A 55,552-nucleotide genomic window follows, 5' to 3' on the forward strand; every position below is an offset into this window, starting at 1 on the left:
CACCTGCGAGCCCCTCTAGAGTCAAGTCTCTTGCCAACCCTAAGATGGCTCCATACTTCACTGTTCCCGTATCCACCCTTCCTATATCCCAACCATCTCTTTCCCCCAAGCTCCTCCCATCCTCCCCTTCTCACGTTTCTCACCCCATTTCCCCTTAGCCCGATGCCACCTCACTACTCACAAGTTCCCAGTTTTTGCCCGGCAATCTTGTCTACTTCCCCTATCCAGGCGGATGCCCATACGTTTTTCTTTGGGTTCATGTTCTTATTTAGCTTCTCTAGGATCACAAATTATATGCTCAATGTCCTTTATTTATCGCTAGAAACCAATTATGAGTGAGTACATCCCATGTTCCTCTTTTTGGGTCTGGGATACCATACTCAGAATAGTGTTTTCTATTTCCATCCATTTGCATGCAAAATTCGAGAAGTGATTGTTTTCTACCGCAGAGTAGTACTCTAATGTGTATATATTCCACACTTTCTTCATCCATTCCTCCATTGAAGGGCATCTAGGTTGTTTCGAGGTTCTGGCTATTACAAACAATGCTGCTATGAACATAGTTGAACAGATACTTTTGTCATATGATAGGGCATCTCTTGGGTATATTCCCAAGAGTGGTATTACTGGATCTTGGGGTAGGTTGATCCCAAATTTCCTGAGAAAGCATCACACTGATTTCCAAAGTGGTTGCACAAGTTTGCATTCCCACCAGCAATGGATGAGTGTGCCCCTTACTCCACAACCTCTCCAGCAAAGGCTATCATTGGTGTTTTTGATTTTAGCCATTCTGACATGTGTAAGATGGTATCTCAAAGTTGTTTTAATTTGCATTTCCCTTATCGCTAAGGAGGTTGAGCATGACCTGGAGTGTCTTTTGGCCATTTGAATTTCTTCTGTTGAGAATTCTCTGTTCAGTTCAGTGCCCCATTTTTTAATTGGGTTAATTATCATTTTAAAGTCTAGTTTCTTGAGTTCTTTATATATTTTGGATATCAGACCTTTGTCTGTTGCAGGGTTGGTGAAGATCTTCTCCCAGTCAGTGGGTTGCCTTTTTGTCTTAGTGACAGTGTCCTTTGCTTTACAGAAGCTTCACAGTTTCAGGAGGTCCCATTTATTCAATATTGTCCTTAATGTCTGTGCTGCTGGGGATATACGTAGGAAGTGATCTCCTGTACCCATATGTTGTAGAGTACTTCCCACTTTTTCTTCTATCAGGTTCAGTGTGTTCAGATTGATATTGAGGTCTTTAATCCATTTGGACTTGAGTTTTGTGCATGGTGATAGATATGGATCTATTTTCATTCTTCTACAGGTTGACAACCAATTCTGTCAGCACCATTTGTTGAAGATGCTCTCTTTTTTCCATTGAATACTTTTAGCTCCTTTATCAAAAAACAGGTGTTCATATGTTTGTGGGTTAAAATCAGGGTCTTCTACTCGGTTCCATTGATCGACTTCTCTGTTTTTATGCCAATACCAAGCTGTTTTCAATACTGAAGCTCTGTAATAGAGTTTGAAGTCAGGGATGGTAATGCCTCCAGATGATCCATTATTATATAAGATTGTTTTGCCTATCCTGGTTTTTTTGTTTTTCCATATAAAGTTGATTAATATCCCCTCAAGACCTGTGAAGAATTTTGATGGGATTTTAATGGGGATTGCATTGAATCTATAAATTGCCCTTGGTAGAATTGCCATTTTTACTATGTTGATCTTCCCAATCCAAGAGCAAGGGAGATCCTTCCATTTTCTGGTATCCTCCTCAATTTCTTTCTTCAAAGACTTAAAGTTCTTGTCAAATAGATCATTCACTTCCTTGGTTAGAGTTACCCCAAGATATTTTATGTTATTTGTGGCTATCGTGAAGGGTGATGCTTCTCTGATTTCCATCTCTGCTTCCTTATCCTCTGTGTATAGAAGGGCAACTGATTTTTTTGGAATTGATCTTGGTTTTTTTTTTTTTTTTTTTTTTTTAGAGTGGGTTTGCATTTCTTTTTTTTTAATTCTTTTTTAATTAAAATTTCCACCTGCTCCCCGTTTCCCATTTCCCTCCCCTCCTCCAAAATATTGCCCCCTCCCCCCAGTCCTCTCCCCCTATCCCCACTCTTCTTCTCCTCCCCACACACCATTCCCCCTCCCTCAGGATACTGAAGAGCAGTCCAAATTCTCTGCCCTGTGGGAAGACGAAGGTCTTCTATCTATGTCCAGGAAGGTGAGCGTCTAAACAGGCTAAGCTCCCACAAAGCCAGTTCATGTATTAGGCTCGAAACCTAGTGCCATTGTCCTTGGCTTCTCATCAGCCTTCATTGTCTGCCATGCTCAGAGAGTCCAGTTTCACCCCATGCTTATTCAGTCCCAGACCAGCTGGCCTTGATGGGCTCCCAATAGATCAGTTCCACTGTGACAGTGGGTGGATACATCCCTCGTGGTCCTGATTTCCTTGTTCATGTTCTCCCTCCTTCTGCTCCTCATTTGGGCCTTAAGAGCTCACTGTTGCTCCAAATTGAGTCTCTCTCTCGATCCATCGCCAGATGAAGGTTCTAAGGTGATATGTAAGATATTCATCAGTATAGGATAGGATCATTTCTGGTTCCCTCTCCTCAGTTGCCCAAGGTACCAGCTGGGGACATCTCCCTGGACACCTGCGATCCCCTCAAGAGTCAAGTCTCTTGCCAACCCTAAGACGGCTCCCTTAGTTAGGATATATACTTCGCTGCTCCCGTATCCACCCTTCCTATATCCCAACCACCCCAATACCCCGAGCTCCTCCCATCCTCCCCTTCTCATATTTCTCATCCCATTTCCCCTTTGCCCCATGCCACCTCACCCGCAAGTTCCCAGTTTTTGCCCTGCAATCTTGTCTACTTCCCCTCTCCAAGCAGATGACTGTACGATTTTCTTTGGGTTCACTTTCTTATTTAACTTCTCTAGGATCACAATTTATATACTCAATGTCCTTTATTTATGGCTAGAATTGATCTTGTATCCTGCCACACTACTAAAGGTGTTTATCAGCTGTAGGAGTTCTTTGCTGGAGTTTTTGGGTCGCTTATGTACACTATCATATCGTCTGCAAATAATGAAAGTTTAACTTCTTCCTTTCCAATTTGAATCCCTTTGATCCCCTTATGTTGTCTTATTGCTATCGCTAGAATTTCACGCACTATATTAAAGAGGTATGGAGAGAGTGGATAGCCTTGTTGTGTTCCTGATTTTAGTGGAATAGTTTTGAGTTTCTCTCCATTTAATTTGATGTTAGCTGACGGCTTGCTATAAATAGCTTTTATTATAGCTAGGTACGACCCTTTTATCCCTAATCTCTCTAAGACCTTTATCATAAAGGGATGTTGAATTTTGTCAAATGCTTTTTCAGCATCTAATCAAATGATCATATGGTTTTTTTCTTTCAGTTTATTTATATGATGGATTACATTGATAGATTTTCGTATGTTGAACCAGCCGTGCATCTCTGGGATGAAGCCTACTTGATCATAATGGATAATTTTTCTTTTTTTTTCTTTTATTATTTTTTATTGAAAAAAAAATTTTCCGCCTCCTCCCCACCTCCCATTTTCCTCCCCCTCCTCCCGCCCCCCCCACTTCACCTCCTTCTCCAGTCCCAAGAGCAGTCAGGGTTCCCTGCCCTGTGGAAAGTCCAAGGTCCATCCCCCTCCATCCAGGTCTAGGAAGGTGACCATCCAAACTGTCTAGGCTCCCACAAAGCCAGAACATGAAGTAGGATCAAAACCCTGTGCCAAAATCCTTGGCCTCTCGTCAGCTCTCATTGTCCGCCATGTTCAGAGAGTCCGGTTTTATCCCATGCTTTTTCAGTCGCAGTCCAGCTGGCCTTGGTGAGCTCCCAATGGATCGGCCCCACTGTCTCAGTGGATGGGTGCACCCCTCATGGTCCTGACTTCCTTGTTCATGTTCTCCCTCCTTCTGCTCCTCATTAGAACCTTGGGAGCTCAGTCCGGTGCTCCAGTGTGGGTCTCTGTATCTATCTCCATCCATCGCTAGATGAAGCTTCTATGGTGATATGCAAGATATTCATCAGTATGGTTATAGGATAGGTTCATTTCAGGTTCCCTATCCTCAGGTGCCCCAAGGAAATAACTGGGGACATTGCCCTGGGCACCTGGTAGCCATTCCAAGTTCATGTCTCTTGTCAACCCTTAGGTGGCTCCCTTAACTAAGATATGAGTTTCCCTGCTCCCCTATCTAACCTTCCTTTATCCCCAATCACCCCGATTTCCCCAGTTTTCCTCACCCTCTCATTCACACTTTTATCTCCCCATCTCCCCTTACCCCCATCCCACGCCACCCCCATGATTCCAATTTTTTGCCCGGCAATCTTGTCTATTTCCCATAGCCAGGAGAATAACTATATGTTTTTCCTTGGGTTTACCCTCTTGTTTAGCTTCTTTAGGATCATAAATTATAGACTCAGTGGCCCCTATCCATGGCTAGTGAGTACATCCCATGATCTTCTTTTTGGGTCTGGGTTACCTCACTCAGGATAGTATTTTCTGTTTCCATCCATTTGCATGCAAAATTCGAGAAGTCATTGTTTTTTACCGCAGAGTAGTACTCTAATGTGTATATATTCCACACTTTCTTCATCCATTCTTTCATTGAAGGACATCTAGGTTGCTTCCAGGTTCTGGCTATTACAAATAATGGTGCTATGAACATAGTTGAACACATGCTTTTGTCATATGATAGGGCATCTCTTGGGTATATTCCCAAGAGTGCTATTGCTGGGTCCAGGGGTAGGTTGATCCCAATTTTTCTGAGAAACCGCCACACTGATTTCCAAAGTGGTTGCACAAGTTTGCAGTCCCACCAGCAATGGATGAGGGTACCCCTTTCTCCACAACCTCTCCAGCAAAGGCTATCCTTGGTGTTTTTGATTTTAGCCATTCTGACAGGTGTAAGATGATATCTCAAAGTTGTTTTGATTTGCATTTCTCTGATTGCTAAGGAGATTGACCATGACCTTAAGTATCTTTTGGCCATTTGAACTTCTTCTGTTGAGAATTCTCTGTTCAGTTCAGTGCCCCATTTTTTAATGAGTTAATTATCATTTTAAAGTCTAGTTTCTTGAGTTCTTTATATATTTTGGAGATCAGACCTTTGTTTGTTGCGAGGTTGGTGTGTAGTAGGGGCTGCGGGCCTCTTCCCACAGCCCGGCTCATGGTTGCCTGGCTAGCTTATGCCCCAAAATAACGACACACAAACTCTATTCTTTTAAACACTGCTTGGCCCATTTCTGTTCATGTATGTAGCACCCCAAGGAGCGCTTACCGGGAAGATTCTAGCCTACGTCCATCCTGGGTCAGAGCTTCATCGCATCTGCCGGGGAGAGGGGAGCATGGCGCATGGCGTCTGCTCCAGAGAGCAGAGCTGTCGAGTCTGAGCTCACTTCCTCTTCCTCCCAGCATTCTATTCTGTTTACTCCACCCACCTATGGGATGGCCTATCAAATGGGTCAAGCAGTTTCTTTATTTTTAACCAATGACCTTCCTCCATCATTGGTGAAGATCTTCTCCCAGTCAGTAGGCTGCCTTTTTGTCTTAATGACAGTGTCCTTTGCTTTACACAAGCTTCTCAGTTTCAGGAGGTCCCATTTATTCAATGTTGCCCTTAGTGTCTGTGCTGCTGGGGATAAACGTAGGAAGTGATCTTCTGTGCCCATATGTTGTAGGGTACTTCCCATTTTCTCTTCTATCACGTTCAGTGTGTTCAGATTGATATTGAGGTCTTTGATCATCATTGAGGTCATTAGATGTCTGATTTATTTTGGTATTGTTGGACTCCTTGGGTTGTGATTTTCCTTCATTTACTTTCTGTAAGGCTGGATTTGTGGCTACGTATTGTTTAATTTGTTTTTATCCTGGAAAATTTTGTTTTCTCCATTTATAGTGAACGAAAGCTTGACTGGGTATAGTAGTCTGGGCTTGCATCCATGGTCTCTTAGTTTCTGCAGTACATCTATCCAGGACCTTCTGGCTTTCATGGTTTCCATAGAGAAGTCATGTGTAAGTCTGATAGGTTTACCTTTATAAGTAACTTGACCTTTTTCCTTTGCAGCTCTTAATATTCTTTCATTATTCTGCATGTTTTGTGTTTTGATTACTATATGACGAGGAAATTTTTTTTTGATCCAATCTATTTGGTGTTCTGTATGCTTCTTGGACCTTCAAAGGAATATCTTTCTTAAGGATGGGATAGTTTTCTTCTATAATTTTATTAAATATATTTTTCTGAACCATTGAGCTGTACTTCTTCTTCTTCTTCTTCTTCTTCTTCTTCTATCCCTATTATTCTTAAGTTTGGTCTTTTTATTGTGTCCCAGATTTCCTGAATGTTTTGTGATGAGAATTTGTTGGTTTTGCTGTTTTCTTTGATCAGTGTGTTTATTTTCTCTATGGTATTTTCAGTGTCTGAGATTCTTTCTTCTATCTCTTGTAATCTGTTGTTAGTACTTGTCTCTGTATTTCCTGTTCATTTATCCAAATTTTCCATCTCCATCCTTCCCTCGGTTTGTGTTTTCTTCATTACTTCCACTTCATTCTTCAAGACTTGAACCATTTCCCTTACCTGTTTGATTGCTTTTTCTTGTTTCTCTTGGTTTTCTTGGGTATCTTTGAGAGATTTATTCATTTCCTCTACCTTTTTGTTTGTAATCTCTAATTGATTATGGCAGTTTTCACCTCCTATTTAAGGTCCTCTATTATTTTCATATAATTCACTTTTGAGTCGAATTCTTCTAATTCTTCTGGAATAGGGTGTACAATTCTTATTTCGGGATTCCTGGATTCTGGTGATGTCACATTCCCTTTCAGGTTGTTGGAGGGATTCTTTTTTTTTTCCTTCTTCCATTGTCCTTTTTTTTTTTATCTTGCATTGGCGCCTTCCCATCTCTTCCTTCAAATGCAGCCAGGAGAGGCCTGGTTTCTTGGTCCAGTCTTTGCTGTGACTAACTCTCTGGGTGTATCTCCTCAGTGTAGGGGCAGGAACCGTTCCCTTCTAGATGGACTCCTCAACACCAAAACATGGACGCCTGGTAGTCCAATGACCCGCGGACAAAAGGTCGAATGTGGGGGGTAGGGCGGGGTCGAGTAGAACACAGGCGACCCTGCAGCACAAGCTGGAGGTGCCTGCGTTCCCTTTCAGGGGTTCTTGAGGCCTTCCCGGTAGGCAGGCACTCACCACTCTGAGTGGGTAGCCTTAGAGTAGGAGCAGGAAGCTGATCCTCAGCAAAGGACCTTGCAGACAAGGCAGGCTTGGGAGGGGGGAGGTGGCGTGTATAGGAAAGAAAGCCCTGCAGCAGGAGCTGGGGGAGGGGGTTTTGTGCTCTCTTCCCGGACAGTCTGTCCCTGGATAGCACACACTCACCCGTCCAGATGAAACTTCTCAGCAACTACACAGGGATGCCTGGTAACCCAATGAACCAGGGACCAAGGGAAGAAGGAGGCAGGCAGGGCAGATCCAGAAGAGCACAGCAGACCCTGCAGCCCCCCTATGTTCTATTTTAAATGATAGCTTTAAACATGAGGGGATGTGGACAGTGAGAAAGAAGCTGCAGATATAAAGGCTGTCATTATGTCTGGAACTACATCCTGATAACCTCAGCGCTGTCATCTGCATACACATTTATTGAATCATTTACCGCATGTCAACAGCTTTCTTTGAATACTTAGACTACACAGATGACACATGGGCAGACAGGGACAGAGGTGAGTTACAGCTGGTAGTTCTTCTGGTTTCAGTCTGGGATGAGGTGATGTTTACATCGTAAGTAAAATTAATCTTACAGGTGCTGAAACACAATGATTCATCATTCATTATCGATGTATTTACCTGTTTCTGTGTCCCAAGTTAGTCAAAGTTCAATTGTAGATAACAGTGATGAAAACATTAGACTTAGAAATAAATATAGTCTTGCTATTGATATGATACCAGTGTTAGTGCAAAAGTCTAGGCTCCGAGAATCCCAACAGCATAGGCTGAACCACCCGTCTGTATGTGCTAATTAAAGAGATGAATAGAGAGAGGCAAAGGACAAAGAGAGGAGATTTGATCAATGAAGTTGTGTTGAGAAGAACAGACAAGGGGGTTCATGGACAACAAGTCTGCTAACACTACCTTTGAGATTGTGTGAGTGTATTGTTTGCATGTTTGTGTGGATACGCATACCTTTCCTAATGCATATAGGTTACAGGTCAAAATGAAATGTCTTTGACTATTGCTCTCTACCTTAGTTTTTGAGGAAGTGTCTTTCACCAATTGGCTATATTGATGAAATAGCAAATCCAAGGATCTTCCTATCTTTTTTTACGTAGGTGCTGGGGAAAAGGTTCATGTCTTTATCCTTGTATAGCAGGCACTTACTCAGGGACTTATCTCCTCAACTTCTGGGGTTTGAGATTTTATAGAAAGAAAATCAAAGGATTGCTGTGGGAACTCTTTCAGCCAATAGCCTTTAAGACACTAGCCCACTTGTGTGTGATCTCTTATACTATAAATGCAGCCATAATGCTTGCAAGCACTCTCTCTCCTCTCTCGCCTGGCTGATGGATTTGATTCATGTCTTCTGCTCTTGCAGAGGACTGTGCTCTGTGAGTCTCCTCTAAATAATGAAGCTATATTATATCCAATTCTGAGCCAGTGTGCGACTATTTTATTTGTATTCTCTTACATCTGGTGCCACCAGGAGCCTAGTGGTAAAATATGATATAATGGAAATGGGTTAATTTAAGATGCATGAGCTAGCTAGAAATATGCTTAAGCTGTTGACCAAATGGTATTGCAATTAATATGGTTTCTGTATGTTTATTTCTAGTCTTGGCAGTCAAGAAACAAACAAGCAACTTCTGTCTACAAAGGATGATGGATTTAGGGTGTTATGCTGGCTAGTTTTCTATGTCAACTTGACATAAACTAGGGTCATCTGGGAAGAAAGAATCTTAATGGAGAAAACTGCTGTGAAGGATTGGCCTAAAGGCAAGTCTGTAGTGCATTTTCTTAATGAGCAATGTGGGAGGGCCCAGCCCACTGTGAGTTTCACTACCTCTGGGAAGATGGTCCTGCATTGTTTTAGAAAGCAGGCTGAGCAAGCAATGAAGAACAAGAAAGTAAACAGTGTTCTTCCATGGCCTCTTCTTCATTTCCTGCCTCCAGATTCCTGCCTTGTATTCCTGTTCTGACTTCTCTGAATGGTAGATAGAAAGCTGTGAGATAAATAAATCACTTCCTACCCCAAGTTGCAGTTTGGTCATGGTGCTTTGTCACAGCAATTGAAACCTTAAGTAAGACAGATAAACATGGCAGGCAGAAGGGTAATCTTGGCAAAACTACTGATGTAGATAATTCTATTTCAGTTCCACTTTTGCAGGGGGCTCTAGAAATACTGTTGCTGATGTTATTGCTTGCATATTAGGGGCTTTGTTCACACAGCCATGTCCTCACTCCATATATCTCGACTGCAAAAATATCAAAATAAATCAGCATTGGTATCTAATGAATAGAACTGTCCATCGTTCTGTGAGGTGACAGTTTAGCTGGGTATGGTAGTTTAGGATGATAACTCAGTACTTGGGAGGTGATATCAGGGATTCTCAGATATCCATTGCTATATAGTGATTTTGCGCCCAGCCTGGGATACATATGACACTGTTTTTTTTTTATATGACATTGTTTTAAAGACAACCAACTAGCCAATGCAATCCAAAAATGAAACAAACAAAAAATAACCACACTCTCACACACATACAAATGTTCTTGATTTTCTCTATTTTGGGAAGCGAGTGATTTTTGAACTTTCGTGGCTAGAGGAGATGGGCAATTTGATGAATGCCCATACATGAAGACAACTAATGTCATCTTGATTTCTGCATTTTTCTCACAGAATCAGCTGGCATCTGGAGTTATGGGATGCAGTCTCATAATGGACTTTATGTCAAGCTCCACTTAGGGTTCCATCTCTTGATACAGCCCTTAGAATGATGGGTTTTTCTGTTTGAAAAAATCCTCCTTTTCTTAGTTTTAGAGGGATCTGCAAGAGTTAAACAAACACAGTAAGAGCCAAGCAATGAAGGGTCACCAAGCACAGAAGCAAGGAAGAGATTCATCAAGGATAAATACTCTTTACATGCATATGAAAGCTATTTTTCCTTTCTTTAGTTGTCATTTCTTAGAAGGCAAAATTTTTAAATATTTGGGGTTTGCAGATAAATATCAGGCCTTCATGCTTATAATTCAGGCATTCTCCTGAATGAACCACTCCTCAGCCTCTGCATAAGATACAGTCCCCCACCCCTGAATCCAGAAGCCCCAAACCTCAACAGACATCACAAAAGAAGTTACTTGGCTCATAGAGTAGATTAAAAAATGAGCCAGCATATTCTTCTCTGCATATAGATGGTCCAAATTAAGAAAACCAAACTGTATGTGACTTATTGGGAAAGCACGCTGACCTGAGTTTCCTCACAAGGCTGGAAGGAGAAGTTCTGTAGGACTCTGACAAGAGCGATTTTTATGCTCATGAGAGCAAACCTCATGCCAAGGCAGTTCCTGGGTCCACTCCCAAAGGGCTGGTATGTGTAAGGATCGATGCTGTCCTGGTTTTTCTTGCTGAACCTGGTCCCACAGGAGTAGATGAAGACAAGTTAACAAAGCATAAAATTCATAGCAGTTCCTTGTTTGATATCTCTTACACATACACACAGCCTTAGTAGGCAGGATGCTACTTGCCTGGGCTGTTTGTGGAAATTCTGCTTGGGGCCTTTTTAAAAGTTAATTTTTGACAGTTCTTAGTTGTATACAATACGCTGTGATTTCATTGCTTCCATTCCATTCTTCTCTACTAGTCACCTCCTACTTTTATGCCTCTTTGTGTGTCTTTGAGTGTGTGCTCGTGTGTGTGTGAGTGGGTGTTTGCGTGTGAGTGTGCATGTGCGTGTGTGTGTGGTGTACTATCCGAATACACACACAAGTTTTTTTTCTTTTTATGGGAAGTCACAGATGCTGTGTGTCTACAATGGCAATGTCCATGTCTTGTCCAAGAGACAGTGTATTGCACACCTCCCCACCTTCTAGCCACTACAGTCTGTCCTCCCTGTCTTTCATGATGTTTCCTAGGCATTGGAGTATGAGATATATTGCAGAAATTTTAGGCTACAGGACTCTCCCTCTCTCTTTACCATGGAAAAGCTTATAGTCATTCTGAGATGACATCAAAGATGTTCAAAAGAACATTTGTTATTTATTTTTGAGATAAGGTCTCACTGTGTAGTCTTGGCTGGTTTGAAACTCTCTATATAGACCAGGCTGGCCTTGAACTCAGAGATCTACCTGCCTCTGTCTTGCATGTGCCACCACACCCAGTTTAAGAAAATTTATCCTTAAACAAGTAAAGTGCATTTAGCCCAGTGACATGTTCATAATCTGACATAAAAAAAAATGAGGCCAATTGAAGGAAAGCATGTTCTTGCCTCAAGTACCACTTCTTCTGGCCACATGCTCATTGGGTTCAGAGGATACCACAACTGGAAGTATGTTATTGGAAGTTTGTTTTCCCTTTGCCTTGTGTAATTCTTTCCTTTCTGCTCAATTCTTTCTTTGACTATTTCCAAGTCTTTCTTCTTCCTAGCTCCCTTCTTTCTTCCTCGACTCTCCTTCCCTTCATTCATTTCCTTCTCTGTTTCTTCCATCCTTTCCCCTACCTCCCTGTATCTCTTTTCTTTTTTCTCTCTCTTTCTTTTCTATCCCTCCCATCCTCCCATCCCTTCTTTTCTTGTTCTGCTTCTGTTTCTTCCCCATTCTTCTGCTTCTTCCTACTTCCCTTCCTTCTTTATTGAGTATTTAAATCAGATATCTTAGAAAATATACAAAGCCACTTCAGTGTGATACCATCAATGTTTTTCTTTATATGTGTCCTTGGGCATTATATTGTCCTTGAGAAGATACATTTTATTTAAATTTGACATTTTTTAAATATTTAAGAGAATAATAATGATTTTAGAAGGGTGATAATTGTTATGTGGTTATGTATTTCAAACTGTAACATATATTTTGAAAGAGATTCTCGAGTATTTATGGATTGTATGTTATACATACATACATACACACACATTTTCTACGTGACAGCTGAGAGAGAGTTGTGGATGATGTGTGTGGAGCAGTTGACATGGATGAATGGTTGCTGGGCACATAGAGATCCATTTAGAATGCTGTACATATAATTTTTATCTATTACTCTTCGGCACTTGTCAACCATTCTCTCTAGTAGACTTACATTAATATTTGGATTTTTATCAGTGTTTGGAGTATTTCATATACAAAGTAGGCATGCGTTATTTGCTTCACTGTTAAAAATTCATCATAAATATAATCAATGATTCATGCTTTTATAGTCTCAATACTACAGGAGGTAGAATTGCTGAGACTGAAGGGAATATATGTCATCTGGAATGTGTCAACCCCTCTTGAAACCCTCCGTAAATATTATGGTGGCAGCAGGCAAGCCACAACCACTAAGGCATGTATTCTGACAGCAGAAAATCCATCTCAGTACATATCTGGATCACAACTCCTTTGATTTTTAGCCTCAGTGCTAAGACTTCTATTCTCTGCTTTGGTTACCAAACAGGAGATCAAGAAACTAGTATTTTTAGATTTAAAACTATGACTGAAGGCTGACTTTGACTCCAAAATTTCCAGAAGATTCTGCTTGAGGCATCTCCAATGAAGGAGGTTTCTAGACGAGCAGGGGACTTTGCCTTAGAAGAGTCACTAAGTATAAGGGAGCTGGCTAGGCTGACAGCTAGAGACAGGAGTGTAAGACCCCATGGGCTCCACTCTCTTCTGAAGGGCTGCTGTAAGCATGATGGAGGAGGGACTCCAGGCCCACAGTGACACCATTGCAGCCATAATAGAAGATCCAGGAGGTCGTGTCTGGTCAGGTGGGAGATGCAGATGCTCTCTAAAGGTGATGGGGACAGCTAATGGGAATGGCAAAGAAAGCCTGAGATGAATGAAAAGTATATTATAAAACATAAGATCGTGCTGAGGAAATAATGGCAGATGATATACTTGAAAATTTACATAGGCAGAAAAACAAGCAAGTAGAGATACAGAGACACAGACAGACAGATTGTTTTTTCTACAAGGATATCTTTAACACCAAGAGACAACAAATCATGCTTCAGTTAGTCCAGTCTTGGATAGTTTCTCTTTCCAGGGTCTTTGTACCTTTCAGGGCGGAACTCCTCAGGCTCTGGCCAGCATTTTGGGTCTTTGTGAAGAGCAAATGTTGGTACTATCACCACAGTCCCTTTGGGAATGAGCACCCCATTGATTTCAACATCTGTCTTACAGATCCTCTCAAGTCTCCCACCAACTGGATACAATCTAAGAGTTTCATTCACGACCATGTCCAGATACTCCATCTGGACCAGGGCGTCATATGTAGCAGGTGCCTGGATGAAAGGAAAGGGAGCATGAAGGGAAGAGGAGGAGGGAGAGAGATTAATGAATTAATATTTTGAATTAATTTTCATTTATTGAGTATTGCTGAAGTGTTTGAAGTTCCATAGAATAACTGCTATTGATAAAAAAAACTTTACCATTTACAAAGTATTTCTTTTTCAAGATAGGGTTTCTCTGTGTAACTGTTCTGGAACTATCTCTGTAGACCAGGCTGGGTTTGGACTCACGGAAATCCCTGTGCCTTTGCCTCCTGAGTGCCAGGATTACATGTGTGTACCATCACCACCTGGCATTTTAATAACTCATGTTCTTCAACCTGTTCAATAATCCATTGAGAAGCAATCCTTTAGGATAATCCCAAACACAGGGTCTTGAATCCTCCGCATTACCATGTAATACATTTTCTTTATGTCAGGAACCATTACTAATAGATTATGACAATTATACTCAACAACAACATGCCACAGTTAGTGTTATCTTTCCGCAGAGAGGTCACATATATATGTGAAATTCTATAAAATACAGATGAGAGTCAATCGATGACCCAGATATTAATCCACACAACTTTGAACATCTGTTCTTTGACAAAGAAGCAAAAATATCAAATTGAAAAAAGAAAGCATATTTAACAAATGGTGCTGGCATAACTGAATATCAAAATGCAGAAGAATGAGAATAGACCCATATCTATCACCATGCACAAAACTCAAGTCCAAATGGATCAAAGACCTCAACATAAAGCCAGTCACACCGGACCTTATAGAAGAGAAAGCGGGAAGTACACTTGAACACATTGGCACAGGAGACCACTTTCTAAATATAACCCTGGCAGCGCAGACACTGAGATCAATAGTTAATAAATGGGACTTCCTGAAACTGAAAAGCTTCTGTAAAGCAAAGGAAATGGTCAACAAGACAAAATGATAGCCTACAGAATGGGAATGGGAAAAGATCTTCACTAACCCTACATCAGACAGAGGTCTGATCTTCAAAATATACAAAGAAGTCAAGAAATTGGTCATCAAAAGAACAAATAATCCAATAAAATAAATGGAGTACAGACCTAAACAGAGAATTCTCAACAGAGGAATCTAAAATGGCTGAAAGATAAATTTTCATAGCTACTACAGCTCATCAAAGAAGCCCCTCTTTACATCAAATGGAGATCATTGTAGGAAACTGGACACAATACAGAGATCAATGAATCATAGATACATCTATACTACAGCTCCTGCACTTACAAGTCAGGGAACATGGAGAATATGAGGTTGGTAGAAAGCTTGTAAGAGGAAGTTTACTGTGATACAGTCTTTCCTAGAAATGTATGCATAAACAAGACCAGAACAGTGGCAATATAAATGGACTTGTGAATGGATGGAGATGATTTCACATGGTTCCACTCCTAGGCAAAGAACTTGAGGCAGCTAATAACTTTTGGAGGAGGAAGAATTAGCCTTTCTCAGGGATGAACCCTCTTATTGGTTGTCAAATGCAGAGTATTTACATATATAACATATATACACAAACAACAAAAATGAGCTCAGCAGATTGTGTGTATGTGTACATACATAAAAACATGTGTATATATTTATGCAACAATAGTAATCAAAAAGGGATTATCAACTTGAGAATTAGGGCATGGGAGAGACATGGGAGAGGCTTGAGAAAGAAAAGGGCAGGAGGAAAAGTGATGCAATTCTTTTCAATTAAAAATAGTCTAAAATTAAATAAAAGCATGCAACATTGTTGTACAGCAAAAAGCAAAAACAAAAACAGTAAGTGATCTAAGGAGGTATTAACAGTCTATTCTATACTAAATACAACAAAAGACAGATAAAGCCATTGCTATCAAAATGCTCAATTCTGACCATGGTAAAAATCACAATGAGAACAGGATCAATTACTTAGTCCTATTCTCTGTTGCTGGTCCAGCCTTCTGGCTGTTCCTTCAGGGCTTCCTGTGAGCTCTGAAGGGAATGACAAACCAGACAGCCCATTCCGCAGACTACATATCCTCATATCCCACAGCCTCTCAGTTTTGGTAGATTTGTAAAGACCAATGTGGGTAACATGTGACTATTACTTTATAGGACTTTTGGACAGATCATAATGTAGGGTTAAGAGTTTGACTCAGGCCACCTATGAGTGGAGAGAGATGTGTGAGGCAGAATTAAATCAGTCTGCCCAGCTCAGCCCAGCCCAGCCAAGGCCAGTCACAGTCAGACAACAGTGTGAGCAGACAACAACACACTCCACGACATCAGCAGAGCGGACAACCCTGACACCTGAGCAACCAATGCTCACACTTTCATGCCGCTGTGATTTTGTGGTTGTCTCTTGGTAGCTTTTAATGACAGATAATGAAACAAGATGTACCAACATTCATCTATAAAGGTGTTACAATCCTAAAAGCAGTATCTAATGTCTGTTTCCCATTCACTCATCTCTTCAGATCTTTCTTAAATAGAACTGGAAAAAGAATCAATGCTTATCGCCGTGTGCAAAGATTCTCACCAAATGTGAAAAGAGCCAGATTACCCATTCCAGGTTCCACATCCTCACCTTATTGGGTAGAGCCACATCAATTTTATCCTGCAGTTTCTTCTGGACATCAGGGTGAGTGGCAAGCAAATACATAGCAAAGGAAAGAGCACTGCTGGTGGTCTCATAGCCAGCAAAAATAAAGAAAATAGACTGGGCCACAATCTCCAGATCAGATAAACCTGGAGGAAAAGGGAAAACATTTTATTTCATTTATTTTTACATTGATTGATTGATGTGTGTGCAGAGTCTAGCAAGCCAAAATATGTGTTTAAAAAAAGTTAGAGGAAAACTTGCAAGAGTGAATTCTATTTTTGTACCATTTGTGTCTTGGGGTTTGAACTCAGGTCTTTGGGCTTGGCAGAAAGTGCCTTTATCTACTGAGTCATCTCATCAGTTTAGGACATACATTTTGGGTTAAGAAGGTGAGAATAAATCATGGTTTAGATGAGGAGCAACCCAAAGAAAAATTACAAATCTCTACTGAGAACATGAAAAAAAATTCAGGGTCATATTTATTTTTAATTCCCTGACAAGGGGATAAAATGGAAAAGTCATTTTAACATAGTTTCCCTAAGGTCTGTGTTTCTCTTGTCTATCTGCTCCTCATACCAACACCCTTAACAGCACCATACTTTTGCAATCTACGGAGAAAGCATGTCTACTTAGTATGGCAGTGTCTTTAGCACACCTCTGGATGACTGGTTATGATTATAGAAAACATCTACATGTTTTCCTCAATTTGTTTCCTCTCTTTGTAAGAATAAAAAATTTCTAGTACTTCTTTACAGACAGATAAGTATGGCACATTTAAACTTTAATTCTGCTTAATTAAAATTTTTTATGTGTGCATGAATGAACGGTACATGAGGTGTGCATGTGTTTGTGAATGTGCATGTGAGAGTACATTAGTAGTGTGTATATGACTGTATGTGAGTGTGTATGAGTCGTGTATGTGTGTGAGTATATGTGAGTGTGGTATGTGTGCATGTATATGAGTGTGGTTTGTGTATGTGGTGTATTTGTATATGTACTTGATGGTGTTGGGGCAAGAGCAGGATGTCTCACAGACGTCAGTAGAACTGTCTAGACATTTGACTAGTCATTGTTCACATTCTTACGCCACTGTGATTTTATGGATGTCCTATTCTGTCATTTTCTTTGTTATTTCCTTGTAATAGGGTCTTTTACTGACATGGAAGCTTTCATTGTCAGCTGTACTGGCTAGTCAGAGTTTAATGTTCCCTCTGTTTCTTCCTTCAAATGCATGGGGACACATGTTTAACCATACCTGGCTTTTTATGTAGCTGCTGGGGATTAAAATTCAAGTTCTTGTGCCTGTGTAGCAAGTGTTCTTAACTACTGACCCATCTAGCCATTCCCAAGAAATCTATTTTTATAAATAAAATAGGGAATAGCATTTTTCCTTAGAAAACATGAAATTATTCTTGGTAAAATATAGCTTTAAGCACTTTGAATGAGCATTCAATACATAGGCTTGAGTGTATGGAACATTAATAGATCTGTGAACTAAATACACTTTAGGTAATCCATGTCAACGGTATTAAAAATTCTCAAAGCGTAGTCAGCAGACTCATAGCAGTTAGTGAAAATTAAATACAAAGTCTCCAAGCAAGCTTACATTTCTCAAACCAAAATAACAACTTTGATGCCTTGTGATGTTTTCGTGAACAATCTTCCTTGAGAAACTAGAATTACTAGTCTTCCCAAATGGTTGATAATAGAAGTTATGCTAATTAAGAAGCTATAGAGGTGGTGACTGACTTTATTCTAAACAATGAACTAGTGTAGCTGGAGAAAAAAAAAACGCCAGAGGAAGGAGCATTGAGCGTGGAACACACAAAACACGTGTCCATAAAATAAGGTTAGCAATGCTTATTCAATCACGGCTGAATATCATCTGCTTTGTATTCCCCCTCCTCACTCTGCTCTATGCTTTAGCTCAGGACCACACTGCTCCTGAAAACAGCTGCTCTTCCTCTTGGGTTTTAATCTGCATAGTAGCTCAGCTCAGTTAAGCGCTAAACAGTTAGGCATTGAGCAAGAGGTGGAGTGGGTCCTTTAGAAACAAACAACCTGCTGACATTGCAAATTCAAAAATGATAAATAAACAGTGGAAAATAAATGTTTGCAGAGTTTATGGAGCTCTTGTTTGCTAACTATGATGTCTGTGGTGTTCTCAGTGGGAAGATGGCCAGTCAGATTCTTTGTCCTAGTGAACATGAAGCTTATGTTATTGTTTTGGTTTGAATGTCAAGTGCCCTCTCAATGTCATTTGTCTGCTCAATCTCATTTGTCTGGACACTTGGTCTCCAGATGGTGATGATGCTTGTGAAAAAGGCTGTAGCTTCCTTGCAGGAACTGGGTTGCTGGGATGGGACTTTGAGGTTTGGTAGCCTGACTACACTTTCTGGTCACTCTATGCTGTTCCTGTGACCATGCCTAATCCCATGTGTTGTAAGTCTCCAAAAATGAATGAACTACCAGCTTGAACAACAAGTCAAACTAGACTCTCTCTCCTTTAGATTTATGATTCTCACAGCAACAGGAAAATTACCAGTGCATAAAAGTAGAGGTGCAAAAACTCATAACTTTGCTCTCTCTATAGTAGCCAAGCAGAAATACAAAGCTGTTTAATTTTAATGGATCAATATTTAATTAGTTTAAAAAGGAAGTAGGAGCTCATAAGCAAGGGCTTATACACTGGACAAATGTCACTGAATTTGTGTTTCAGTGTAAATGATGGGAAGGGAACAGGATTGATGTATGATTATGATTATGTTGGGGAGAGAGAGAGAGAAAGAAGCAGCAGCAGAAGAAACAAAAGAAGAAGAAGAAGGAGAAGGAGAAGAAGAAGTTGGAAGATAAGAGAAGGAAGAGAATGGGGAAAGAAGAAACAAAAGAAGGAATGTGGCAAGAAAGAGAGAAAAAAAGAAAACAATGAAACAAAATGGCAGATAGCTGTCTCTCCCTTAAAATGGGACTCCTAGCTGCATAAGATAGGATGGAATTAGAAAGCCATCATTCTCCAACTATCACTGCAGTGGTTCCTCAAAAGCAATCCATGATGAGAAAATGAGTAGGTGAAAAACTACTAAGAGTAGTGGGATGTGTATTTAGTCCCAAGGCTTTCTCCACCTGTTCCTTATCAACTACACAGGAAATCAAAGTGTGGCTATAAACCAAGGTTTCCAATGACCATCACCAATGTGGGGCTGTTCCTTTTGCTCCATGTCTAGATACAAATCTCCAGGCAGGACTTTTGACTCAGTGAGTCTAGACTAGGCCTAGATGGTATTGGTTCTGTTGCATGAGATGCAGAGACCACTGATGACCTCCAGTTCTAAACTGCATATGCATGGCTGCCGTTCAGGCTTTGAATACAGTAACAATCCTGTGCTTTTAGAAAGTTATTCTGGCTGAATATATAATATCCACAAACATGTTATTCTGTATTTTGCAGACATATTCATCTGCCTGGGTAACCCCTTGCCTATTTCCAGAACAAATACCTGTCTTTGTGGTACCACATCAGTAGATACCATCTTTGCTTACCGTGATAAGACTCTTTGTCTTTGGAATTCTGGGAGTTGATCATCAGCTGAAGAAAATCTAATCTTTGCTGAAAGAAAGTAGTTTTGGAAGGTGCAAAGTCAGTTGTGTGGTCAGAGAGGGTCACAAGTGCAGAACTAGCTAAGCTTCTGAAAAAAAATATTTATTTCAGACCAGAAATCTCACTAGAGTCTAGATCCAGTGGTAAGACATATGTCCACATATCAGCTTTGGAGAGCAGAATGCTTTTTTTGTGTGAACTCTGGCTGTGTGTCCAGCAGCTCTGGTCTTTGTTATTCTTGACCCTTATATGACCAGCAGGAAGGTGGCTGGAATATATGTGAGTTATAATTTTTAGATGTTTGCTCATCTTTCCCTCCTGGTGTGAACTAAGATGACAGAAGACATTAATCCTTGAAGAAACGAGCCATTAATAATGGGATCTCCTGATCCAACACCAAAGTGACAAATTCTGTTCCCAACATGTAGCTCTATAGTAGGGTTGAATTGGATACCCAGGACACCTTGGGCCATTGTTCAAGAACGATGTGTTTGCCACATGCATATGGTCCTGAGTTTTATCCTCAGCACCAAGGAAATTACAAACTTTAATTTTTTGAGTTATATCCTTAAAGTTTTTCATAATCCCTTTAACTAATTCATAACCTCACAAATGCAAGAAAGTTTTCCTGGCATGTGAATTTCTCATCTCAAAAATATTAATTTAATGGCAAATTAGTCATAATATGTATTATTTGATTCTAAATGCTTTTTTCTTGACTTATTTTAAATTTCTATTCCCAATGCTTCATTTTTTTTCAAAATATAAAAATTCCTCTGTTCTTAACCTAGTCTAATATTTAAAATTATGTGGAACATATCTGTACAAACAAATGCCTTAACATTTTATCAATAAATGAACAGTGTCATATGATCAATAATTACCTTTTCTTTATCTCGCATGCGATTCTCTTTCATATTTTCTACAGAAGTTTTAAAAAAGCTTATGACATCATTTGAAAATATGGTCATTTTGAGTGCATTGTATACTGGGATAAGGAATGGAAAGAGTACTAGAGGGGAGAGAAAGGAGAAACCATGGTGAAAATACACAGTCTACCAGGAACGATTACGTTTATTTTGACACTCAGAACATCAAAGTTAGTAGAACCTCAACCAAGCCTTGCCCTTTTCTCAGGTTCCAGACCACCAGCTGGGAAAGAGCACTGACATAGAGGTGATATCAATGGTGCCTGCTCAATGATTCAGGGTTAAATTCCTTGACCTCTCACTCTTGACATATTGGATTAAGGTCTTTTTGAATAGATCAGGCTTCAGTTCAGTGCTCAAGAAAGAACTTTCAAGACTGGAGTGATGGCTCAGTTGGTAAAATGCTTGCTTTGCAAGTGTGAAAATCTGTGTTCACTTCCCAGAACCCAGGCTAAGAGCCAAGTGCAGTGTCTCAACAATGGCAGCAGGAGAGGTGGAGACAATGAATTCCTGGAATCTCAACAGCCAGTTAGCCCAGCCTACTTGGTGAAGTTCCAAGCCAGTGAGTACCTGTTTCTCACAAGGTGGAAGGAATGAGCAATGACATATAATTTTTTATGACCTACCTGTATGTAAGAGTGTGGATGTGGTGTGTACATGTAGACACAGAGAGACAGGCAGGTAGGCAGATAAAGGTAGGCAGACATAGACACACACACAGAGAATGTGTTTTAAGTTAGAAATCAGGAATCGACAATAGAAGAAAAGTTGGGAAAGTACTGTATAAATTGATCATCACCACACTCTTCCATAACCAAAAGGTCAAGAACAATTCCAAATTGTGTCAGAATGAAAAGAGAGAAAAGGCATGGTATAAACAATGTTAGGGACTTGTGAGACAACTAGGCAAAACCCTTTACTGTGGAACCTGACTAAGTTGTTTCCTGGAACCCATGGTAGATAGAGATACCTGAGTCCCACATCTTGCCCGCAAATGTTCACAATGCACCTCTACTTATACAGGTACACAAATAATAACAACATCAACACTAATAATAGTACTACCAATAAAGAAAACCCTTATGATGAAGATGGAGACAAAACAGCACCTAGAAGAAAATTTGAGTGTTGAAAAAACCTGATCTTAAATGGCAACACTTTATGAAAAGTACCATTAAGAGAGAAAAACATACTTTGGCCAGAATAGGTTAAGACCGGTGATGTTAAGACCAAAGTGGGAACTAATAAAATTTAAAAAAAGACAGAAGGGAAATCAGCAAAAGCAAAAGTTGCTTCTTCAAAAATATCCTTAGAAATAGTTAACTGCTAGCTGGTATCGTTCTAGAAATAGAGTGATCACTCAAATTACTAGTGTGCATAGTGGAAGTTTTAGGGGGAATTAAAAATACAAGGGCATAATAAGTTATTCTATTGGTAATTTGAAGATTATAAGAATTGCTTGAATCACAAAGTTAAGCTAGGATATACAAATTCCTAAAAATACACAAACTAGGGGGCTGCAGTCTCTGCTGTGATCTGCTGGACCTGCTCTGCCTGCGCCCTACTTCCATTAGTCCCTGGCTCATTGGGGCATCCAGGAGTTCCTGTGTAGGTGCCGAGAAGTTTCATCGGGACGGGTCATTGGAATACCACGCATCCATGTTTTGGTGTTGAGGAGTTCACCTGGAAGGGAACGGTTCCTGCCCCTACACTGAGGAGATACACCTAGAGAGTTAGTCACAGCAAAGACTGGTCCAAGACATCAGGCCTCTCCTGGCTCCATTTGAAGGAAAAGATGGGCAGGCGCCAATGCAAGAATTCCCCCAACAACTTGAAAGGCAACGTGACATCACCACGATCCAGGAATCCCGAAATGAGAAGTCTAAACCCTAATACAGAAGAATTAGAAGAATTCGACTCAAAAGTGAATTTTATGAAAATAATAGAGGACCTTAAACAGGAGGTGAAAAACTGCCACAACCAATTAGAGATTACAAACAAAAAGGTAGAGGAAATGAATAAATCTCTCAAAGATACCCAAGAAAACCAAGAGAAACAAGAAAAAGTAATTAAACAGGTAAGGGAAACGGTTCAAGACTTGAAGAACGAAGTGGAAGTAATAAAGAAAACACAAACCGAGGGAAGGATGGAGATGGAAAATTTGAATAAACGAACAGGAACTACAGAGACAAGTACCACCAACAGATTACAAGAGATAGAAGAAAGAATCTCAGACACTGAAGATACCATAGAGAAAATAAACACTCTCATCAAAGAAAACAGCATAACCAACAAATTCTCATCACAAAACATTCAGGAAATCTGGGACACAATAAAAAGACCAAACCTAAGAATAATAGGGATAGAAGAAGGAGAAGAAGTACAGCTCAATGGTCCAGAAAATATATTTAATAAAATTATAGAAGAAAACTTTCCCAACCTTAAGAAAGATATTCCTTTGAAGGTCCAAGAAGCATACAGAACACCAAATCGACTGGATCAAAAAAAAACATCTCCTCGTCATATAATAATCAAAACACAAAACATACAGAATAAAGAAAGAATATTAAGAGCTGCAAAGGAAAAAGGTCAAGTTACCTATAAAGGTAAACCTATCAGACTTACACCTGATTTCTCTATGGAAACCATGAAAGCCAGAAGGTCCTGGATAGATATACTGCAGAAACTACGAGACCATGGATGCAAGCCCAGACTACTATACCCAGCCAAGCTTTCGTTCACTATAAATGGAGAAAACAAAGTTTTCCAGGATAAAAACAAATTTAAACAATACGTAGCCACAAATCCAGCCCTTCAGAAAGTAATTGAAGGAAAATCACAAACCAAGGAGTCCAACAATGCCCACAATAACTCAGACATCTAAAGACCCTTCACCAGCACAACTTGAAGAAGGGAAACACACAAACTCTACTACCAAAGAAAAGAAAGAAAGAAAGAAAGAAAGAAAGAAAGGAAAAATGACCGGAGTTAACAACCACTGGTCATTAATATCACTTAATATCAAGAGATTGGATACGAAAACAGGATCCAACATTCTGCTGCTTACAAGAAACACACCTCAACCACAAAGACAGACATCTACTCAGAGTAAAGGGCTGGGAAAAGGTTTATCAAGCAAACGGACCTAAGAAACAAGCAGGTGTGGCCATACTAATTTCTAAGAAAGTTGACTTCAAACTAAAATCAATCAAAAGAGATGGAGATGGACATTTTTTACTCATAACAGGAACAATTCACCAGGATGAAATCTCAATCCTGAATATATATGCCCCTAATATAAAAGCACCCACTTATGTAAAAGAAACATTACTAAAACTCAAGGCAGTCATCAAACCACACACACTAATAGTAGGAGATTTCAACACTCCTCTCTCACCAATGGACAGGTCAATCAAACAGAAACCTAACAGAGAAATAAGAGGATTAAGGGAGGTAATGAATCAAATGGACTTAACAGACATCTATAGAACATTCCACCCAAATAGGAAAGAATATACCTTCTTCTCTGCAGCTCATGGAACCTTCTCGAAAATAGACCACATACTCGGTAACAAAGCAAACTTACACAGTTACAAAAAAATATCAGTAACCACCTGTGTCTTATCAGATCACCATGGATTAAAGTTAGAATTCAACAACAATGCTATCCCCAGAAAGCCTATGAACTCATGGAAACTGGACAGTCAACTACTGAACCTCACCTGGATCAAGGAAGAAATAAAGAAAGAAATTAAAGTCTTTCTTGAATTCAATGAAAACGAAGACTCAACATCCTCAAACCTATGGGACACTATGAAAGCAGTGCTAAGAGGAAAATTCATAGCATTAAGTGCCCACTTAAAGAAAACGGAGAAAGCACACATTGGAGACTTAATAGCCCACCTGAAAGCTTTAGAAAAAAAAAGAAGCAGACTCACCTAGGAGAAGTAGAAGACTGGAAATAATCAAATTGAGGGCTGAAATCAACAAAATAGAAACACAGAAAACAATCCAAAGAATCAATGAAACAAAAAGCTGGTTCATGGAGAAAATCAATAAGATTGATAAACCCCTATCCAAACTAATCAAACGGCGGAGAGAGAATACGCAAATTAACAAAATCAGAAACGAAAAGGGAGACATAACCACAGACTCAGAGGAAATTCAGAGAATCATTAGATCTTACTACAAAAATCTGTATGCCACAAAATTGGAAAATGTTATAGAAATGGACACTTTTTTAGATAAGTACCATATACCAAAGTTAAACCAGGACCAGGTGAACAATCTAAATAGACCTGTTAGTCGCGAAGAATTAGAAGTTGTTATAAAAAACCTCCCCACCAAAAAAAGCCCAGGTCCAGATGGCTTCAATGCAGAATTCTACCAGAACTTCCAAGAAGACCTAATACCTATACTCCTTAATGTATTTCACAATATTGAAACAGAGAAGTCATTGCCAAATTCCTTTTATGAAGCTGAAGTTACTCTGATACCAAAACCACACAAAGACACAACCAAGAAAGAGAACTACAGGCCAATCTCACTCATGAACATCGACGCAAAAATACTCAATAAAATACTGGCAAACCGAATCCAAGAACACATCAGAAAAATTATCCATTATGATCAAGTAGGCTTCATCCCAGAGATGCAGGGCTGTTCAACATACGAAAATCTATCAATGTAATCCATCATATAAATAAACTGAAAGACAAAAACCATATGATCATTTCATTAGATGCTGAAAAAGCATTTGACAAAATTCAACATCCCTTTATGATAAAGGTCTTAGAGAGATTAGGAATACAAGGGTCGTTCCTAACTATAATAAAAGCTATTTATAGCAAGCCGTCAGCTAACATCAAATTAAATGGAGAGAAACTCAAAGCTATTCCACTAAAATCAGGAACACGACAAGGTTGTCCACTCTCTCCATACCTCTTTAATATAGTGCTTGAAATTCTAGCAATAGCAATAAGACAACATAAGGGGATCAAAGGGATTCAAATCGGAAAGGAAGAAGTTAAACTTTCATTATTTGCAGACGATATGATAGTGTACATAAGCGACCCCAAAAACTCCAGCAAAGAACTCCTTCAGCTGATAAACACCTTTAGTAGCGTTGCAGGATACAAGATCAATTCCAAAAAATCAGTTGCCCTCCTATACACAAAGGATAAGGAAGCAGAGATGGAAATCAGAGAAGCATCACCCTTCACGATAGCCACAAATAGCATAAAATATCTTGGGGTAACCCTAACCAAGGAAGTAAAGGATCTATTTGACAAGAACTTTAAGTCAATGAAGAAAGAAATTGAGGAGGATACCAGAAAATGGAAGGATCTCCCTTGCTCTTGGATAGGGAGGATCAACATAGTAAAAATGGCAATTCTACCAAGGGCAATTTATAGATTCAATGCAATCCCCATCAAAATCCCATCAAAATTCTTCACAGATCTTGAGAGGACAATAATCAACTTTATATGGAGAAACAAAAAACCCAGGATAGCCAAAACAATCTTATATAATAAAGGATCGTCTGGAGGCATTACCATCCCTGACCTCAAACTCTATTACAGAGCCTCAGTATTGAAAACAGTTTGGTATTGGCATAAAAACAGAGAAGTCGACCAATGGAACCGAGTAGAAGACCCTGATTTTAACCCACAAACTTATGAACACCTAATTTTTGATAAAGGAGCTAAAAGTATTCAATGGAAAAAAGAGAGCATCTTCAACAAATGGTGCTGGCAGAACTGGTTGTCAACGTGTAGAAGAATGGAAATAGATCCATATCTATCACCATGCACAAAACTCAAGTCCAAATGGATTAAAGACCTCAATATTAGTCTGAACACACTGAACCTGATAGAAGAAAAAGTTGGAAGTACTCTACAACATATGGGTACAGGAGATCACTTCCTACGTTTATCCCCAGCAGCACAGACATTAAGGGCAACATTGAATAAATGGGACCTCCTGAAACTGAGTAGCTTCTGTAAAGCAAAGGACACTGTCACTAAGACAAAAAGGCAACCCACTGACTGGGAGAGGATCTTCACCAACCCTGCAACAGACAAAGGTCTGATCACCAAAATATATAAAGAACTCAAGAAACTAAACTTTAAAATGCTAATGAACCCAATAAAAAAATGGGGCACTGATCTGAACAGAGAATTCTCAACAGAAGAAATTCAAATGGCCAAAAGACACCTAAGGTCATGCTCAACCTCCTTAGCAATAAGGGAAATGCAAATTAAAACAACTTTGAGATACCATCTTACACCTGTCAGAATGGCTAAAATCAAGAACACCAATGATAGCCTTTGCTGGAGAGGTTGTGGAGAAAGAGGCACACTCATTCATTGCTGGTGGGAATGCAAACTTGTGCAACCACTTTGGAAATCAGTGTGGCGATTTCTCAGGAAATTTGGGATCAACCTACCCCAAGATCCAGTAATACCTCTATTGGGAATATACCCAAGAGATGCCACATCACATGACAAAAGTATCTGTTCAACTATGTTCATAGCAGCATTGTTTGTAATAGCCAAAACCTGGAAACAACCTAGATGCCCTTCAATGGAGGAATGGATGAAGAAAGTGTGGAATATATACATATTAGAGTACTACTCAGCAGTAAAAAACAATGACTTCTCGAATTTTGCGTGCAAATGGATGGAAATAGAAAACACTATCCTGAGTGAGGTATCCCAGACTCAAAAAGAGGAACATGGGATGTACTCACTCATAATCGGTTTCTAGCCATAAAATAAAAGACATTAAGCATATAATGTGTGATCCTATAGAAGCTAAATAAGAAAGTGAACCCAAAGAAAATCATATAGTCATCCGCATGGAGAGGGGGAAGTAGACAAGATTGCAGGGCAAAAACTGGGAACTTGCGGGTGAGGTGGCATGGGGCAAAGGGGAAATGGGATGAGAAATATGAGAAGGGGAGGATGGGAGGAGCTCGGAGGATTGGGATGGTTGGGATATAGGAAGGATGGATACGGGAGCAGCGAAGTATATATCCTATCTAAGGGAGCCATCTTAGGGTTGGCAAGAGACTTGACTCTTGAGGGGTTCGCAGGTGTCCAGGAATATGTCCCCAGCTGGTACCTTGGGCAACTAAGGAGAGGGAACCTGAAATGACCCTATCCTATACTGATGAATATCTTGCATATCACCTTAGAACCTTCATCTGGCGATGGATCGAGGTAGAGACAGAGTCTCAATTTGGAGCAACGGTCTGAGCTCTTAAGGTCCAAATGAGGAGCAGAAGGAGGGAGAAGATGAGCAAAAAATCAGGACCACGAGGGATGCACCCACCCACTGTGACAGTGGAACTGATTTATTGGGAGCCCACCAAGGCCAGCTGGTCTGGGACTGAATAAGCATGAGTTGATTCCGGACTCTCTGAGCATGGCGGTCAATGAAGACTGATGAGAAGCCAAGGACAATGGCACTAGGTTTCGATCCTAATACATGAACTGGCTTTGTGGGAGCTTAGCCTGTTTGGACGCTCACCTTTCTGGACGTAGATAGAAGGACCTTGGTCTTCCCGCAGGTCAGGGAATTTGGACTGCTCTTCAGTATCGAGAGGGAGGGGGAATGGAGTGGGGGGAGGAGAAGAGGAGTGGGGATAGGGGGAGGGAAGTGGGGGGAGGGCAATATTTGGGAGGAGGGGAGGGAAATGGGAAATGGGGAGCAGGTGGAAATTTTAATTAAAAAAGAATAAAAATAAACAAATAAGTAAAAAAAAATACACAAACTATAGAAATTGACTAAAAATAGATGCATAACATGTGTAATAGACCTGTGACAATATGAGAAAGAATTAATAATAGAAGGCCCTTCACATGGAAAACCTAAGACCAGAATATTTCAGTGGTGAATTCTTCCAATTTACAGAAGATCCAATGCCAATTTCCCCCAAACACTTCCAAAACACAGAGGAGAAGTGAAACATCTTCAGAATTCTCTATAGGGTCACAGTGCCCTTAATCCCATGATCAAATTGACATCAAACTAACACAGCAGACGATCTGCTGTGTAATAGAGCCATGTCAATACAAATGAAAATGAGCAAAACAGGTTTATAGATATAAAACGTTTTTTAGATAAGCCAATATTTAAAAGTATTTAAAGGAACTTCCAGAATTATATGATTACATTATATTTTTCAATATCTATCTATCTTTGTCTGTCTGTCTGTCTGTCTGTCTAATATTTATTTTGAGACAGCATTTCTCTGTGTAGCCTTGGCTGTCCTGGAACTCACTTTGTAGACCAGACTGGTTTCTAACTAACAGTGATCCATCTGTGTCTATCTCTCAAGTGTAGGATTAAAGGTTTGCACCACCACTGCCCAAAACACTTAGCATAATTTATCATTTTGTTATTGTTATTATTTTATTATTTTTAATTACATGTAAGTGTGTGTGTGTGTGTGTGTGTGTGTGTGTGCCTGTATGCGGGTTTGTGTATCTGAGTGAAGGTGCTCTTGCATGAATTAGAGATGATTGTGATTCCCTTGACATGAATTCCGGGGACTATTTTGGGTGCTCTGGAAGACCAGCAAGTACTCTTAACCTCTGAACCATCTCTCCAGTTTAAGTACATATATTACATTAAACATTAATATAAAACTCATCACTTCCATTTGAGTATATGTCCAAAAGAAATGAAAATTATTGTTCAAACTTGAATAAGAATATTCAGAGCAACACCATTAATAACAGCCATAAGTTTGAAAAATTCCAAATATCCATCAATAATAAATTCAACCTCGAAAAGAAAGGACATACTGAAACATCCTTCAATATACAGGAGCTTTTGGCTATAGGATCGGGCCATTTCAGGCTCTCTCTCCTCAGCTGCCCAAGGACCTAGTTGGGGACATCTCTCTGGACCCCTGAGAACACCTCTCGAGTCAAGGCTCTTGCCAACCCTAAAATGGCTCCCATAATTAAGATATATACTTCCCTGCTCCCATATTTATTCTTCCTTTATCCCAACCATCCCATTTCCCCAAGCTCTCCCCATCCTCCCCTTCTCACTTTTCTCTCCCCATCTCCCCTTTCCCCCATCCCACCCCACCCCCAGCTCCTAATTTTTGCCCAGCAATCTTGCCTACTTCCAATATACAGGAGGATAACTATATGTTTTTCTTTAGGTTCACCTTCTTATTTAGCTTCTCTAGGATCGTGAATTATAGGCTCAATGTCCTTTATTTATGGCTTCATCTGGCGATGGATGGAGATAGAGACAGAGACCCACATTGGAGCACTGGACTGAGCTTCCAAGGTCCAAATGAGGAGCAGAAGGAGGGAGAACATGAGCAAGGAAGTCAAGACCGCGAGGGGGGCACCCACCCACTGAGAAGGTTGGGCTGATCTAATGGGAGCTCACCAAGGCCTGCTGGACTAGGACTGAAAAAGCATGGGATAAAACCAGACTCTCTGAACATGGTGGACAATGAGGGCTGCTGAGAAGCCAAGGACAATGGCACTGGGTTTTGACCCTACTGCATGTACTGGCTTTGTGGGAGCCTAGCCTGTTTGGATGCTCACCCTCCTAGACCTGGATGGAGGGGGGAGGACCTTGGATTGCCCACAGGGCAGGGAACCCTGACTGCTCTTTGGACTGGAGAGGGAGGGGGAGGGGAGTGGAATGTGGGGAGTGGGGGGAGGGGAAGGGAATAGGGAGGCAGGGAGGAGGCAGAAATTTTTAAATAAAAAAAAATTCCACAACACCAACAAAAAAAGATACAGGAGCTTTTGAAAACATAGAAAACCAGAAACAAAAGATGGTAAATTATACAATTCCATTTGCAAGAAATGTCTCTTACACCAGAAGAAGGCAGGGAGCCAACAGCTAAACATGCAGTGTTTCTGAGTTGCCAAAAGTATTCCATAGCTGACCATAGTGATGACTGTGAATATCTTCATCAATCAGCCTACTTAAATGGGCCATGTGCAAGGCATGTGAGATAAAGTTCACAAAATCAGTAGTAGAGAGAGAGGATGGGAGAGAGGATCAGGGGAATGAAAATGACTGAAACCCATTATAAAATGTATGAAACCATCAAACAATAAACATGGGAAAAAACAGAAATAATGAAATGGTAGTTTACGTACTCACTGAGAGGAAGAATGGATCCAAGAAATTAATTTTTAAGAGCTTTTTCACTTTCTGTACAAAGGGATGTTGTGGGTTGTTGAGGGAATCAACGTTTACTCCGAATGATGTGCCGGTGATTACATCCATGCTGTAGGCCCCAAAGATGCTGAATCGAGAGACACATGGAAATTAACATCCATGCCTTCTCTTACTCCTTCTAACATACATAATGGATAACTTGGGAGTAAATTCACAAGCCAAGGCATGGCAGACACTGCCAGGACCCCTTCTGTGATGGATCTAGGCCTCCATCACACTCTCTGGTGAGAAGTTGAGCAGAAGATGGTGTTAGCACTGCTTTTGCACTGGGTTGTGATGTGGGTGTGATGGGGGTTAGCTTTAGTTGCCATCATGACACCGTCTAGATTTAGATTTATCTGGGAAGAGATTCGCAGTATGAAGTTGTCTGCCTCAAGTTGGCATCTGGGGATGTCTGTGAGGCATTGCTTTGACTGCATTAGTGAATGTGGAAAGAGACAGTCCCCTTTGGGCAGTGCCTTTCCCTGGGCTTGAGTCCCTGACTGCATAAGGGTAGAAAAGGTAAACTGAGCACAAATGTGAATGTATTTCTCCTTGTTCTTCACAGTGGATATAACTAGGGGCTTCAAGTTCCTGCCTTGACTTCATTGTAACAACATTGACTGAAACATGGAACTGTGAGATTTTATGAACTCTTTCCCCCCCAACTTTCCTTCTTTTCAGGAAATTTTACCATAGAAATAGATATGAGAATAGAATAGACATCAGGAAACATGGAGTCATAGAAATAGACATCTAGAATCAGACAAACTGCACAAGTGTTAATGAAGTGTTGGTGATAAAGAATTAGGAAGCACAAAGTCCCAATAGGACAATGCCCAGGGGACTAAGAAAGAGAACACTATGTGAGGAATTTGTGCATCACTGGTATCTGTGCCCAGAGCCAATTCATCTTCAGTACAACACATAACAACTGTTATTAATTCCCTGGAGCACGGCACATGCTCCAGGTACTAACAGATTAGCCTTTCCCAGTACCGGGGAGCTGACAGTGCTCCGAGGGCAGAAGTGTTGCTGTACGTTGTGAAAATCAGCAATATTCCTGGTAAAGACACCAGAGAAAACCTCCACTATGTACCTATGTGTTCCTTATTCATGAGGAGAGCTGTATGTTTTATCAGTGTTTCTTGAATAACTCAAAAGGCTCTAGTTTATCCAAGAAAATGATCCAGTGGCAATGCTTACATCTTTACTGGGACTTCACTCTTTGGAAATGGGTTAAAAGAGAAATAGTGGGTTGGTTACACTTTCATTTATCGACTCTGGGTGAAACATGCGTGTGCACCTGCTCCTGTGTGGTGTCTGTGTATGTGTGTGTGTGCATTTATGTGAGCACACTCATACCATGGCATACATTCAGAGGACAACTTGTAGGAGTCAGTTCTCTCTTTCCTCTGTGTGGGTCCTGGGGATCAAACTCAGGTCCTCTGTCTTGGTGACAAGCTCCTTTACCCACTGCGCCATCTCGCTTATCCTAGGGAGTATTTACTGCTTCACTGATATTCTTCATAAGCCCAGGATGAGATATAAATGGATCTAAGTTCTACATTTAACTTTCCCGGTGCACACAGTATTCTAATAGGACTTAAATGCTTTCTCTGTTGTCTATTTTCCATGGAGTCTACACCAATGGAAGTGTTTTAAATGATGATCTCTTTTGTTTTCTACAATTTCCAAATTAACACTTGTTAGAGAGATTAATCATGGCTTCCATAAAAAGAAGTGGCATCCTTTCATCTATGGCCACCCTACCTTCTCCTGGGAGATGCCCTTTTTCTCAGATGGCCTATTACAGTCATAAGGCTGTTACAAGGAGGTCTCCATTTTCCACTGGTCTCAACCTCAACAGAAGACTGAGTTGTTGTAATCAGTTGTAACACCAACAACCCACTCCTGTCTGTTTCCTGAGGCATCTTAACAACAGGAGCTTCAGCACCCTAGATGGCAGTTATAGTGTCTACTAACAACTACTGTGATTTGAGTGTGAAATGTCCCCCATAGGTTCATGTGTTTGAACACTTGGATCTGAGCCTATGGTACTGTTTGGGAAAGCTCCCAATTTTAGGAGGTGAAGATTCATTAGAGTAAGTAGGTTGCTACAGCCAGATCTTGAATCTGTATAGGCTGGGCTTCCTATTTCTTGAATGTTAGATGCAGTATGGCCTGCTGGACTACAGCTCCTGATACCACATCTTCCTGCCACAATGGACAAGTAACCCCACGGAACTATAAGCTGAAATGAAGTCTTTCTCTTTCTGGTCACTTTTGTTGCAGTAACAGAAAATCTTCTAACACAACAACCCAGCCCCCAACCACTGTGCTAGTACTTACTCTTTTGTGTTGATGGGATTCCCATTCTCCACTTCATGCCTTACGTTTCTCACTAACAGATCTGCAAATTGGTTAATGATGGGGAACATCTACACACAAAACAAAATCCCATCCATAATGAGATTAGAGAGCTCAGTTCCCAGTGGACACAACTTTCCCAATGACAAAGCAAGAGGTCCCATTAACACAAAATGACATTCTTAGGAATTTTCTACCCAGAGGACACTGATTGGAAAAGAGCTATGATCTTTCATTTCACCTGCCCCCAGGATCTGCTCTTCATGTTTCCAATGAAGAACTTACTACTTCTTTACCTCCTTGAGCTTTCCACTGGTGAAGGTTGGAGACAGCAATGTTCTTAGTCTCTTCCATTCTTCATTCTCAGATAAGGTGATTGCTTTTTTCAAAAACCCCACTGGACCCAAAACCTAAAAACCAAAACAAAAATGGTGTTGCCATATATAAGCTTGAAAAATTCTACAGTTGTAAAAAAATAATACAGGTGTCATTTATTTAAAAATATTTATGATTGTACAGTTGGTTAATGTAACATGTTCAGTGAATATTTGTCTTAAATGATCCCATCTCCTGGGAGGGTTGAGGAGTCATTCAGCCAAAACATGTGGCTCTACGACTTTATAATTTAGCTCCTTACTTCTATAGAAGTTCCACATAGCTGTTTCAGAGGAACTAGATCGGGACAAGACCTGGCCTATTTTTCCAGTGTAAGCCAAGTAGAAAGGAACTGATGACAACTGATGGCCTTGTAAAGACAGACCAGTAATAAACTGCAAATATTCATATTAGAAGCTTCTTGGTAAAGGGGTGATGAAAGTGATTTGAGAAAGCAATAACAGTACTTGAAAGAATTTAGGTATTATTTGGAAGAAATAATGTAATTCTAAGTAAAATATTTTTCTTGCTAATTTTCTTACGTGTAGATGATTGTACTTCTCTTCCCACCTTATGCTAAACTTGGCACTATCTTCTTGAATCTTAGGCCCATGAAAACATCCCATGAAAACATGCAGTGAGTACAAAAGTGGATATTTTTGTCATTCTGTATTTTAAAATGAGCCCATTCTGCATTTGATGAATGAAAAAATTCACCTGTTTTTACCTACTGTATTAAAATTGAATTCAACATATAATAAACTTAGAGAAAAACCAATGTTTTTAGTGTTTTTCATTCAGTGTATGCACATGTATGTTCGTGTATGTTCATGTGTGCATGTGCAGAGGCAAGAGGATGATATCAAGTGTCCTGCGTTGTCATGTTTCTGTACTCTCTTGAGATTGGGTCCCTCAAAGAACCTGAAGCTCACTATTTTGTGTAGGCTGGCTGGGAGCTCCTGGAATCCACCTGTCTGTCTCCAATGCTGAAGTTTTTATACCTGTGGCCATGCTCAACTTTTTTTTATGTGAGTCCAAACGCCTTTGTAAGATATTAGATAAATAAATATTCAGATGAACTTCTAAGATGAGAGTAGGTAAGGCCACATGAAATACAAATCACTTTCACAATCATTCCAAAGAAATGAAATACCAAGGGCTAGAGAGATAGCTCAATGGATAAGAGTACTAACTGCTCTTTTAGAGGACCAGGATTTAATTTCCAGAAACCTTATGGCAACTAATAATAATCTGTAACTGTTTCAGGGGTTTTGTTGATCTCATCTAGCTCCATAGGCACTCAACATAAACATCCTGCATAGACATACATGCAGGCAAAACACCCATACTTATATCACACTAAAATAAATAAAAAGAAGATGAAATATTTTAGGTTTGAATTTAACAAAAATGTATAGTACTCTAGAAGCTGTAAAAATGATGGTGAAAGGAACCAAACAAAATTTGAAGGAAAGAAGAAACATATATTTTGAGACCAGATAGCTCTTCCAAAGAAGATGGCTCATCAATTAAGAGAACTTTTTCTCAAACATGAAGACCCATGTCTGAATCCCCAGCACCCACATTAGAAAAAGTTGGGCATGGCTACATGTGCCATAACTACAGTGTTGAGAACAAAGACTGGTGGATCACAAGAGCTCACTGGTAATCCAGCCAAGATGAAGCAATGACCTTCGGGTTCAGTGGGAGACTCTATCTCAATAGAATGAAGCAGAATGCTAGAACTCGACACCTAATGTTCTGTACTTGCCTCTGCACATGTGCACATGGACTCATGCATGTAGACAATACACATACAATTTAAAGTTCTAAGAACAGCGATTTTATTCAAATTTATCAAAAAGTTTAATTCATTTCTGATAACATAGGTAAGTGGGGTTTTCATGGCTCGGCATCAATAAGCTTATTCTGAATTTGCATAAAAAGACAATGAAAGAAGAGGTAGAAAGGATTCTGAAAATGAAAAGGAACCAATTGTTCTGCCTCATGTGGAGTCACAAGGCAGTTACAACAATTAAGAGTATGTGCTGTTATGGGAGGAACAGACACAGGGCTATGGTACTTAACAGGGAATGAGTAGTTCATCCGCAGACCCAGCCCTAAATGATTTTCATTCTTTCTTGGTCCTCAATACAATCATTTAATCATTGGTTTAATGAATTGACTCTTTGTAGTCTAATCTGATATGATTCCACACCAAAATGTGGTCCCCTTTGATCTCTCTCTCTGTGTGTCTCTCTGTCTCTCTCTGTCTCTCTCTGTCTCTGTCTCTGTCTCTCTCTCTGTATATTTTCTTCTGTATGAGTGCAGGCATATGCATTCTATGAAGTGTGTAGAGATCAGAAGACAACCTTTGGATGTTGGTATTTAAATTTCCACCTTGTTTGAGACAGAGTCTGCTTTTTCCTGGTGCTTAGATCAGGGCAGCTGGCCTACAAGCTTTTGGAAATTCCGTCTCTACTTCCATTTCCTCATACATCTGTGTGTGTTACCATGTCCAGTTTTTGTATGGATTATGAAGAACTGAACACAGGTTGTTTTTCATGAGTTTTTATACATTGATCCATCTTCCCAGACTCCAGATATTTTCCCCCAGGTGCAAAAGTGACTCATTTATGTCAGAAAAACTAGAAAGACAAAAGAAAAAGGGAAAAAAGAATTTTTGCCTTAAATCTGATACTTCATACATGGGACAAAACCGGTCTCGCTGAACATAATGGACAATGAGGACTACTGAGAACTGAAGAACAATGGCAATGGGTTTTTGATCCTATTGCACGTAATGGCTTTGTGGGAGCCCAGGTAGTTTGGATGCTCACCTTAATAGACCTGGATGGAGGTGGGTGGTCCTTGGACCTCCCACAGGGCAGAGAAACCTGCTTGCTCTTTGGGCTGAGGAGGAAGGAAGACTTGATTGGGGGAGGGGGAGGGAATGGGAGGTGGTGGCGGGGAAGAGGCAGAAATCTTTAATAATTAAATAAATTAATTAATAAAAAAAACATAACACAAAACAAATCTCAGACTTAGATTAAGATTTAAAACTGTAAAGTTTAGTAAAGGTAAACAAGGAACCAACAAGGAGGGTTATGGAATGAATTTTCAGACACGCCACCACAGCATAATCCACAAAATTAAAAATAGATATTTTGCATCTTTCAAACAAGATTCTCCCCCTCCCTCACAGAAAGACTCCTGTTAAACAAACAGTAGTGATGATATGCCGGAAACGAGCTGTTGTGCACTACTGGTTGGAGTGTTAATTTGTGCAGCCACCATAGAAACCAATATAGAGGAATATCATCAGCCTAAACATTTAACTACCACACACTCCACTCCACTACTGCTGGGTATAAAAGTAAAGAAACTGAACTCAGTATTCCACAGAGATACCTGAGCATCCATGGTTTTTGGTGGTTCTATTCAGAATAGCCATGGTGTAGAATCAGTTTAGGTACTGTTCTAGTTTGATTTTTTTTTTTGCTGTGACAAATGAATTCCATGACCAGAAGCAACTAGTAGAGGTTTATTTTATCTTACAGGTTGTAATCCATCACCGAGGGAAGCCAAGTAAGGAACTCAAGAGGTTTAGCAGAAACCAACAGAGGAACTCAAGCCAAGAGGTTGAAGCAGAAACCACCAGAGGCATGCTGCTCACCGGCTTGATCCAAGGCTCATGTTTAGCTACCTTTCTTATACAGTCAAGGTCATTCTGTATAGGGATAGTACCACTCATAGTGGACTGCACCCTTCTACATCAGTTAACAATCAAAAAATGCCTCACAGACGCGATCATGGGCCTATCAGACAGAGAAAATTCTTCAATTGAAGTTGCTCCCCTTTTTTAGCATATGTCCAGTTGACAATCAAGATTAGTTGTCACAGGTGCCCATCAACAGGTGAATGGATAAAGAAATGGACACACACACAAATGGAGTTTGGTTCAGTCATAAGGAAGAAGAAAACTATATCATTTGAATGAAATTAGATGAAACTGGACACCATCATGTTAAGAGAAATAAGCCAGATTCAGAAACACATATCCCATGCTTCTTCTTGTATGCCATACCTATATTAGATTTTTTAAATGCCATGGAAATAGAAGGGGGTGTATTTGGGAAGAAGACCAGCGGGAGAGGGAAAGGGAGATGTAAGATGGTAATGGAAAGATATTTATAAAGTGCATTATATATGGTAAGAAATGACATAAGACAATTCATTATTTTTCAAAATAAATACACGATAATAAGGAAGAAAATAAACATAGATTCCCATTAAGAAGAAAAGACATGACCACATATGCCTGTAACCCCAGCTGTGTGAGGGGCAGAGACAGAAAAATGTTGAGGGCTTCTGGCTGCCAGCTTAACTCCAAGTTCAATGAGAGACTCTATAAGAGAATGAGAGAGTGAAAGAGCAGGGAACCTGTCACCCTTCTCTGGTTTCCTGTATGTATCAGGCAGGAATATCTACACACGTGTGCATATACTAAACATCTACTATACACATGCCTTACATCCCAAACCCATCCACACATACACATACACATACACAAAGTCACATACAGACCAAAATATCCAACTAATGCATAAATACATGAGTAGATGTTGGAATAATTTAAGAAATGGATGCCTACCCGGCGATTTGTGAAGGCAGAATAACATTCCTTTATCAGCACTGATTTGATCATTTCTGGATCCATGATAGCCAAAACAGGCTGTCGGCCTTCATAAAACCTGCATTGACAAAGCAGAAAGGATTCAACCAACCAGCTGGATTCTGCTTCTGGCACGCTCAGAACTCAGATGCTGACCCAGATGTTACATGATCCATAATCTAAATTGTGCAATACATGATTATATGAGCTCCTAGTTCAAGTCAGGAATTTGAACCACATATCACAGGAGTCTCATGAAATGAAGTATAATGTCGCTCATGCAGGGAGGGGCAAACACAAAATAGCTCTACAAAAATCACAACTAGAAAGTAAAGGAGAACATTTTTAAAGTCTGGGTGATGTACAACATGAATATTGAGCTGCATAGCCAGACACCGGACAGAAATAATCAGGTGAGCCATCCCTGGGCAATCAAGTGTGAGAGAAAAGTAAAAATATGTAACTTTTATCAGAAGCGTTCAGTCTGTGAACATGGTATCTGGAGACACATGGGACCTCTGGTAAGAAAAACCTCCGAGATCCGTATAATCATACCCTCAACTCAAGAGGCTGTGGGCTATGGTTGTCTTCTAGGCACTGAGATACGTGATCATTTCAAGTAAAACCATTGGAGTCTTCCAGAACACTTACCCCCATATTTTGCCATATTTTTCATGGCATTGTCTGTCAAACTCCCAAAATCCCTGGGAACAGAAAGAAAATTAAAACATATTATTATTATTACATTTATTTATTTGGTGTGTGTGTGTGTGTGTGTGTGTGTCTGTGTGTGTGCGTGTAGAACAGAGAACCACTTCTGATAGTCAGTTCTTCTCTCTCACTGTGTGGGTTCCAAGGATCAAACTCAAGTAGTTAGGAGTTGTGGAAGACACATTTATCAACTGAGCCATCCTGTTGCTCCTGACTGTTATTTTAAGAAGACTGCTCTTGCCTCTAATTCAGATTGTCTATATCTAAATAATTTGAATCTCATTAAGTCGTGGTAACTATTCATCACCGACAATAAGAGGATTGCCCTTATTCCAAGGTGTATGAGTGGGAGGGAGAGAGAATATAGGAGATATTTGAAGTGGGGGCCTTGTAATCTTTCAGAGTTTCCCCCCAACATTGGCCACTTACTCTTGTCTGTGAATAATAGTGAATACCATGTCTCTCACAATTGTGTTTGCTTCCCCACATCATCCCTAAATGCTCAAGCTCCCTGAGATATCCTTTTTTTAGGTGAAGAGAAAACAGAACCTAAGTGAAAACAAGGGAGTGTCCCAGGAACAGGTGTCATGGTGTATTTCTATATTTAGAGTCCTTTTCTTTACCTCATAATCTTTCTCTAGAACACCAGAGGAATTAGAAACTGGAACTAACGTGAGACCTCTTTTAATTTAGAGAGTGGGTGACTCTCAGACTTGTAGCTGAGTGAGAAAACAGGCAGGGAAAAATGCATATACATAGTCCCTACTGAACGCAGAAAGATGGAGAAATGCCACAACTATGAAGCACTGCAAACTAAGCATTTCTGTGACTTATTTCCTGTACTAGTTTGTTTTAATTATCAACTGGACAGAGCCAACAATTTGGGAAGGGAGTCTTCAAGATCAGATTGGGCTGTGAAGCCAATGTCTGTGGGGGCTTCTCTCAGTGGTTAATTGATATAAGAGACCCAGCTCACTGTCCCCTGGGCAGGTAGTTCTGGGCTGTATAAGAAAGATACCTAACAGAAGCTTAAGAGAGTCAGGAAACAGCGTTCCTTATGGTTTCTGACTCAGGTTCCTGACCTGACATCTGTCAATGATGAATCACAAGCAGTAAGATGAAAGGAAACCTCTCCCTAATTTGCAGTGTTCACAATGCTTTGTTTTAAAGATTTATTTGCATTTTATGCGTTTGGGTGTTTTACCTGCATGTACTCATGTGTACTGTGTGCATGCCTTGTGTCTAAGGAGGCAAGAAGAAGTTGTCAGATCCCCTGGAATTGGAGTTACCAATGTTGTTAGGTGCCATGTGGGTTCTAGGAACCAAACTCATCTCACCACCTCCTTTGTTCTGAGTGGTTAATCTCAGCAACAGAAAGGCAACTAGAACACTTTTGAAACTGAAAAAGAAAATGAAGCAAAACTTTTGCCAAGTTTCACTTGTGATGTTTTAAGCTATGGAAACAAAAGTGGCCAGTAAGGTGGCTCAGTAGGTAAAGGCATTTGCCACCCAAGCTTATTGGCTTCAGTTTGATCCCAGGACCATGAGGTAGAAGAAAATCAAGTCTCACAGTGATTCTCTGACTTTCGTGTGTACATCACACACACACACACAGACACACACACATACACACACTGAACAAACAAACAAATGTAAATTTTAGAAAAGATTCCAGAGGCATTACTGTCTCTTGGTAGAATATGTACTGGGGAAAAAAAAAAGCAAATTTTCTTTTGAGGCTCACAAATCTGAACAAGTCCTCAACATGAGAATAGGTATGACAGAGGTCTGAGCTAATCAGCTGCATGAACCAGAGGCTCCAAAGATAATAATAATAAAATCTGAGAATTTTAACCCAAGATTTGGCCTTCCTAATGGAAGGAACTAAGACAGTTTTCACAACCATGAGTCGAGCAGGGTGCTCAAGCAATACTTACATTTCGGTATGCAAAAACATTTCCCACAAAAGGCAGTGGCTTGGGTCCAGAAATCCCCAAGTTCTTAAAAGTCCCATGTGTATAGGTTCCGTACCTGTGAAGTGGGAGGTCAAGTTTAGGGATCACTACTGTGTGTTATGCAGGCTTGCCAGTTACAGACACAGAAACTGTAACATTGAGGTTGGAGTGGGGGATAACATACTTGGTAACAAAGAACGACAAAAATGTCAATGTTAACAATTACTTTTGGTCTTTATTTTTACCTCCACATTTTCTGAGAGACTCCCCAAGCCTACAAATACAAAACACAAAAAGCAGATGAATTGTTTTACAAATCCACCTAAATGTCACTGTTAATGTGAGAATCCAGTTAGAATACTTCCACATGTTTTCTTTTGCTTATGTTATTTTGGAGACTGAGTGGACGTCAGTGGGTCTGTCCTTCTAGTGATCTTCAGTGGGGGCTGAAATTCACAAGCATGTCTGAGAATTTTTCCTTGAGAGGAGAGGAATATTTTATGCTTCCTCCTAACTCAGTGGTTTTCAATCTTTTTAATGTGTGACCATTTAATCCAGTTCTTTATGCTGTGGTGACCCCCAACCATAAGGTTATTTCATTGCTACTTTGTATCTGTAATTTTGCTACTATTATGACTCTTAGTGTAAATATCTGATATGAAAGATATCTGATATGTGACCCATGTGAAAAGGTCATTTGACCCCAAAGGGGTCACGACCCACAGGTTGAGAATGACTGTCCTAACCCATACCTGGATAGAGTATGTCATCACTGGCCCATTCTCTTTCTTATCCACCTACACTGAGAAATTCACATGACCTGATGGACAAGCACAGCAGAAACTGCTGAACTGAAGAAACCAGCAAAGGAAGTTTATTTCAAAGCACACACACAATCTATCCCATGTATTTGCTTATGCATTATGCTTGCATTTTTCTCACTTAGAAACAAATGAAATCACTTTATAAAATCAGTTGTCACAAATTCTGACAGCAACAGCCCCACTTTAACCTTCTGAAAGAAGACTGCTGGTCATATCTCATAAAAGTTCTAGGATCAGATAGAATGAAATAAAACCCTTTCAATTAATTGTAAAACATGATTGTATGGGAAAGATATTGTCACAATATCTTAAATACTTTTCTTCAAAGAATAAAACCATGTTTGAGATTCTATTTCTATTCTATTGTGGAAATTTCTATCTCCACATTGCTATGAGCATTTATCCTTTATTAAAGTTATTTTTATTGATTTTTCTGAGCTCTACATTTTTCTCTGCTTCCCTTCCTGCCTCTCTCGTACCCTTCAACACTCTCCAAAGGTCCCCATGCTCCCAATTTACTCAGGAGATCTTGTCTTTTTCTACTTCCCATGTAGACTAGATCTATGCATGTCTCTCTTATGGTCCTCATTGTTGTCTAAATTCTCAGGGATTGTGATTTGTGGGCTGATTTTCTTTGCTCTGTGTTTAAAAACCACTTATGAATGAGTACATGTGATAATTGTTTTTCTGGGTCTGGATTACCTCACTCAAAATTATGTTATTTAGCTCCATCCATTTTCCTGCAAAATTCAAGATGTCGTTATTTTTTTCTGCAGTGTAGTACTCCATTGTGTAAATGTACCACATTTTTCTTATCCATTCTTTGGTCGAAGGGAATTTAGGTTGTTTCCAGGTTCTGACTATGACAAACAATGCTGCTATGAACATAGTTGAGCATATGTCCTTGTGGCACTATTGAACACATGGGACCACACTATATACCTCCTGCAGCAGAGGACTCAGGTGAAGATGACACAAGCTCTTCCCATCTCCACAATCCTGAGACATTGCAGAAGAGGCCTCCCATCATGCACAGTTATTTGTAATCTGCTTTTGTTAAACTCTGGTTGGTTAATCTGGGGAAAAACTGAGACTCAACCAGAGAATACTCTAAGTCTAACTAGGTCATTCTATCATCCTATCCACAGAACATGGAGTTCAGTAGAAGAGGAATGCATATTTATCCCCTTAGAGGACCAACAGCAACACCTTAGGTCTTTGTAACATCCCACACTTAAATAGCCTTCCCTTCATTTTCTCTTTGGATTTTCCAAACAGGGAGAGGAAAGAATTATCCATTTTATATTCCCAAATCCAAATTACTGAGGAGGGGCAGTTTACTTACAGGTAGAGGAGCACCAGACTGGTAGCCAGGAGTATCCAGGTTTCCATGGAGAAGTTTGGGATCAGGTCCATTGCTGCTTCTTTAATCAAGTCTCTCTTTTGTGCTTTATTCTCAGATGTTTGTGCTCCACCTTGCAGAACTGAGCCTGATGAGCTTCCTTTCCTGCCCAGCTGTGAGTCAAAAGGCAAGCCTGCAGTGCTTAAGTATGGGAAAGTGATGTGGTTGGCCTTGCAGCCAATGAAAACGCTACCATTGTGCCCCACCCACTGTCCTAAGAGTCAACTGCACTCTCCACCCCAGTAGTTGGCAAAGAATCATGCATGTGTCCACTTGGATGTAAGAATTTGTCTTGTAGAAATATCGATTTAAATAGAACCTGTGTTATCATTGGATCCAAAGGTTATTACTTCTTATCAGAAACTCAGCGTAAATTATTGACTTTAATTTCCTGTAGTCTGTCCTCTTGCCCAGGGCTGCTTTTATTTCACAATACTTGAAATTCAGCCAAATGGACTACACCTACAGGTATTTTTTTCGTTCATTTCCCTCTGCCTACAATATCCTCTGTCTCACAGAAGCCACTTATTCATTCTCCAAAATCCATTCTTTAAGAGGGTCACATGGATCGCCCTGGGAAGGGGAAATAGATGACATCTTTTGGGTAAATTGGGGGTGGGAGCAGTGAAAGGAAGGGGATGGGAGATGGCAACATGAGTGACCAGGATGGTCCAGTTGGGGGAGGGATGAAAGAGATGTTTCCATAGAGGAGGTCATTACAGGGCTAGGGAGAAACCTGGTGCTAGGGAAATTTCCAGGAATCCACAAGGATGACCCCAGCTAAGACCCCTAGCAATAGTGGAGAGGGTGCCTGAACTGCCCTTCCCCTGTAATCAGATGGTTGACTACTCTAAATGTCATCATAGAACCTCCATCCAGCAACTGATGGAAGAAGATTCAGAGATCCACATTCAAGCACCAGGTTGAGCTTTGGGAGTCAGTTGAAGAGAGGGAGGAGGGTTTATATAAACAAGGGGTTTAAGATCACGATGGGGAAACCCACAGAGACAGGTGACCTGAGCTAGTGGGAACTCACGAGCTCTAGACTGAGATCTGGGGAATCCACAGGGGATCAAACTAGGCCCTCTGCATGTGAGTGACTGTTTTATAGCCTTTTCTGTTCATAGGACCCATGGTAATGGACCAGGATTTATCCCTGGCACATGAGTTGACTTTTTGAAGCCCAATCTATATGGTGGGATGTCATGTTCAGCCTTGATACAAGAGGGAAGGAGCTTAATCCTCTCTCAACTGAATGTACCAGGCCTTGTTGACTCCCCATGGAAGGTCTTATACTTTCTGAGGTATGGATGAGCAATGGGAGGGGCAAGAGGAAGAGAGGGAGGGGGAGCTGTGATTGGTATGTAAAATGAATAAAAACCACATTTGATAGGATTCTTCCTCACCAACCTCATAAAATTTAGAAATACTCTCCTGGATAACCTTTATCATGTCCAGGAGAAAATTTATTTTTCTCTCTCCAAGAACATTACTGGTTTCCATATATGTTTTCATTTTCAAGTCATAAGATTCTGTAAGACATAGTTTGGTTCAGATTGTCTTTTTTTTAATTAACTGATTTATTTTTTAAAAAACTACTTTTTCTCATTTTATATAACAATCCCAGTCCCCTCCTCCCATCTACTCCATAAAGAACTAAGGTTTTCAATGGTGAGTCAACAAAGTCTAGGACATTGCTTTGAGACAGAACCATAGCCCACCCCATTATATTTAGACTGAGAAAGGTACCTCTACAAAGACAATGGGTTCCAAAAAACCAGTATAAGCAGTAGGGATAAATCATGGTCTCACTGCCAATGGCCCCACAGTACCCAGGCATACAACTGTCACCCAGGTTCAGAAGGCCAGTTTGGTCCTATGATGGTTCCTTCACTGCCAGGCCAGAGTTGGTGGGCTTCCATTGGCTCAGATAAACTGTTTCAGTGGGTATCCCTATCATGGTCTTGACCTCTTTGCTTGTATTCTCACTCCTTCCACTCTTCAGCTGGACTTTGGGAGCTCAGCCTAGTGCTTTGCTGTGACTCTCTGCCTAAGCTTCCATCAGTTGCTGGATGAAGGTTCTATGGTGACATTTAAGATAGTATAACTCTTTTTTATGTCTTTTGTCCCTAGCAGATTGCTAAAAATGTTGACCTCCAGAAAATTCAGGTGACGTTAGTCTTCTCTGTGTCCATTTCCTATGAGTATTTGGTGACCACTTTATGGCTTTATGTCATAAAAACAAGAGTGTTTAGTTAGACCTAGTCTTCTTCCTGACATATGCAGGCTGATCTGCCTTGGAGCTGACTGATACATAGATAGAGCTAGAGAGATGTCTCAACAGCATAGAGCACTGTCTGCTCTACCAAAGGACCATGGCTCAATTACCAGAACCCACATGGTGGCTTACAACCATCTGTAACTCAAATTTCAGAGGATTGAGCTCCCTCTTTTGGTTTCCCTGGTCACTGTCTGTACACATGGGATGCAAAGACATAAATGCAGACAAAACACCCAAACACATAAAGTAAAATAATTAAAAAACCTGTGAGTGTGTATAGATGTGTTGTATGTGTGTGTGTGTGCACATGTATGTATTCACAACTGTCGAAATAAGTTGAGGATTAAACAGATCCCTAATAAGTATACAGATAGAGAAGTATATCACAGAAATATGATAAAGATGGTAAATACCTGGCTTCTCTCTCACCCCCTGATCTGAAACAAAGACCTGGAAGGCTTTACAAAGTTATAAGGTGGGACTCAGATAAATTTACCCAAACCTGTGAGCCTTTTCACTTCCCTTTCTTTGTTTATGCAATCCTAAATTAGAGGAAGAACTTCATTCCAGCCCACCCACAGCCCTTAAAGTCCCCAGCTCTCCAGGGGATGCTGGACTTCAGCTTCCCCTTCTGTTTCCAGGGTTCTTTCTCTATGCATGCCTCGGTGTGTGCTTCTTCATCCCCAATAGAAGTAGTTTTCAACTGTTAACTCCACCCGCTGTGCCTGAGATTCCCACTGCTAACTGTTATGCTCCCTCCTTCATTACCATTCTTTGACTGGCAGACAAAACAAACCTGACCTAGAACCCTTGGTGATGTTAGGGGTGCTTGTGAGTATGGGGATGTGCAGTGTACATGTGTGCCTATGTATGTGGTAGATAGCAGACCTCCTTTGACCAACAGCCCATCCGTTTTTTGATTGATTTTTATTGAGCTCTACATTTTTCTCTGCTCCCCTTTCTGCCTTTCTCCTCCCCCTTTCAATCCTCCCACAAGGTTTCCATGCTCCCAATTTACTCAGGAGATCTTGTCTTTTTCTACTTTCCATGTAGATTAGATCTACGTAAGTCTCTCTTAGTGCCCTCATTATTGTCTAAGTTCTCTGGGATTGTGGTTTGTAGGCTGGTATTCTTTGCTTTATGTTTAAGAACCACCTATGAGTGAGTACATGTGATAATTTCTTTCTGTGTCTGGATTACCTCATTCAAAATGATGTTTTCTAGCTCCATCCATTTTCCTGCAAAATTCAAGATATTATTATTATTATTATTATTATTACCCATCTTATATATTGGATCAATTTCTCTCACTTGAAACCTGAGCTTGCCAGTTTGGCTTATCTAACTGGCTAACTTGCCCTGCTGTTCTGAACTTGCTCTGTCTCCCACACCCTGGAGTTACAGGGTCCATATGCCTGCCAGTCACTGCGTGCATACAATTGGACTTTGGTCCTTATGCAAGCATAACAGGCACTTTATCCCTGAATCATATACCCAGTCCCCAGGTTAGCCACATTCTTAACCAATCAATGCAAAATCTATGAATGCTTGCATATGAAAGGACTGAGACGTGGACCATAAGTACTCTGGCCACCAATCTATGGTAGATGTCACTACATACAGTATGCAAGGGTGCCCCAGACACCAAAACAAAATATTCCTTGATATTTTTTTAGACATTTTCATTTCATCATTTGGAAAGCGTCCACTTAGCTTCTTGCTAGCTAGTTTTGTGTTAACTTGATACAAAGTAAAGTCATTTTGGAAGAGGAAGCTTCTATTGAGGAAATGTCACCACCAGGTTGGCTTTTGTGCAAATCTGTAGTGCATTGTCTTAATCAGTAATTGATATGGGAGGACACAGACCATTTTGGGTCAAAATACATCTGGGCTGGAAGTTCTGGGTGTTATTAGAAAGCAGGCTGAGCAAGTAATGAGGAATTAGCCAGAAAGCAGTGTTCCTTCATAACCCACACAGTCCATGCCTCCAAGGTCCTGCCATGCTTGAGTTCTTTACTTCTTTCAGTGATGGACTATGATATGTGAATTAGAATGGCCCCCATAGGCTCATATGTTTGAATACTTGGCCAACAGTTGGTTGAACTGTTTGGGAATGATTAAAAGACGTGGTCTTTTTGGAGGATGTGTGTAACTGACGGTAGACTTTGAGGTTTCAAAAGCCCGTGCCATTCCAGTCTCTCTGTCTGTGGTTGTTTTCTCAACATGTAATGCTCAGTTACTGCTCCAGCACCATACCTGCCTGCCTGCTGCTATGTTTTCTGCCATGATGGTCATGAAATCACCATTGGAAACCGTAAGCAAGCCCCCAATAAACTCTTTCTTTTACAGGTCAACTTGATCATGGTGTCCTTCATAGCAATAGCAAAGTGACTATGGTAATGTATAAAATATTGTCTATAAAGTGAATATAAAGGGAGATTTAGAATTGCTTTAGCTGGAGCTAGGAATGTGGCTCAGTTGGGAGAATTCTTGCTTAACATGCATGAGGCACTGGGTCTGATCCAAGTGTTCCATAATGCTGGCTGTAGCTCATGTCTAAAATCTCAACAATTGGGAGGTAAGAACAGGAGTAATAGGAGTTCAAGGTCATCTTGGGCTACACAGTAAGTTGGACAACAGCTCAATTGGAGTCACTGAGGAAAAAGGCTAGGCTCATGGCTCAGTTGGCAAGATGTCGCCATGCAAGAAAGGGGATGTGAAGCCAGGCATGGTAATGTGTGCCTGTGGCAGCCTCAGGGATAGGGGAGAAAACTGGTAGATCCCTGAAGTTCACTGGCCTGCCAGTTTAGTGTAATCAGTGAGTTTCAGGTTGAGTGGGAGACCCTACATAAAAAATAAAGGTGGAAGGGCTAGAGAGATCAACAAGTAGTTTAGAATGCTTTTTCCCCATGTATAGGACCTGAATTAATTCACAGCACAGCATTGGGTAGCTTACAACTACCTGTAACTCAGGTTGCAAGAACTCTTACGCCTTCCTCTAGCCATTACAGGCACATGCAAATGCTTGCACACACATAAATATAAAACACTTATAAGTAAAATAAATGTTAAGAGAATAAAGGTGGAGAATGAGCAAAGAAAGATGCTTGATTTTAACTGCAAGTTTTTACACAAGTCTCATATATTTGCATTCACACCCACATACTCTCTCTCTCTCTCTGTGTCCGTCTGTCTGTCTGTCTGTCTGTCTGTCTCTTACACACACATAAAAATACAACAGACATGCTAACATACACATAACAGAATTTTTAAAGCTTTCTGAAACTAATGCATTTTACTCTGAAAAACTTAATTTAGTTAAGTGGATCTTGTAGTGAGAAGCAATAAGACCTTGACCTATAGGCCTCTAGTCTATCTGGATATAGGCTTCTAGTCATTTTTTTGAGACCAAAATCCAGCCAGCACCAGGGTCAATCCAGAGCAAAATATTTTAGTCTACAAAGGGTCGTAAAAGAGGCATGCCTTTTGTGAAATATGCTCTATAAGGTAATATCTTTAACATAAAAAGACATAAATATCAATGAAGAAATTGTAGGAATGGATGAAGACTCTCTGTACTGGAGATACACATTGATGACCTCTGTGCTTTCGTCTGCACATATTGTCTGCCTTCAATGGCTTGCTATAAATACATAGAGGAAAACAGATGACTCACAGATAGATAAAGGACATAGACCTCTAACAGCCAGAATCTATTTTGGTTGCAGATAAAGGCAAGGTGATAATTGTAGTATCTTGAGCTAAAATTAACCATATGACAACATAAAACCTTTACCAGTTTTGGTGGACTTATCTTTTTCAGTTTCTCTAAGAAGTTAAGGTTTAACTTTAGATAACTGTAAAGGAAGTAGTTAAGTTCATAAATGGTTATAGTCATGCTATCATGTTATAAGGATGTGAGCTCTCATGTGGATGATGAGAACCAAATCCAGGTCCTTTGTAGGAACACCCAGTGTTCCTAACCACCAAGTCATCTCTCCAGCCAAGATCTTTATTAAAGATAAACTTTTACTGGTCTCTTGAATTTTTTTAAACCATAGGGCAAGGGAAGTGTTTATCACCAAAGGAAGCTGACAGATAATTACCCTTCAGGGATGGGAATTTTGGGGAGAAAGGGCCTTGAGACCATGATCAGATTTCAAGGTGGGAGAGCATTAGAAAGGAAATACACTATATTAACAACACTGTTCCAGGACCTTATAGGGAAGGGAAAGCTTCCATTTACAGTGTGTGGAGAGGAGATGCATTAAGATAAAAATACTGTGGCGCTTCAGCAGCGAGTGTCTGAGCTGATGTCCATGGCTACTGATGCCTTTGAAGGGCATGCAAATGCCAGGGGTCTGGGCAGCCACCTGGGGTCACATTGGTGTCTGAAGGCCATGGTACTGTGGGGGCCATGCCAAATCAGGTGGCACTGCCACCTCGGGCTATGGTGACATATGAGCCCTAAATGTTGCCTAGAATCATGCCTGGGTCCATGGTCCTGCTACAGTAAGTGTCTGTGTTGAACTGTGGTCCATGTTGCTGCCAGAAGCCACAGAAAGGCTTGGGGTCTAAGTCACAACCTGTGGCCATGTGGGAGTCTAGGGTCGGGTTGCTGCCAAGGCCAGGCCATGGTGTCTGTCCTCTGGGCCAGGGCTGCTACTACTGTGTTTATGATTCTACAGCAGTCAGTGTCTGACTTGATGTCCATGTTCCCCATTGCCCTTGAGGACTGTTTGGATGTCTGGGGTCTGGTCGGATACCTGAGACCATGTTGGTGTCTGAGAGCCATGTTGCTACCAGGATCATACTGATCTGGATGTTTTGTGCTGCCACCAGGCCCAAGGTGACACCTGGAACCCAGTTGCTCCCTGGGGCTGTGTCTGTGTCAGTGATCCTGCTGTGGCTGGGGTCTGTTTTGATGTCCACAGCTCGTGTTTTCACAGGGGTCATAGGAATCAAGCATGTTGAAATTCGAGGTCTGTGCTGAGCTGGGAGAGCTGACCCTACCCCTTACTAGATTACAGCCATAGGAGAGCTGCCACCCCCTGCTCCCCCAATCAGGAAAGATGGTCTTACTCCTCACCATGGGTATGTACCTCACCTGGGCAACCCACTAGAGCCAACCCTGTTGTTGAGGATGTAAGTAATCTGGCCTTGAGGGCATGAGAACAGCAGAGCTGACTCCCCCAAGTCTCCATGTGGTGGCATGGGTAAGAAAAAGATGCCCTCTTGCTCCCACCCCTTGCTACCTGTGGCAGGTGAGAAAGCTGGCCCTGGGGTCATGAGAATGAGAGAACTAGCCCCTCAACAGCTGAAGCTCCCAGGAGAGCAGACAGATCCTGTACCCTGTCAGTGCAGTACACTGATATTGGAGACGAAGCTGAGCCAGCTCTCAGGGTCGAGAGCAGGAGAGCTGGCTATATCCTCTTATATGCCCCTACAACAAAGAGGGAGGGCCCTGAACATTTCCAGGGCAAGACAGTTGACATGGCCCTGGTGGTGTAAGTGACCTGGACCAAGGGCCTGGGAACAAAAGAACTGTCCCCTGTCCTTGCTGCAGCCTGCATTGGGTGGTCTGACTGAGGCAGAACTGGAGAACTTACCTAGGTGGTGACAATTTAGGAAATCTGATGGGCTAACCAGCCCAGCTACCACCCAGGCCCAGAACGTAGGCTACAAGTTGGCCTAACCCAACATTCACCTCATCTATGAATTGTTGGAGCATGTAAAGGGAATGGACTTACAGATTCAAAACTGCTGGATATAGAACTCGGGACATAGAACAATAACAGGATAGCCAAGAGGAGCTCAGTGAGAGCCTGTTATCGTATGTGTAGCAGAAGCCAGAGGGCCTGAGTCAAATGAGTCATTACTCATGGAAGTGAACACTTACAAGTGAAGATGACAGGCCTAAAGAGTAAACTGTGTGACTCAGTCTACACCACAGTGTCCACAATGAGATTCTTCTGTTCTTTCTTCTTGTTGTTTGTTTTGTTTTGGTTGTTTGTTTCTTTCTGTTTTTGTTTTGCTGTTTGTTGTTGTTGTTTTTTAATTTGTCTGTTTGGTTTTTGATTTTTCTTTTACATGTCATTTTATTTTGGTGGGGAGGTTGCAAGAGCAGAGGGTAAATGGTATGTGTGTGTAGATGGACAGGATACTGATGCACCATGTAAAATCTGTAAATAATCAAATAAAAGTTAAAAAGAAAGATAAAAATACATTGCATGCACATATGGAATTCAGAGTTAATACTGGTACTGTATTTTTTATAGGGTGAAAATAATTCTTCTCAATAGCATTTTATGTCTGAAGTGTTTGGGGCATGTGACAAGCATTTAGGAGAGGAAAACTTTTTTCATGAAGCACTACTTCTCATGAAAAAAGCAGAAATGAACTGAACACCACAAAGAAATGCAAATTTGGGGTCCTGTCCCTGTGCTGAGGACAACCTTTCAGACCTGTGAGCAGGTGCCATCCCGGGGCGGGGTGGAACAACTGGGGAAGGAGCACTGGGCCACTTCAGCTCCTGCTGCAGGGTCTTCTTTGTTCCACACATCCCTGCCCCCACCGCCAAGTCTGCCCGAGTGTCTGCGAGGTACTTGGCCCAGGAACAGTTCCTGTTCCTGCACTGAGGCTACCCACCCAGAGGGGTGAGTGTGCACCCGCCTGGTCGGAGGGGAGGGCACGGCACCTCCAGCTCCTGCTGCAGGGGCTTCTTGGCTCCACACAACCCTGCACCCCCAAGTTCAGCCTTTTGTCTGCGGGGTCCTTTGACCTCCAAGAGTCATGTCTCTGGCTTCACTAAGCCTGCAAGCAGCAAGCTAGGCCTTTTGTCTGTGAAGTCCCTGGCCAGCAAGGGGACCGGATCCTGTACCAGAAGATCCATCGGAGGGGTCCCTGGCCAGCAAGGAGCCCTGATCCTGTAATAGAAGATCCATCAGAGTGCATTTGAAAGAAGAGATGGGCAGGCGCTAATACAAAAATTCCTCAATCCGAAAAACAACACGGTAACACCAGAACCCAGCGAACATACAACAGGAAGACTTGAACACACTAATCCAGAAGAAGTAGAAAAAATTGATACTATGAAAGTGATAGAGTCTCTTAAACAGGATGTGAAAAACTCCCTTAAAGAAATGGATGAGAAGAATAACAAAAAGTATGAAGAATTGAGTAAATCTGTAAAAGATACCCTAGGAAACCAAGAGAAAACAATCAAACAGATAATGGAAACAGTTCAAGACTTGAAAACTGAAATGGAGGCAATGAAGAAAACACAAACCGAGGGCCGGATGGATATGGAAAATTTAGGTAAATGAATAGAGATGACAGAGACAAGCATAACCAACAGAATACAAGAGATAGAAGAAAGAATCTCAGATGCTGAAGATACTATAGAGAAAATAAACGCACTGATCAAAGAAAACAGCAAATCCAACAAATTCTCATCACAAAACATCCAGGAAATCTGGGACATAATAAAAAGACCAAACCTAAGAGTAATAGGGGTAGAAGAAGGAGAAGAATTACAGCTCAATGGCCCAGAAAATATATTCAACAAAATTATAGAAGAAACTTTCCCAACCTAAAGAAGGATATTCCAATGAAGGTTCAAGAAGCATACAGAACACCGAATAGACTGGATCAAAAAAAAAAAAATCCGCTCACCATATAATAATCAAAACACAAAACTTACAGAATAAAGAAAGAATATTAAGAGCTGCAAAGGAAAAAGGTCAAGTTACTTATAAAGGTAAACCTATCAGACTTACACCTGACTTCTCTATGGAAACCATGAAAGCCAGAAGGTCTTGAATAGATTTGCTGCAGAAACTAAGAGACCATGGATGCAAGCCCAGACTGCTACACCCAGCCAAGCTTTCATTCACCATCAATGGAAAAAACAAAATATTCCAGGATAAAAACAAATTTAAACAATATGTAGACACAAATCCAGCCTTATTGAAAGTAATAGAAGGAAAATCACAACCCAAGGAATCCAACAATCCCCACAATAACTCAGACATCTGGCGACGCTTCACCAGCAAAATTTAAAGAAGGGAAACACACAAACTCGACTACCAAAAAAAAAAAAATAACCAGAGTTAGCAACCACTGGTCATTAATATCACTTAATATCAATGGGTTAAATTCACCTATAAAAAGGCACAGGCTAAGAGATTGGATATGAAATCAGGATCCAACATTCTGCTGTTTACAAGAAACACACCTCAACTACAAGGACAGACATCTACTCAGAGTAAAGGGTTGGGAAAAGGTTTTTCAAGCAAATGGACCTAAGAAACAAGTGGGTATGGCTATACTAATTTCTAACAAAATTGACTTCAAACTAAAATCAATCAGAAGACATGGAGATGGACACTTTATACTCATAAAATGAACAATCCATCAGAATGAAGTCTCAATCCTGAATATCTATGCCCCTAATATAAAAGCACCCACCTATGTAAAAGAAACATTACTAGAAGTCAAGACAGACACCAAACCCCACACACTAATAGTAGGAGATTTCAACACTCCTCTCTCACTGATGGACAGGTCAATCAGACAGAAACCTAACAGAGAAATAAGAGAAATAATGGACTTGTTTTTAGATAAGTACCATTTACCAAAATCAAATCAAGATCAGGTGAACAATTTAAATAGAACTATAAGTTGTGAGGAAATAGAAACTGTCATAAAAAACATCCCAAGCAAAAAAAGCACAGGACCTGATGGTTTTAATGCAGATTTTTACCAGAACTTCCAAGAAGAGCTGATACCTATACTCTTTAATGTGTTTCACATAATAGAATCAGGAGAGTCATTGCCAAACTCTTTATGAAGCTACAGTCACCCTGATTCCAAAACCACACAAAGACTCAATCAAGAAAGAGAATTACAGACCAATCTCAATCATGAACATCGATGCAAAAATTCTCAATAAAATTCTGGCAAACAGAATCCAAGAACACATTAAAAAATATCCATTATGACCAAGTAGGCTTCATCCCAGAGATGCAGGGCTGGTTCAACATACAAAAAAATCTATCAATGTAATCCATCATATAAATAAACTGAAAGAAAAAAACCCCATATGATCATTTCATTAGATGGGGAAAAAGCATTTGACAAAATTCAACATCCTTTATGATAAAGGTTTTGGAGAGGTTAGGGATACAAGAATGATACCTAAATACAATAAAAGCAATATATAGCAAGCCAACAGCTAATATCAAATTAAATGGAAAGAAACTCAAAGCCATTCCACTAAAATCAGGAACAAGACAAGGCTGTCCACTCTTACCATATCTCTTCAACATAGTTCTTGAAGTTTTAGAAATAGTAATAAGACAACATAAGGAGATTAAGGGGATTCGAATTGGAAAGGAAGAAGTCAAACTTTTGTTATTTGCAGATGATATGAGAGTGTACATTAGTGACCCCAAAAACTCTACCAAAGAACTCCTACAGCTGATAAATAACTTCAGCGATGTGGCAGGTTACAAGATCAACTCAAAAGAAATCAGTAGCCCTTCTATACACAAAGGATAGAGAAGCAGAGAGGGAATTCAGAGAAAATTCACCCTTCATGAAAGCCACAAATAGCATAAAGTATCTTGGGGTAACTCTAACCAAGGAAGTAAAAGATCTACTTGACAAGAACTTTAAGTCTTTGAAGAAAGAAATTGAAGAAGACACCAGAAAATGGAAGGATCTCCCATGCTCTTGGATGGGTAGAATCAACATAGTAAAAATGGCAATTCTACCAAAGGCAATCTATAAATTCAATGTAATCCCCATTAAAATCCCAACAAAATTCTTCACAGACCTTGTGAAAACAATAATAAACTTTATATGGAAAAACAAAAAACCCAGAATAGCCAAAACAATTTTATACAATAAAGGAACTTCCAGTGGCATTACCATCCCTGACTTCAAACTCTTATTACAGAGCTACAGTACTGAAAACAGCTTGGTATTGGCATAAAAACAGAGTAGTCGACCAATGGAATCGAACAGAAGACCCGGATATTAACCCTCAATTCTATGAACACCTGATTTTTGACAAAGGAGTTAAAAGTATACAATGGAAGAAAGAAAGTATCATCTTCAACAAATGGTGCTGGCAGAAATGGATGTCAACCT

At 40.5% G+C, this 55,552-nt stretch overlaps 1 protein-coding gene across 1 annotated transcript; it reads right to left on the minus strand.

Moving 5' to 3' along the window:
- Nucleotides 1–9,788: 9,788 nt before the first annotated feature.
- LOC130870758 (cytochrome P450 3A13-like) lies at nt 9,789–43,223 on the minus strand. Its single transcript, XM_057763538.1, has 13 exons — nt 43,060–43,223; nt 40,873–40,966; nt 38,876–38,928; nt 38,204–38,303; nt 33,471–33,584; nt 33,157–33,245; nt 30,744–30,892; nt 20,554–20,681; nt 19,612–19,678; nt 16,057–16,217; nt 13,258–13,484; nt 10,482–10,644; nt 9,789–10,060 (listed from the first exon to the last, which is right to left on the minus strand). The coding sequence occupies exons 1-13, from the start codon at nt 43,128–43,130 to the stop codon at nt 9,965–9,967; spliced, it is 1,512 nt and encodes a 503-aa protein (XP_057619521.1). The 5' UTR covers nt 43,131–43,223; the 3' UTR covers nt 9,789–9,964.
- Between the last annotated feature and the right edge of the window lie 12,329 nt (nt 43,224–55,552).

Source organism: Chionomys nivalis, chromosome 3, assembly GCF_950005125.1.
Source record: "Chionomys nivalis chromosome 3, mChiNiv1.1, whole genome shotgun sequence".
NCBI lineage: Eukaryota > Metazoa > Chordata > Mammalia > Rodentia > Cricetidae > Chionomys > Chionomys nivalis.

Bases quoted from the DNA above. Each gene is read 5' to 3' on its own strand.
- LOC130870758 (XM_057763538.1), bottom strand. From the start codon at position 43,130: ATGGACCTGATCCCAAACTTCTCCATGGAAACCTGGATACTCCTGGCT. The intron at 33,246-33,470 runs GTAAAGAAGTAG...TTTTGTGTGTAG, and splicing joins CCAGTGGAAAGCTCAAGGAG to ATGTTCCCCATCATTAACCA. The intron at 20,682-30,743 runs GTACGTAAACTA...TCTCCCCTCTAG, and splicing joins TCCATTCTTCCTCTCAGTGA to TACTCTTTCCATTCCTTATC.